This window comes from Hoplias malabaricus, unplaced genomic scaffold (genome assembly GCF_029633855.1).
Source record: "Hoplias malabaricus isolate fHopMal1 unplaced genomic scaffold, fHopMal1.hap1 H_1, whole genome shotgun sequence".
NCBI classification, from domain to species: domain Eukaryota; kingdom Metazoa; phylum Chordata; class Actinopteri; order Characiformes; family Erythrinidae; genus Hoplias; species Hoplias malabaricus.
This window is the reverse complement of record NW_027101324.1, coordinates 229,620-301,708: the sequence shown is the minus strand read 5'-3', so window position 1 is coordinate 301,708 and position 72,089 is coordinate 229,620. Positions and strand designations below refer to the sequence as shown.

Sequence of the window (72,089 nt, the reverse complement as noted above, 5' to 3'; positions counted from 1 at the left end):
AGGATGACGCCCAGACACTTTACTTGTGGGGAGAGGTGAACAGAACAATTGTCAATTTTAAGAGAAAAGCTGGAAAAGCAGTTTTGGATAATGTTGATTTGGTACCAATGAGCAGAACCTCGGTTTTATTACTGTTTAGTTTAAGTAGATTTGAGGAAAGTCAATATTTTATTTCTGCTGAGCAGTCAGTAAGGGAGGGGGGAGGAAGGTTGGAAGGGGGTTTACAGGAAAGTTAGAGCAGGGTGTCATCCATGTAACAGCGGAAATTGATGTTGAACTTACGAAACTATCAGCTGCCAAAGACACCAAAACCCCAAGAGGAATCCTCCATGTCCTCTATTTCACCCCGCACATCAACCCCCCCTGAACCTCCCCGCAGCCATGGAGAAGTTCGTATTGGCTGGGACAAGGCTGTCATTTCCCTGTCCGCCAGCCCTCAGGTGCACAGAAGAACCACCCAAGTTTCTACTCCACCCTCATTTACTGCCACTTCCCCACTGCAGTCCCCCAGACTGTCCCCCAGCAGTAACATGTTTTCAAAACAAGCTTGAACCCTGGGTACCTGTAATCTCTCCCATTCCAGTACTTATCAGATTCTGTGAATGTAGCCAATCTACAGCAAATAAAATATGAGACAGAGATTCTGTGGCAAAGTACACGAGTTACTAAGATAGCTCTAATTTTCAGATCTTTCACAAATAAATCACACTTAATTAATGATTTTATTACAGCACATGGGCTTGATTTTATACTTTTAACTGAGAATTGGCTAAATGAATGTAGTGCTGCAACCGTTTTAATGGAGTCGGCTCCTCCAGATTTCATTTTTTAAATGTATCTTGTGCCAGTAGAAAAGATGGAGGTCTAGCTGCTCTGTTCCATGGTTCTTTTCAGTGTAAGCAGTTATCATTTGGTGACTTCAACATTCAACATTTGAGTACCTCTGTGTAGTTCTGAAAGGGACACCACAGATATTACTAGTAACTGTTTACAGACCTCCAACCCTAACCCTAACCCTGTGTTTTATTTCTACTGACTTTGACCATTTGATTATTGCTGGTGACTTTAACATACATTTTGACAATCCTAAGGACGATTTTACCAAGTAACTACATGCCATATTGGACCCTTTGTCCTTTCACAGTATGTTACAGGCAGTACACAATTTCATGGTGCCACACTGAATGTCGTTATCAAGTCTCAAAATATCGGAAGTATGTTGCGTTGTCAGGTCACTACAGTGTGCTCTTTGATATGTGGGCCTCATCAGTCAACACAGGCAGAAGGGTTTTTGTCAAGAAAAGGATTATAAAGGACTGCACAGCTACACTTGTCATGAGTAAAATGCAAATATTGTCAGTGTTATGGATTAGATTGCATCAGCTAAAGTGAAGGCTTTGTCTTGCAAACAGAAAGCACAGAAACTGTTTCTGCTGTGCCAATCCAAAGGAGGGAATGTTACAAGGCAGAATGCAGATGGCATAAAACGAATCTTCATATTCACAAAGAAATATACAAAGATAGTCTACGTGAATACAACACGATGATATTCAAAACATGACAATCCTATTTCTCTAGCATCGTCAACAACAACATTTACAACAGCAAAATCCTCTTCACCATGTTCGACAGACTTACAAACTCTCCCACACCAATGGCCCCTGAATTAGTGTCAACTAAGAGATGTAATGAATTTGCATTCTTTTTTAACACTAAAATCCAGAATATCAGACAAGTGATTAGTACATCTATATCCAACAATGAGTCTGTACCTTCTACATCACCTCATAAAGACTCCTTAGTTAAAATGTCAGTAATGTCAGTTAAAATGTCATGAGTTCAGTACTGTAAACAGAATAATTTTAATTGACACAGTTAGTCATCTGAAACCATCATCTTGCAGTCTTGATATACTTCCAACCAATGTTTTAAAGAGTGTGTTTCACATTATAGCACCAGACATACTCCACATTGTAAACACCTCATTCATGTCGGGGGTCTTTCCGAGCTCACTAAAAACGGCAGTTGTAAAGCCTCTTCTCAAAAAGAAAAAAAATTGAATCATCTCAGATAAGTAACTACAGACCAATTTATAATTTACCGTTCATTGGCAAAATCATTGAGAAAATAGTTTTCAGGTAAATCGTTAGTTTTTTGTCCATTAACAGTAGCCTAGACAAATTCCAGTCTGTGTTCCGGTCTAATCAGAGCACTGAGACTGCTATAATCAAGGTAATTAATTACATGTGCTTAAATAAGGAGGCTGGAAAGGTATCTCTTCTATTACTTCTTGACCTTAGTGCTGCCTTTGATACCACTTACCATAAGATTCTTATAGATAGACTCGCAAACTGGGTTGGCCTCTCAGGAACAGTCCTGAAATTGTTGGTTTCTTACCTGGAATGCAGGAACTACTTTGTAGAAATAGAAAATAATATTTCAGAGAACATGCCAGTGACATGTGGTGTCCCACAGGGTTCTGGTCCATTTTATTTAATTTATACATGCTTCCTCTTGGCCAGACTCTATAGGACTATGGGCTGTCCTATCACAGCTATGCAGATGATACTCAGATCTACACGGCCCTGTCCCCAAATGACTCTGGTCCAGTTGACTCATTAAGCAAGTGCCTTGAACAAATCACTAACTGGATGGGAAACTTTCTGCAGCTGAATAGAAATGAAACATAAATTATACTATTTTGGAACAGCAATGAGAGACAAAGATTGTCTGTGTATCAAGACCCGAGAGCCCTCAAATCTAAAGAACTGGCTCGCAGCCTTGGTGTATTCATGCACTCAGATCTCTGTTTTAGTCTCACATTAAAGAGGTTACTAGATGAGCATATTTCCATCTTAAGAACATCAGTAAGATTTTAGATTTTCTGACTAAACCAGGCCTGGAGAAACTTAACCATGCTTTTATTTCTAGCAGGATTGATTACTGTAATGGTCTCTTAAAGAAGGACATAAAATATTTAAGGCATTTAATTGTATAGAACTTCAACTAAAATATAAACTACTCTGTGGACAATGCAGTATTCAAAATGGTCCAGTAGGTGGAGACTTAAACTTGAAGTCACATTATCTCAGCCTAGTGGACATTTAAGGGAAAGACGCTTAAGTGTTGGCCAGCAAGGCTCCAGTGATGTACTGGGCATTGTGTCCAGAGCGCCGTATGTTCTGGGAGCTTTGAAACGATGCTTTGATGAGTGTGAAAGGAGGGAGTCAGTCCTTAGGAGGTCTGTTTCTGTGTCCTCGGGGGAAATGTGGTTGCCACTGGGAGCTCGAAATGCAGGAACGTTATTGTTTTTGGGCCAAGTACGTTGTGAATGTTGTTCCTAGTAAGTATGGTAAATGTGTTGGGAATGAGGCTGAGTAGGTTGTCTCCCAAGCCCCAACTGTGGTCGAATGTACAATATTTTTTTAGCAAACAAGTTTGCTAAAAAAAGGTCCCAAGGTCCAGAGCCTACCTGGAATCATTGGGCACAAGGCAGGAACACACAGGGGGCCCCCGTCCTTCACAGGGCAACACAGAAATGGATACTTTTGAGTCGCCAATCCACCTACAAACATGCGTTTTTGGACTGTGGGAGGAAACCCATGCAGAGAACACACCAAACTCCTCACAGACAGTCACCCAGAGCAGGAATCGAACCCACAACCTGCAGGCCCCTGGAGCTGTGTGTCTGCAACACTACCTGCTGTGCCACCATGCCACCCTTTAAAACTCTCAGCAGTATCACGTGACTTCTGTAGACATACCCACAATTTCACTAGCCACTCTAGGTCAGCGAGCGAGCTCTTCTTAAAACATGTTAGTGTGAAAATTATATGAATTAATAAAAGGTGAAGAAAAGGTATGGGTATTTTTTTTTAGTAAACCTTCTACTTGAGTAAAGAGAGGAAGTAAAATAATAATAATAATAATAATAATAATAATTCTCTTCAATTTATTATACTAAATTATTAATGAACAAATCAATAGAATAATTATACAGCTACATAGTAAGAGAATAATAAAAGAAGAATTTCAAAATGGATATTAGGTTACTTTCCAATATTTCATTGTCATGTTCATCTGAGTCAGTCCCACTTAATAATGGCATCTGCACTTGACCTACAGGCATCACAACTCCAACCCATTGTAGTATCACAGCCTTTGCACAGGTTAACAACAGTGTACAAAAACAAATCATTATACACAAGGATAAAAGAACTGCTCCAAAAACTTGACCAAACCCCTCCCTTATGTTTTAACGCTTCTATGACACTAGTCATATTATCAGAATGATCAGGAATCAAAGTATAACAGGCATCTCCTATTAGGTTCAAAGCCACATATAAGCCTCCTTGTTTAGCTAAAATGTAATCCAGAGCCATGTCATGTTTCAACAATGTTAATCTATTAACATCTTTATTGTGTATTTGACAAGTGTTCAAATCCTCTTATAGTTTCATTTGCAAACCCTTGTGAGGTGTATGTAATATTATCTATATGATCTAAAAACGTCACACCATGCCATGGAAATAATCCTATACCCCATTTTTCTCCTTTACTAATTCTCCAATGGTAGGCTTCCAAAGTATGAAATTGAGCCATTTCTCTTTTCTTTTGCCTCCTAGAAATATCATCAGAATTAACCTCATCAGGAGCATCACCTTTTTGGAAAGTATAAACCTCATAAGGAAGTTTTAATGTAGCCATATAACAAGAGCCTGTCCTTCCATATGGTAAAAATATACAGGCTTTATCTCCACAAACCCACCAAATATCTTTGAAATTTCCTATAGTAACATTTTCTGGCAAAACCTGAAGCTGCACCATTAATGTTCTACTCTGTTTGTGATTTGACATGTGAAAAGTCACTTTAAACCAAGTATCTTTAGGTTTAGGTTCTTTAAAATTCATCATGTTATGAGCACAATCCGATATTCCCATAAACATCCCAGTGCCATTATGAGTGTCATTTGAACAAAAACAGTCTTTAGCTTCCACAGGTTTTACTTATATTGCATCAGGGAGCACTGTCAGTACATTTTCATGCTGATGAAGGAAATTCACATATGGCAGCTCCCACAAACATGTACAATTTATTCTAGGTCCAAACAGATTCACTGATAAAGCCATTATTCTATCTTCTGCTGATTTTTGTTAATTTAACAACCAAGATAGTGCATATGATTGACATATAGCATGCAGTGGCTCCGCTACTGTTTCTAAAATTGATGGCCATGTACCTGGTGTTGGAACTTTCACCACACATGAACCAGTCAACTTTCTACTCATTCTTACGGAACGAGTTATTTGCTGAAACCATACATGTTTCTCTTTTTTGTAATGCATGGTAATTAGATTAGATTAGATTAGATTCAACTTTATTGTCATTGTGCAGAGTACAAGTACAGGGTCAATGAAATGTAGTTAGCATCTAACCAGAAGTGCAATATATAACATTATTTACATAAAGTGCAATTGTGTATGACATATATACATATTATAAACATGGTGAAGTGAAATACAAAATTTACAGCATTATGTATGTATATATATATATATATATATATATATATATATATATATATATATATATATATATATATATATATATATATATATATATAAAAAGATTATATAGGATTATATAGATATATAGATATAAGATTATATATAGAATGTACATAGATAGATAGATAGATAGATAGATAGATAGATAGATACTTTATTGATCCCCAGAGGAAATTCAAGGTCTCAGTAGCTTACAGACTTACAGACATCACATACAACAATCACTAAACAGCAATGGACTAATAAAGTTTAAATATATATATATATATATATATGTGTGTGTGTGTGTGTATAGAATATGTCATATAAGCATTAGAATCAACATATATACTTATAAGTGAGATGATGCATTATGTACTGAAGGATGAATGAAATACATCATTACAGAAGGTGCAGTGAAATGATTGTGCAATGTTTATTTAAAGTGTCTGAATAGTGTTCATCAAGATAACAGCCTCAGGAAAAAAAACAGGAACAGACAGGAACGGAGGCTCCTGTAACGTCTGCCAGATGGCTGAAAATTCCATGATTTGGGTGGGCGACATCCTTGACGATATTTCTTGCCCTGGCCAGGCAGCGTTTGTGGTAGATGTCCTTGATGGTAGGTAATTCGGTGCCTATGATGCGCTGTGCTGTTTTTACCACCCGCTGGAGAGCTTTACGGTCTGCAGCACAGCAACTGCCGTACCATACAGAGATGCAGTTGGTAAGTATGCTCTTGATGGTACAGCAATAAAAGTTCAAGTTCAAGTTCAAGAAGTTTATAGTCATTTCAGCAGTATACAGTGTTTACAGTACACAGTGAAATGAAATAGCGTTCCTCAGGGACCAAGGTGCTACATAAGACAATACACAACGTTAAAGTGCAACTAGTGCAAAGCTAGTGCAAACATAAAACAGTGCACACACATTAAAGTGCAAAAGACATAGAACATAAAACAATACACAACATTAAAGTGCAGCTAGTCAATCAATCAAATTTTATTTATATAGCGCTTTTCACAACAAAAAGTCGTCACAAAGCAGCTTTACAGAGATCCGGGTCCAAGCCTCCTATGAGCAAGCCAGGGGCAACAGTGGCAAGGAAAAACTCCCTCAGCACACGAGAAAGAAACCTTGGAAGGAACCAAGACTCATACGGGGAAGCCATCCTCCTCGGGTCGACACCGGAGAAACAACAGAGAACAGAAGTAAAAGTGAAACGATGACCGATGAAGGGGTTATAGTAATATAAATGTAGTATATTAGTGATGATGGAGAAGCAGAAAAGAAAATGATGAGGATGATGATATTAGTGATGTATGAGTCTGATGAAGGAGGAGGTGATCAGGGATTCTGTGTGAGTTAAAATTAGGTGCAGAGTTAATCTGAGATAAAACAGCATGGCCAAGCATGATAGTGTAGATGAGACAAGGCCAGGATCTTGTACAGGACACGGGCTGGATCAGAGCAACACCTGGAGAGCAGCAGGACATCTCAAAGCATGAGAGAGAGACAGGAGAAAGGGAACAAATAAAAATACAGAGGTTAGTAGGGTCATGGTAAAGAACGGGCAAATTTGTCCTGCGAAAAAAGCTTCCACTGGTCAGGCAAGAGAACCCAGCGACAGACAGCATGTTGGCGGTTATTACAAAGCAAACTAAGAATGCTGTAGTTATGGTGATATGACAGGGTTAATACAGAACAGTGATAATATGAAAACCAGCCCGAACACCAATATAGAAGGAGTAACCTGAAAGTGAGTGATTAACCAAAAGCTTGTTTGAAAAGGTAGGTTTTTAATCTAGATTTAAAAATTGAGAGTGTGTCTGAGCCCCGAACAGTAACAGGAAGGCTATTCCAGAGTTGAGGAGCTTTGTGAGAAAAGGCTCTTCCTCCTGCTGTGTTTTTCTTAAAGCGAGGAACAAAGAGTAGATGGGCATCCTGTGAACGAAGTGTACATGACGGGCGATAAGGTATGAGAAGTTCAGTAAGATACTGCGGGCCTAAACCATTTAGAGATTTATAAGCTAAGAGGAGTATTTTATAGTCAATGCGAAATTTTACAGGTAGCCAGTGTAGGGACGAGAGAACTGGGGTGATATGTTTGATTTTTCTAGCTCTAGTGAGCACCCTGGCTGCTGCATTTTGAACTAACTGAAGCTTGTGTAAAGCTTTGCACGAGCTCCCTGCCAGGAGCGCATTGCAGTAGTCTAGACGTGAAGTTATAAAAGCATGCACTAGTTTCTCTGCATCTTTTGATAAAATATGCCGAATTTTGGCAATATTGCGTAGGTGGAAGAAGGTGGTTTTGACTGTATTGGATATGTGGGTATCAAATGTGAGAGTTGAATCAAAGGCTACCCCTAAGTTTTTAATGATGGCATTGTGTTTTACTGTTGAATTATCAAGGTTAATAGCAGCATTTCTGAGTGAATGTATCTGAGTATCTGTACCTAGTAACAAGACCTCAGTTTTATCAGAATTTAACATGAGAAAATTTTGCATCATCCAGTCTTTAATTTCAGTTAAACATTCTGTTATTTTACATAGACAAGCAACATCATTGGTTTTGGCTGATATATACAGTTGTGTGTCATCAGCATAACAGTGGAATTGAATCCCATGCTTACGGATTAGTCGACCCAGTGGCAGCATGTAGAGTGTGAACAATACAGGGCCAAGCACTGATCCTTGTGGAACACCATATTTAACTAAAGTATGATTAGAGGATTTATTATTCATATAAACAAATTGATAACGATTGGATAAATAAGATCTGAACCAAGAGAGGGCAGATCCTTTTATTCCTACCAGATTTTCCAGCCTATCAAGAAGCATCACATGATCTATGGTATCAAATGCTGCACTAAGGTCAAGCAGCACCAGAATAGAGATATAGCCCTTATCATGTGAAAGGAGTAAGTCATTAGTTAATCTTGTTAGAGCCGTCTCTGTGCTGTGATTTGGTCTAAATCCAGACTGAAAAATGTCATGAATGTCATTGTTTTGTAGATAAGAGCACAACTGCTGTGACACGACTTTTTCTAGAATCTTAGCAATAAAAGGGAGGTTTGATATTGGCCTGTAGTTTGCGAGTACAAGAGGGTCAAGAATGGGTTTTTTAATAATTGGTTTGATTACCGCTAGTTTCAGAGGTTTTGGTACATATTCAATGTTGAGGGATGAGTTTATTATTGTGAGCAATGGTCTAATGACACTAGGTAAAATTTGTTTAAATAATTGTGTTGGTACAGGATCCAGTAAGCATGAAGTTGATTTAGATGAGCTAATTAAACTAAGCAAGACATTTTCATCGACAGAATTCAAGTAGTCTAAGTGCACCTCAGAGCTGGCTGGGGGTTCATCTACGAGAGCCGATGTGACTTTGGACTGATTTTGGATTTTGAGGCGAATGCAATCAATTTTATCATTAAAAAAACCTCATAAAGTCATTGCTACCAAAATCAGAGGGGACAATGGGGTTGATTTCCTTTTTGTTTCCAATTAGATTTGATACAGTGCTAAAAAGGAATCTGGGGTTGTCTTTGTTGTTTTCTATAAGGGAAGAGATGTACTGTGATTTGGCTTTAGATAAGGCATGTTTGTAGTCGGTGAGGCTGTGCTGCCATGCAATTCGGAAACATTCTAGTTTTGTGTGTCTCCATTTACGTTCATGGTTACGAGCAGCCAGTTTTAATGCACGCGTGCTGTCACTGTACCATGGAGCAAGCCTTTTCTCTCTAAATTGTTTGGTCTTGACTGGTGCAACACTATCTAGGTTTGTACACAATAAGTGTTGTAGGTTGTTTGTAATGAGCTCAAGGTCATTTGGGTGAGTTGGAAAAGATATGGTGGTAAGGTCTGGAAGGTTGTTGATAAAATCACTAACTGTTGAGGATAGTGCGCTTTCTAATATAGTGTGGTTGTGGACAAATATCAAAGTTTAACGCAATTTCATATGTGATTAGAGGCTCATCAGGCTAGTACAAAGCTAGTGCAACATAAAACAGTGCACATACATTAAAGTGCAAAAGACATAGAACATAAAACAATACACAGCATTAAAGTGCAACTAGTACAAAGCCAGTGCAACATAAAACAGTGCATTCACATTAAAGTGCAAAAGATATGGCTAAGAAAATACAAAAAAAATGTCCATACAGTACAATACAATACAATGCAATACAAGACAATACAAAACCATAAGTACGGAGGGGTTGAGGGAGAGAGACACTGCAATTTAAAGTGTATTTGTGCTGTAAACAGTAACTGGATGTAACCATGACGTAAACAGGATATGTGTAAACAGTACACTCATTTTCAGTCCAACAGACCAGTGTTTGCTTGAAGAAGTGTGTGTGTGTGTGTGCGTGTGTGTGTGTGTGTGTGTGCTTCTTCAGTCCAGTCTCAGTCTCTAGGTGTTTAGGAGTCTGATAGCATGTGGGAAGAAGCTGTTACGGAGTCTGGATGTGAGGGCTCGAATGCTTCGATACATTTTTTCAGACGGCAGTAGGTTGAGGAGTGTGTGTGAAGGGTGTGTGTGATCTCCCACAATGCTGAGTGCTTTGCGGGTGCAGCGAGTGGTGTACATGTCTGTAATGGAGGGAAGAGACACACCGATAATCTTCTCAGCTGTCCTCACGATCCGCTGGAGGGACTTGCGATCTGCCACAGTGCAGTTCCCAAACCAGACAGTGATGCAGCTGGTCATGATGCTCTTGATGACTCCTCTGTAGAAAGTGGTGAGAATAGGAGGGGGGAGATGAGCCTTCTTCAGCCTTCGCAGAAAGTAGAGGCATTGCTGGGCTTTCTTTCTGATTTTACTGGTGTTAGTGGACCAGGTGAGATCATCCGCTAGGTGAACACCAAGGAATTTGGTATTCCTGACAATCTTCACGCCAGAGTTGTCGATGTTCAGCGGCGAGTGCTCACCCCTTGTTTTCCTGAAGTCTACAACCATCTCTTTGGTTTTGTCCACGTTCAGAGACAGGTTGTTGACTTCACACCAGTCAGTTAGCCACTGCACCTCCACTCTGTATGCTGACTCATCATTCTTACTGATGAGACCCACCACAGTCGTATCATCAGCGAACTTGATGATATGATTTGAGCTGTGCATTGCTGCACAGTCATGGGTCAGCAATGTGAACAGCAGTGGACTGAGCACGCAGCCCTAGAGGGCTCCAGTGTTCAGTGTGATGGTGCTGGAGGTGTTCCTACCAATCCGGACTGACTGAGGTCTCCCAGTCAGGAAGTCCAGGATCCAGTTGCAGAGAGAAGTGTTAAGGCCCAGTATATTCAGCTTCCCGATCAGGTGCTGAGGAAAGATGGTGTTGAATGCTGAGCTGAAGTCTATGAACAGCATTCGGGCATATGTGTCTTTCTTGTCCAGGTGGGTGAGTGTCAGGTGGAGCGTGGTGGATATGGCATCGTCCGTTGAATGGTTAGGACGATACGTGAACTGTAGAGGGTCCAGTGTGGGGGGAAGTATGGTTTTGATGTGCCTCATGACTTTGTGATGACCGGTGTGAGTGCAACGGGACGATAGTCATTGAGGCAGGACACAGAAGGATTCTTAGGCACCGGGATGATGGTGGTGTTCTTGAAGCATGTTGGAACAACGGCGCTGCTAAGAGAGATGTTGAAGATATCAGTGAAGACATCAGCAAGCTGGTCTGCACATTCTCTGAGCACTCTGCCAGGAATGTTGTCTGGTCCAGCAGCTTTCCACGGGTCGACTCTGCATAGAGTTTTCCTCACGTCGGCTGCAGTAAAAGACAGCACCTGGTCGCTGGGAGAAGGAGTGGACTTTCTCGCTGTTATGTTGTTCTGTGACTCAAACCGTGCGTAGAAATGGTTCAGCACGTCTGGTAGGGAAGCATCTCCGTCACAAGCAGGTGGTGTAGTCTTGTAGCTGGTGATGCTCTGGATACCCTGCCACATGTGCCGAGTGTCTCTACTGCTCTGGAAGTGGCTGTGAATGATCTTTGCCTCTCTGATAGCTCTGGAGAGTTTGGCCCTCGCTGTTCTCAGGGCTGCCTTATCGCCTGATTTGAAAGCAACATCTCTAGCCTTCAGCAGCGCACGCACCTCTGCATTCATCCACGGCTTCTGGTTGGAGCAGATGGTGATGGTCTTGGAGATGGTCACATCATTGATGCCCTTCTCTATGTAGCTGGTCACTGATGATGCGTACTCCTCCAGGTTGATTGTGTTGCTGTAAGTTGCAGCCTCTCTGAACATGTCCCAGTCAGTGCACTCGAAACAGTCCTGAAGAATAGAGATAGCTTCTGATGGCCAGATTTTCACCTCTTTCAGGACAGGTTTCGATCGCCTGATGATGGGTCTGTATGCAGGAATTAGCATAACGGACATGTGATCTGAGTGTCCGAGGTGGGGGCGGGGCTCTGCCCTGTACGCGTCTGGAACGTTTGTGTAAACAAGATCCAGCATATTCGCTCCTCTCGTAGCAAAGTTCACATACTGGTGGAATTTAGGGAACACTTTCTTGAGATTAGCATGATTAAAATCTCCAGCAACAATAAACAGTTCATCCGGGTGTGTGTTTTGGAAGTCACTTATGGCTTCGTATAATTCCCACAGCGCCTGTTTTGTGTTTGCATTGGGAGGGATATAGATTGCAATTAAGTAAACAACGGAGAATTCTTGAGGTAAATAAAAAGGTCTACATCTCACAGCCACAAACTCCACTAACGGTGAACAATAAGCAGAGACCAGCACAGAGTTCTTACACCATTCAGCGTTGATATAGACACATAATCCACCACCGCGAGTCTTACCGCATAGCGCTGGGTCTCTGTCGGCTCAAAATGCGGCTAGCCCATCTAGCTGAATGGCGGCGTCGGGAATACTGTCGCTGAGCCATGTCTCCGTAAAAACAAAAACACAGCAGTCTCTGTATTCTCGCCGTGTAGTTCACCAGTATCCTGTGAGCTTTCTTCAGACGCCGAAGAAAACAGAGGCACTGCTGCGCCTTTTTGATGAGGATGGAGGAGTTCAGGGACCAGGTGAGATCATTGGAAATGTGGAGACCAAGGAACTTGAAACTGGACACCTGATCCACTGCAGTTCCGTTGATGTAGATGGGGGTGTGAGCTTGGTTCCTAGTCCGTCTGAAGTCCATGATGATCTCCTTTGTCTTGAGTGTGTTTAGTGCCAGGTTATTGTTGTGGCACCATAAAGACAGATGCTGTACTTCATCCCGGTAGGCCGTTTCATTATCGTCTGTAATCAAGCCTATCACCGTGGTGTCATCTGTGAATTTGACTATGGTGTTTGAACAATAGGCAGGTACACAGTCATGAGTGAAGAGAGAGTACAAAATCAGGCTCAAAACACAGCCTTGTGGAATGCCAGTGTTCAAGGTGATGGTTGATGAATGAAGGTTGCCTAATTTAACAGATTGGGGTCTGTTAGACAGGAAGTGTAAAATCCAGTTTCAAAGTCATGTGCTGATGCCCAAATGATTGAGTTTGGATAGCAGCATAGACGGGATCACTGTGTTGAATGCAGTGGATCTGTTGCTACGATAAGCAAACTGGTGTGGGTCCAGCGTAGCAGGCAGGCAGGACTTCAAGTGAGAAAGAACTAGTCTTTGAAAGCACTTGGAAATTTTTGGGGTGAGTGCAACAGGTCAAAAGTCATTTAAGTCTGAATCAGTAGAGTGCTTAGGCACAGGCACGATGGTGGCAGACTTAAAGATAGATGGTACAGCCGACTGGGCAAGCGAAACATTAAAGATGTAAGTGAAGACACTCACGAGCTCCACAGCACAAGCTCTTAGCACACAACCAGGTACACCATCAGGGCTAGCTGCCTTTCATGCATTCACTTTGCTCAGCATGCAACTGACGTCCGAAGTGGAAAGTACAAGTGGGTTGTCGTCTGGTGGAAGATAGTTTATTGAAGATATCTTCTTGTCCTGGTTGAACCGAGCGTAGAAGTTGTTCAGCTCATCAGGGAGTGAAGCACTGTTGGTAGATGGAACAGTGCTAGCTGGTTTACAGTCAGTTAGGGTGTGTTTTCCTTGCCACATACGCCGAGGATCAGAGAAGGTAAAGTCCTCCTCAATCTGACGTTTGTAGCAGTGCTTGGCTATAGCTATTCCTCTCCTCAGGTTAGCTCTGGCCAAGCTGTAAGCTTCCCGGTCTCCTGATCTGAATACAGCATCTCTGGCTTTGAGCAGGGTGCGAACCTCTCTGTTCATCCAGGGCTTCTGATTAGGGAATGTTATTATTGTCTTTTGGGATGTCACTCTGTACACACAGTTGTTGATGTGTTTCAGGACAGAGTTAGTGTAGGTGTCCAAGTGGATGTGTGAGCCTGTGGTGGCTCGGGCAGCATACTCACCCCAGTCGGTGTGCTGGAATTGTTGCTGAAGGAAGGAATCAGCCCCATCTATCCAGGTCTTTACAATTCTGGTTGAAGGCTTGATCCTCTGCATGACTGGAGTGTATTTGGGAAGCAGAAACAAAGAAGGATGATCAGAAAGTCCGAGATGGGGGAGGGGTGTTGTTTTGTATGCATCTGCCATGTTTGTCTAAACTTTGTCCTAAGTTTTTTGTCCCCTTGTGGTGCAGGAGACATTCAGGAGAAATTTTGGTAGTCCAGATTTTAATTCAGAGTGGTTGAAATCTCCTGATACAATAAAAGCTCTGTCCGGGTGTGTATTTTGCAGTTTGGTGATAGAAGCACAGAGACACTCCATAGCCGAGTTAGCGCTAGCATCAGGAGGCACATAGACCACGGCAGCAACAATACAGCTAAACTCAGGGGGCAGATAGAAGGGTCTACATTTAATGATCAGGAACTCCAGGTCTGCAGAGCAGTGGGTTTCCACAACAATAGAGTCTGTGAACCACGCTTTGTTTATATAGTTACAGTTTCATCGAACCAAAGGGTCTTGCCCGTAGTCACACTTGACTCTGAATAGCGCTCGTCCCTCCATTTCCACCACGCTGTCCGCCACATCGTACCTTAGCCACGTTTCCGTGAAGAACATTAAATTACTGCCCCTGAGCCAGCTCTGTGTGAGGGTCCAGATTTTTAACTCATCCAGGTTCCCCAGCAGCGAGCAAACATTTGTGAGAAAAACACTAGGTAATGCTGGCCGGTGTGGGTTTAGCCTTAGCTTAGCACGTAAGCCACCCCGTCTTTGTTTACGCTGGCGTCGGGTCCTTCCGGTCAGCAAGATTAACTTGCTTGGTCCCGGTGTTCGGATCAACTCTGGTGGAAGCTGGTTGAAGTCAAACTGATGCATGAATCCGGTGTTTGTGCAGTGAATGTTAATTTCCAAAAGTGTCTGTCTGTTGTAGCTGTAGTTCGCAAGAATTATTTGCACAAGAAAACTGGAGATAGCTAAGTAAATAAGTATAATATTACTAAAATTGGTAAGACACTGAGTCTTGCTGTGTGATCGCGATGCCATCTTGGTCTCGGTAATGATCTGTCATTTCTTCAGATGTCCAGTCAAAGTTAAATAACTCATTTTTTGCCTTTAAATTAATCTTCTGAGTTGCATCAGTTTCTACCATCATCTCTTTGTTAGTTTCAAAACCCATTTTACTAGAATCCATATTCTGCTCCATTTTTAACATAGGCTTCTGAGTTACGTAAACCTCCTTCTGCAATTGTAAAGAATTTAATTCAGGAGTCTGGGTGACTTTTACCACATTTACAGGTGACATTACATTTTATTGTTTTATTTACAAAGGTTGTAATAGAGTCAGATGTGTTAGAGGTTGAAGATACTATTTGAAGTGTAGTAACATTCATCTCCTTTGATGACACAGCTAAAGCAGGAATTTGATTCATTGTATTATTTCCCTTAGTCATTTCTGGGGCTAAAGTGATATCTAGCGGCGACAGAAAACTACTGCAACATTCAATGTGAAACAGAAAATCAGAATGAATCGAGTGCCTATCCTTTGTACCCAGGATGTGTATCTGAATTTCTTAACTTGTATTTTGGCATCTGAATTTGAGCAACTTCAAAATATATTGTTTGAATGCCAGATGTCAGATGTATAATTGCAAAGCAAAATATTCAAAGATTTAAATTCAAAAGCAACAAAATTCAGGTGCAAGATTTCAGTGCTTCAAATTCAAAGGTGGTAATATTTCAAATCTGATGAGACAGATTTGCTTCCATACACCACTACTTTATTTACGCCCTCACTGTTTAGTTATAATGTAATCTTCATGTAAAATGTCTCAGGAAAAAAATTTCTCAAACAAAGTATTTACTTCTATTTTTGTTTTATTTCAGATCAGTTTTATAAAATTGCTCAGACAGATCCACTCAGCTGTAATCAGTCCTCACTTCTGTAGATCTGGAGCATTCTGAATGTCGAGGCCGTACCAGTCCTCGCATTTATTCTTCACCTGTAACTTCATCCTCACCAGGGCCGTGGTGGGTCCAAAACTGACTCCCTTTGATGATATCATTTCTTACCCTACCACTGCTGTACTATTTTCCGCTGCTTTTAAAGATGTGAAGACTAATGTCGGGTCCCTCTTGTGTCTTAAAACAGAGGAAATAACCTTTTTTTTTTATTCCTAGAAACATTTTAGAAATGTTCAAAAACATAAATGTTACAATGTTATCTTGTTGCTTTAATGTCGTCTCAACACAGTGCTTCAGTTTGTAGCTTTGTATGAACAGAAAATAGCGTCATTGTAAACAAAGACATTGATATGAAGCACCAAAGCTTCTCCAGACCTTCCAATGGCATGGGGATGTATTTTGGGATTTTCCTGTTTTTGAAACGACAGAAAAACCTCTGCGCCAATGGTTATATGGCTAATAGTGGTCCGGCTAAACTTGTCTTGTCTCTTTGCTATTGTTTGGTAGCGTTTACTGTTAATTTTAAATTCTCATTTTTAATTTACTGTTTTAAAGGAACACAAGGTAAGATTAGTGTTCTTTGTTATTGTTGCTTCTGCTCCCCCTCCACTGATCTCAGTGTAATTCATTTTTACAGCACTTTACTGAAATCATTGGGGAGGATGAGGGAAGGGGATTGTATTCCTACCCTCTTTTGGTCATTACCCAGAGCTCATGACCATAGGTGAGAGTGGGTGCGTAGACTGACCGGTAAATTGAGAGCATCACTTTATGGCTGAGCTCTCTCTTCACCACAATGGTGCGGTACACTGACCGCATTACTGCAGATGTTGCACCTATCCTACGGTCAATCTCACTATCCCTCTTCCCATCACTCGTGAACAAGAATCCAAGATACTTGAACTCCTTCACTTGGGGTAGGTTCTCACCCCTTACCTGAAGGAAGCAAGCCATCGGTTTCCGGGAGACAACCATGGCATCAGAGTTGGAGGTGTTGATACGCATACCGACCGCTTCACACTCGGCTGCAAACTGCTCAAGTGAACGCTGGAGGCCTCCTTGCAAAGGAGCCAGAAGAACAATATCGCCCGCAAAAAAGCAGAGATGCCACCTCCCGAGCCCCTCGACAGAAGCCTTCCTGTCCCAGGCTACACCTCGCCACTCTGTCCATGAACATCAGGAACAGGAGTGGATATAAAGTGGAGAATATCAGGAACAGGAGTGGAGATGAGGCACAGGCCTGACTGAGTCCAATGCTGATACTGAACAAGCTTGACTTACTGCCGAGGATGCGAACACAACTCAAACTCTGAGAGTACAAGGACCGTACGGCTCACTAGAGTGACCCTGGCACCCTATACTCCTGGAGCACCTCCCACAGAATCTCTCTTGGAACACGATCATATGCCTTCTCCAAGTCCACAAAGCATGTGTAGAGTGGAGTAGCAAACTCCCACACCCGCTCAATCATCTGTGAAAACATAAAGAATTGGTCCATAGTTCCACGGCCAGGACGAAATCCGAATTGTTCCTCCAAAATCCTTGGTTCGGCTATCGGACGGATTCTCCTTTCCAGCAGTTTGGCATACACTTTCCCTGGGAGGCTGAGAAGTGTGATGCCACGATAATTGGCAAACTTTCTTTTGGCACACCCCTTTTTTTAAAAATAGGAAACACCACCCCTGTTTGCCAATCCAAAGGCACCATGCCTCCCTCCGCCTCCTGAGCTGTCGGAGTGTTTTCCAGAACCTCTTTGAGGCTGCCCGGAAGTCATTCTCCATGGCCAATGCTCTCCCATGCTCTGGATTTTGCTTCAGCAACTGCCACAGCTGTAGCCTTCGAGCGGGACTTGAACCCACAACCTCCAGGTCCCTGGAGCTGTGATAGAGACACCACCTGCTGAGCTACTGTGCCACCCTCAACTGAATGTTGAAATATGAATTACAGTTTTTAAAGCTATGGGTTAAATGGCTCAGACTGTTCCACAGCTCAAAATGATAAACACACAACTGAAACAATTGTTTAATCGTTTTTACAGAACGATTTCTACATTTAGACATTACAACTAAAGGTATAGGTGAGGAACTCTGTTTATCTGTGTTACATTTACAAACTGAACTGTGTCAATAGAGGGATGACCTCAGGTCCATCCTAAATAACACTGTAATGGAAAAATGCAGATTAACACTAATGAGTAATGTTTTATAATAACTAATGATATAGGGTTTTAATCAATCTTAGTTAATTCTTAGTCATATATTAGGCCTTAGTGCTTGAAGTTGTGGTTACGGTGACCTGTGGAAAATTACAGGTCTGAGCTGTTATGTGTTGTCTAAATGTCTGAAGGACATTCTCATCATTTTTCCACCAATAAGGGAATGTTTGGGTTAAAACGTTGCTGGTGTACGTGACTGGGGCCCTATATGTATGACTTGATTTGTTCAATAAACTTGTGAGATTAGAGAGAATCTTTGACTGTGTGTCTTATTCCTCTGGTCTCCCCAAAGAATTCTTTGAGAATAGACCTTTCGATTTTCCTTCCTGGTTTCACATAGATTAATTAGAAATTTCCGTAACAAACACCCTACTCCCTACATAGCGCACTTTGGAGATAATAAAATTATTATTACACCCAATGCACAAAATTTTAGGATGTATATAATCTGTGACTTTTTGCCACCAGTTAAGCTCCACACAGAAAACACATATCTCTGTTTACAGTCACAAACATGGTCTATTCATCTCTATTCAATCCCAGTGGAAAGATTTTGATTTGTTTATTTATTTTGTTACTTAGTTGCTGTGATCAAAAGACCGGTGTTGTGAGCTTCTATTTTTAATCATGATCACACTGGAGGTGGTGCGCACAGCTGAGAATAAGCTGTGTCTGACTGAAGATGGCGCTGTTCTACTGAATAGGCAGTGTCCCACAGGAGAACTGAAAGCTCTTATCTGTGGTTATCTAACAGCAGCACTCTGCACATCAGCTCTTGTTCCACTGAGCAGGTTTTGAGTCTGAAGTTCACTGCAGTGTCTAACTAGCAGGCGATCATGGCCATAAATCTGTTATTATACAACCATAATGTGATGAAGTCGCATTCAAGCATGTTTAATTACAGCTATTACACCCATTCAGATTGCATCAAGGGTCACTCAATAACAAAGCCCCTTAATCTAATGGGATTTCGCATTGACTTTTTGTATTTTTCAGCACCCCTTGTGCACCAGTCATGGAACTTAAATTCAGTTGTGCACACACAACGTGTAAAAGCCTTTACAGACAAATCCTGAAATGGGACTCTGCACATGAGCCCAATGCCATGCATCTGCAAGAGGGGTATAACGTGAATCTGTAATCTCTGGAGCAATGGAGCTCCATCCAATGGTGAGTTAAAGTGGTATTTGTGATTCACGACTACTTACCCAACATTAGTATCTCACCACACTAATGCTCTTGAGCCATCAAATCCTCAAAGAAATATTTGAATGTCTAGTGTGAAGTCATAGAGTAGAAGAGTTACTGTAGCAAAGATGAACAAGCAGTTGATCTCATTATGCCCCAGTGAAGTCTCATTGTTTGCTGTTTGTTGTTATTTATTGTGATAGTTGTGTTGTAGCTAAACGCTCTTGTTGTGTTGCTGTGTGCAGGGATGGTGGTTTTAGTCTTATTTATGTAATCCATTGTCTCTTTGTGCCTTTCCCCTGTGTTTTTGTGTGTTAATAAAGCTTGTTAAATTTAAAACACTTGTTAAAGTGTTTTCAGGACAAATTTTTGTAACAATAAAAGGGCGTTGTGTCCTTCAGCAAAAAGGACGTGTGTACATCATGTGTACAGCCGGGTGAGGATGGAGCGGAGTGTGTGTGTTCACCAGTTCTCTGTTTTTTGGGCTCCTGTCCGTCACAGGAACTTAAAATCATCCTAACTTACCTCCATATAGCACCCCTGCAAACACAGGTGGGCTGAAGACAGCTGTGATGGAGGCAATGGCGTCAGCAGGAGAGTACCTCCAGAGACGCAAGCACAAGATAGTGCTGCTGTAAAGGTGGAGGAGAGTGCCTCTGCCATGACTGCCCTTAACAGTGAGAATCTGTGGCTCTTCAGCAGAGCTGTGTCATACCAAGGCTGAAAACAGGGAACGTTTTTTATTGGTTCAAGGTGCTGGGTTGGGGGCTTTTCTTAGTCTTGTTAAAGACTGCTCTGAATTCCCTACCGGTAAATGAGCATTTACTTAACCATGCTGTTTCCTTCTTCAAGATATTTGCTATACTGTACTTCCTTTCATTTAGGAAGAAATCGGGGCAAAGCACTGTGCTCTAAAAGTTTGAAAACATGTCATAGGCTTTCATAGACATAATTAAGACCTGCTTATTCCTCTAAACTCCTTCTTATCTAAGTAGTTTACTTCAACCATACTCTCCAGTGCGTAATCTTCGGTCCTCAAGCCTCCATTTGCTTGAGGTCCCACATTTTAAGCTAAGCACCATTGGAAATAGAGCATTTTGTGTTGCGGGTCCAAAGCTGTGGAATAGTCTTCCTGATGAACTGCGAGCTTGTTCATCTGTAGATGTTTTTAAAACCAGACTCAAAATTCATCTTTTTAAACTAGCATATGGATGATTCTATGTATATGTCTCTATGGTTATTTTATGTTTGTATGTGCATTTACCTTTTATTTACTTTTTTAACTTTTTATTTATTTTTTTTTTCTTTTTATTATCTATTGTACAGTGTCCTTGGGTCTCTTGAAAGGAGCTTTCAAATAAAAATGTATTATTATTATTGTACACGTGGGGGTTCGATATAGGGTGGTTGGATCACTCTTCTTTCAAAAAGAAACTAGATGGAGACGGATAATTTCCTGGCAGTGCTGTCTTTTTATTTTTTTCCGTTCGAAGCCACACTCTCTTTTTCTATACACTTCCCCTTTTTTTTCTTACATCACATGACTTCTTCCACCAATCATAAATCAGGATGAATACTTGTAACAGCAAACAAAGAACAGTTACTCCCTTAAATATTTTGACTTAATTTCTGCCAGCATAAAACTTTAAACTATAAAAGGTAAAACAATTTAAACTATAACCTTTATTCTATCCATTAGCCTAATTTAATCCTTACATTATTATTAAACTCTGGAATTGGACGGTTATACGCATAGATATAAGGGATTTTGTTTAAGCTTGTAAAGTAGTATTTAAAATCTAATGTATTCAAACGAGTATTTCCTTTTTACTCAATTGTCCTTGCAGGAAAATGCTAGGTTTCCTCAAATGTTTTTAAGTCCCTGCACATGCGTACTTCTACTGAGGGGCGGTGCCGTTGGATTCTGCTCTGTTCATTAAAGTTGGGAGTCGACTCCGAGTCTGACACCAAGAGACCAGAATCGATGGAGTTGATTCTAAGGATTGATTCCCCACAATCGATTCCAGCAATTAAGACTTCATGGAGGTTTTTACTTTGTGTCTGATGTCGGATTATAAAGAATTTATGGGAATAGTGTAGTGCAATTTTTAACATATTTTATACCACAGTTTCTTGAGTTTGTGTATTTACATAAATCCTCTCCTTTTATTTAAAGGTTGTATATAGCCTACTTTTTTAACTTAAAAAATAAAGTTTTTTTAATGGATTGGATTGGAATCAACAATTAAAAAATATATATCACAAATTCATTCTTTTATCCATTTTCTGAACAGGGTCCCAGTCCTTCCAAGGGCATTACACTCTTGAAATTACATCTGTGCTCTGTGTGGAGATTTATTTATTTATTTAAGCATTTATTATTAATAATTCATTCGTTCATTCATTGTCTGCAATGTCCGGTGCCCACCCGGAATTACTGGGCGCAAGGCAGGAACACGCCCTGGAGGGGGCGCCAGTCCTTTCTTATTAATAACACATCGAAATAATTGTACAGTAATGCCACAAATTAAGAAGGCACTCACACAAACTGCACATAACTCCATCAGAAAATATGTTTTACTTTGTAAGACGGGTAAAAATGAACCTCGCGTATCTGAGGAACGACATTTTGATTTCAACGTCTGTGTATGGAATCGATTCCAAAGCTTCAGAGTCGACACTCGGATTCCCGAACGTTCTGTTTGCTCAGAATCTGAGTCGATTCTTGTTATGGAGTCGACTCTCAGCTTTTCAGCCGAGTCCGGAGTCTTTGCCACTGCGTGACGCTTGTGTTTGTGAGGGGGTTTGAGTTCTCCACTTTCTGCACCGACCTGCAGCTGTAGTGGTTATAGTTTGTGGCTGAAGTTGTTAAAACCACACCATGCTCCGGAGCGTGTTAACCCGTGTTGTACCACAGTTTTCTCGGCTGTCTGTGAGCAGGTTCTCCGCCGCTGCGATCCCAGCTCCAAACCCTCAGCCGGAGGTCCACTACAACAAGGTGAGACACAGTTCAACTTAAGAACACGCTGAGGGAGAACAGGTCTGTTCACTTGGCTTGAGATTTAGCCTTTTCGGAGTTCTTTATATCAGTATTTTTTGTCTTTCTGAGCTGTTCAGCCTTTAGAAAGTTCATAGTATTTAGGACTTGGATTCTGCGCAGTGGATCAGACACATTTTTTAAACCAACAGCGTCCTGTGGGCCGCATTCTGTGTCCTGAGCTACTGTCTATGTCTTTACATCTAAGAGGTGGAACAACAAGGGAGGAGTGTCTCACAGAGTGGACACAGGGTTTAAAAACTCCAGCAGCTGCTGCTTTGTCTGATCATAGACATACAAAACTATCAGATTGTGTTTTTATATTTGTGTTCAGTCATTTTATAATGTATTGTTATTTCCTGCCCTTGATTTCTCTCAGCTCTTTATCAACAATGAGTGGCACGATGCAGTGAGCAAGAAAACCTTCACTACCATCAATCCATCCACAGGAGAAGTCATCTGTGAGGTCGCAGAGGGGAATAAGGTGTGTGTGTGTGTCTGTCCGAACTCATCAGACAAGAAGCGACTCCCAGCGGTGACCCTCTAAACCAAAGCTGAGCAGAGATTACTTTGGATAACACTCACTTGTCGTCTCTTGTTTTCTTGAATTTGTGTTATTTTTAGGCGTTGGTGATTTCGGATGCTCTTTAATCTCAACAAATGAGTGTTCCAATATTCATCCTCAGTGCCACATTAAAAAAAGTTCTAGGGAACACACCCTAGAGGGTGTGCTAATCTTTCACAGTGCAACGCACACACACCTACACCTACACTTTTGACTCACCAATCTAGCTACCAACATGTGTGTTGGACCGTGGGAGGAAAACGGAGCACCCGGAGGAAACCGACGCAGACACAGGGAGAACACACCACACTCCTCACAGACAGTCACCCGGAGGAAACCCACGCAGACACAGGCAGAACACACCACACTCCTCACAGACAGTCACCCGGAGGAAACCCACACAGACACAGAGAGAACACACCACACTCCTCACAGACAGTCACCTGGAGCAGGACTCGAACCCACAACCTCCAGGACCCTAGAGCTGTGTGCCTCCTGTGCCACTGTATCGTCCTACTGTAAAGTCTAATTGCATTTTCTAATAATTAAACATACATATTAGATTGCAATTAATCAAGTTTAATCAATTTAAGTATTTACTTGAATGTTTGTGTGAGAGATAAAAACAGAAAACACATACGCAGGTAGTGCTGGAATACATGTTAAACTGTTTAGAGGAATCAGTATCTTTTTACTTTATTATAACATCTCAACTTGGTTTTGATGATTTCTGAGGGAGAACACTGCTGTGAGAATTTGACCAAAGCTGGTCAAAGACATTTCATTAAGGACTGTGTTCACTTGTGGAAAGGGGGGGGGGGTGCTCTTTAAAGCTATAGGTAAGATCTGGGGATTTGGAGACCTCTGTGGTAATTGCATGCCACATGAGGAAGAATATTTTGTAGTATGGGTTGTGCTTCAGATCTTTCCTGAGTCTCTCAAAGCTGTATGCACTATAATGTAGTGTTGTTTCAAAATCGTGAAGCTTTACATTTTGTTAAAGTATCAAACATATTGCAGTTTTAACAAAAAATAAAATTGAAAAATTGAAAAAGCAGGTATATATTTTTATTTTATTTAGTTGGATGATGTTAGCACAATTCCTTAACCTGTTCATCTCTCTTTGTCCCCCTCCTCTTCTCTCAGGTGGATGTGGACAAAGCAGTGAAGGCTGCCAAGGACGCTTTCCGGCTGGGCTCTCCATGGAGACGAATGGATGCGTCTCAGCGCGGGATGCTCCTGTACCGTCTCGCTGACGCCATCGAGAGAGACGCAGCATATCTAGCCGTGAGTGACAGAGTTAAACGAGTCAATAAATCTAAGAAAGTTTGTTAATTTAAAACATAATAAAGTACTTTCAGTTCTCTTGTCCATCCTAGAAAGCTACATCAGTTTGGGATCTCCCACAAGTTGAAATTAGCATTGCTCGCATCCAAAGTTCAGGGAACAGTAATATTCTGAATCATTGGCAAAGCACACATTCAGTGTTCTGTCACGACTGGGTTATGAAAGAGTCCAGATAATGTGCTAGATGTGAAACACTGGTCATGTGACAGGGGCGTGGAGTCAGAAGGTAGGTCAGAAAAGGAAGGGATTTTCTCTTATTGCTTGTGCTGTGTCTAGTTTGGTGGAGAAAGGAATGCACAGTCATTGCCCTTATCCCAGACATAGTTCCTCAGCGAGGGCTCGTTTACTCGCCAAACTTTTAGCTTTGTGCTGGACCCTTGTTCTCCACAGAAAAATGTAGGTTCTGAGTGCGGCTGTAAATCTTTGCAGTGTCCAGTCTTCGAGGCGGAGTGTAACCTGTGCCTCATTTTTTGTTTGTTACCTTGATCCTGTTTTTTTTTTTGAGGTATTTATTGTACTTTATTTGTCATTTGTGTTTGTGCTACTTTGTACATTAACAAATGTATTTTTTTAGTATTAAAACCAAAACAATTGAAACAGTGTCTGTGGAATTGTGTACGGTGGCCCAGAGATTCAAACTGCAACATAAATTCAGAAACAAACAAATGCTGAGACCAAAACCAGCTTAAAAACAGTCATTTCAGAACATTCATGAGTTTTTAAATGGAGAATGCAAAAACAAAAAGAAAGAGCAAAAACACTGGAGGGGACCTATTATTGTGCCGTTACCAAATGCTACAAATAAATTATTCCAGTCTTTTGCTGACTTTGCAAAAGACAAGAATGGGTCTCTGTTTAGAGGCAGCTGAGTTTATCCATAAAAACAGATCTGAGTTATGCAACAAAGGCTCATGGGAGAGTGGGAGATGTGGTCTGCTTCCTGTGTTGAAGGACTCTGATAAGAGATCAGTTGTTTACAAGGTTTAAAGATTCTTGCCTTCATAGAACGGTTACATATTGATTTAACACTGTTTTAAAAACCCTTTATTTGACTGGGATATGTTCATTCATCCATCTGTTCAGAATATATGTAGTTCAGTGTGGTGGCTGTAACATTTTATGCCCTTCTGTGTGTGTGTGTGTGTGTGTGTGTGAGAGAGAGAGAGAGAGAGAGGCTCAGTTCAAACAAACTAAAGTCAACACAGCCTTTTGCACTTGACTTTGTCTTCATTTAATTCTCACTCTTCTCTCCTCTTTGCAGGAGCTGGAGACTCTGGACAATGGAAAGCCTTATGCAGTGGCTTATTCAGTGGATTTGCCCATGGTGGTGAAGTGCCTGAGGTAAGACCTGATGATGAATCAAACACGATCCACAGAAGTATCCAGCAGTTGCAACATTAAATATATGTTTATTTGGAAATAGGACACTTGTAACAGATTTTACTGTAAAACAGAAGCGTATTTGATCTCTTCTGGATTTTCCTTAAACTGGAACCTGGAACTAATCTGATGTGTTTACGAAGCTGCAGTGTCTGTAAATGGGTAAGAAACCAGTGTCTTAGTGCCGTATGCTTGGCTTTCTCTCTCTCTACTCACCGCAGAAAAGCAGCATTTGGCAGAGACTGGCAAATGTTGAAAACCATAAATTGAGATGTGGATATTGCTCTGTTCCTTCTCCATAAGTCGGTAATATTGACTTATTTTGGCACGTACAAATAACACATTTTTTTCTTCCTTTAAACACACACCGTTCCACCTTAAAAGACACTGAGCTTCTGAACGTATACAATCCAAAGAGCAGTAACTTAAACTGGAACAGAAGTATATCAATCTGCTCTCACAAGGTCAATTTGGACGGCGTGCTGCGAAATTCAGCCAGCGGCTTCCCCTCAACTCTCTCTGAAACTGAAAATTATTTTCCAAATGCACAAGCTTGGTTACGTTGTTTGGCAGCAGTAGGGTCACTTTTAAGTTGATAGTGACAGGAGTGTCTTTACCGTAGTCGTTTTCTTTGGGACGAGCCGTTTAGTGGAAGTGTAATGTGTTGCTTCAAAACACGTGGCAGAGTTCAAGAGAGTTCAGTTTTTAAAAGCCCAAGTGGCTTTTAAAGTGGCCAAGGGGAGTGATTACATTATGCATAAACACAGCTGTGTAACAATACATTACCCCTTGTGCATTCCTACAGTCTTCAGGTCAAAACAAAATCTGACATTATGATTTTCAGATCACAATCTGTTTTACACAAATCTGGCTAACGTGCCCTGTTTGCATACTGAGGACATCTTTTTACATTAGCCCAGGGATGGGCAATCTTATCCGTAAAGGGCCGGTGAGGCTGCTGGGTTTTAGTCTATTCTGGCCAGGGCACCACTGATTTTACTGCTTTAATTAATTGGTCTCTGTAAAACAAGTGACCTTGGGACCTCCTGGTTGTTTGGAACAAAAACAAGCAGCCACACCGGCCCTTTGTGGATAAGACTGCCCACCCCTGCGTTACACAGATAACACACAGTAACGTGCAGAAGTCTTAGGCCCCTAAGATAGTGATATATATTTAAACTAAAGCCTCTCAGTGAGTGTGGGGCTGGTATAAAGTTATATGTAATCACAGTAAACACAAAGAACAGTGTTTTGTTCAGATTCTCCTTGATTTACATGAATTTGTTAAATCCACAGGACACATTATTTAAAATCATTATTAATTCACCACTAAAACTAGGTACTAGATGATGACCTCCAATAATACACACTCCACGAGGAGAGACTTGGACAAAGTTAAACACATTCACACACAGAGGATCACACTGGAGGAATGTGACTGGGTTTATTCTAAAGTTTATTCACAAATAAACACTCACTGCTCAGATCAATAGCTTTTTAAATCTCACAATCTCTGGTGCTAAAACATTTACACAGTACTGTGTGTGTGTGTATGCGAATATTTTTTGTATTATATTTGGTTAAAGGATTATTTTGACGGTTTGTTGAGGGCTATTTCATTTATAGGGCTATTCCATTTCATTTTCTTAAAAATCATTGTTTTATTTGTACATCATACTTAAAACAAGAATTTATTTAGAGTATTTGCTATTTATAATTATTTAAAGGTTAAAATGCTGCGCGGTGGCGCAGCAGGTAGTGTTGCAGTCACACAGCTCCAGGGGCCTGAAGGTTGTGGGTTCGATTCCCGCTCCGGGTGATTTTATAGCCACCACACTCCTCACATTCCTGTGTGACTGTGACACTACCTGCTGCGCCACCGTGCTTTGTCTAAAAGAGCTCAAAGAGCTCAATATAAATGACTTTGTCACTGAAGTCAATGTTTTACACTGAATATTGCATATAACGCGAGTGTTCAGTGATATTTCTCATAGTCAACAGTGAAAAGACTCCATCTTCATTGTTAAGCTGTCAGTCAGTCATTAGACCACCCCCCTCTCCACTGATGTCATGCCTCCAATGCTAGATTATGGCAAAATATTTGAAACTGAAAAACAAGGATGTGAAAAGTATCTGAAAGTTAAAAAAAAAAAAAAAAAAAAAAAAATCTGAAAAATATCAAAATATATTGGAAAGTGAAAAATGAAAATAAATTATTTATTTAAAATAATTCCAGGATTGAATCAAAATCCTATTTAAACTGGAAAAAAATCATCCTACACTTATTTTAATTTTGAATATATCGTTATATTTTTCATATATCTAAGTTCAATCTAAAGATTTGATCTTTAAATTTCAGGTTTTTTATATAAAAGTGTATAGATTTATTCATGTGTCACCCTCTCTGTGTGGTTTGCAGGTACTACGCTGGCTGGGCAGATAAATGGGAGGGAAAGACCATCCCCATTGATGGAGACTTTTTATGCTACACTCGCCATGAGCCCATTGGAGTGTGTGGTCAGATCATTCCTGTGAGTGTGTGAGAGCGGATTGAGGCTTCCCTCTTAAAAAACTGTCAGTGTTGAACAGCAGTGGGGGCTTCTGTCACTAAACCATGTATCTACAAACAGGCAACTTTACAGGAGAAGGAAAAACCTGTAGAGCTTTGAGTGGACAACGGTGGAACAGGATTTTTCCCAGGGGTGTTTGGATAGTTTCTATTGGTCCGTTCATCATGAAAAAATAACAGTACAGAGCTAATGTTTTGAAAGCAGTGATATTCTACAGTTACCTGCCTTTCTCTTATTTACATTCTGTATTAATGTAATATCTATTACATAAATGTAAATCTAATTAGAGAAAGAGAGATCAACACTTCTCATAACAAAGCTTCATAAAGGTTTCATATTATAATATCCTCATTTTCGATTATTATGTTTTTAGTTAGGGTTCTCTCTGTGTTGGTGTGGGTTTCCTCCGGGTGACTGTCTGTGAGGAGTGTGGTGTGTTCTCCCAGTGTTTGCGTGGGTTTCCTCCGGGTGACTGTCTGTGAGGAGTGTGGTGTGTTCTCCCTGTGTCTGCTTGGGTTTCCTCCGGGTGACTGTCTGTGAGGAGTGTGGTGTGTTCTCCCAGTGTTTGCGTGGGTTTCCTCCGGGTGACTGTCTGTGAGGAGTGTGGTGGGTTTCCTCCGGGTGACTGTCTGTGAAGAGTGTGGTGTGTTCTTTCTGTGTCTGCGTGGGTTTCCTCCGGGTGACTGTCTGTGAGGAGTGTGGTGGGTTTCCTCCGGGTGACTGTCTGTGAAGAGTGTGGTGTGTTCTCCCTGTGTCTGCGTGGGTTTCCTCTGGGTGCTCCGGTTTCCTCTCACGCTCCAAAAACACACATTGGTAGGTGGATTGGTGACCCAAAGTGTCCATGTGTGTGAGTAAATGTGTGTCGCCCTGTGAAGGACTGGCTCACCATTCAGGGTGTGTTTCTGCCTTGCACCCAATGATTCTGGGTAGGCTCCAGATCCACCAATGTATCTCCGTGTTTGTGGATGTTTAGTTACACAACATTTGAACACAGCAGCTGTCCTTCACACTGTGTGAAAATTTCATGACGAACGACCAATAGAAATACTCCAAAGTTATTGTTGAAAGTTAAGAAGGTTTTTTCCTCCTGTAAAGTAACTTCTGGAGATTCCTGTTGTTTTTTGGACAGCGACGGTATGTGAGATGTGTTTTGCAAATATGTGTCATGCTGTGTTGTGACAGTTTCCTTCCTATGACGAGTGGTGTTTGTGTTACTGAACCAGAGAACAGAGAAGGAAGGAATGAGAAAACGGATGGAGGGGGATGTCAAAGGAACGAGTGCCTGGTTCATTTCTGGCTTATGTAGAGAAGAGCCGGCCAAGGATAAACTAGCAGATAATTTTAGGACCAAGTTTCTGTTACAGATTATTGGCAGTGTTGTAGTTGTACTACATTCATTTTGGTAGAAATGTTAGAGGAGAATAAAGTCAATTTTATTTTACATGACAAACAGTGGTGTAGTGTGAAAAATGTTCATTTCTAGTTTTAATTTCCTGGAAACTCCTGTAAAACACATCATGGAAAACATTCCTCTCTTTTTTTTTTTTTTTTTTTTTTTTAATCTCCAGTTCAACCATTTTACCCTCAATAGCAGAGGAGTCAATCTCAGTGTGGGTAGTGGGCCACGTTATACTCACCTCAATGTCAGGTACAGGCCGGATCATTTATTCTTTCACACACACACACACACACACAGAGAGAGAGAGAGAGAGAGAAAAGGAGAAGGAGAAGGCAAGCATGGTGTGAGCGATGAGGATGTGAGAGTAAATGCAGCACGGGCGGTTCACTAGCGAGAGGGAAGTGACAGTGAAGACAGCGTGTTCCCTCTTAGATTAAATAAACCTGATGCATTAAATCAACTCTTTACAGATGAATTAGGTTGTGGTCATTCCTCCTGCAGTCAGTTCTATATCCGTGGGTGTGACAGGTCCCAAAGTGGGCCTTAAATCAAGAGCAGCAATGTGAAGCACTGCTCTGATACCAAGCAGGTTGGAGGGATTCTTTAACAACTGGACCCCACTGAAATTAAATGGCATACACCTGCCTCATGGTATTTAACAGCAATGCCATCTTTGTAGCTCCAGCACTAAACTAAACATATCTGGACACCAAAGAGTTGTGTTATTTAGAAATGTATACAGAGCACTCTATTTTATTTCTTTTCATATAAGATTTTCACATTCTGTCTCTTGCTCTTCCTCTTGTTCTCCCAGTGGAACTTTCCTCTCCTGATGCAGGCGTGGAAGCTGGGCCCCGCTCTGGCCACAGGGAACACTGTGGTGATGAAAGTCGCAGAACAGACACCTCTCACTGCCCTTTATGTGGCCAATCTGATCAGAGAGGTGAGGTTTATATATATACACACACACACACACACACACACACACAGCTGTACTTTGTCACAGAGATAAAGACAGACCTCTGCCCCCCGGCAACTACCTGTATCTCATTACAATCCTCGGCACATAAAATACACTCTGCAGGTAAATATGGTCCATTACTTACTTTATATATGACACACATTTTTCACTTTCTCCCAAACTGGTGGGTAAATAAAAGCCAGTTTGTTTATTCTCACAGAAACAGTACATCAATCTGCCATGACCATAACACTCGCTGGTACGTGGATCAGACCCAGCAGTGCTGCTGGAGTTTTTAAACCCTGTGTTCACTCTCTGTCCACTCTTTGAGACACTGCTCCCTCGTCGGTCCACCTTGTAGATGTAAAATCAGAGACAGTAGCTCATCTGTCGCTGTCACCCTCTAGTCCATCATCAGTGAACACTGGACACCCACCACAGGACGTAGTTGGCTTTGCGGACTATACTACAGGGCATTTAAAAACTCCAGCATCACTGCTGTGTCTGATCCACTAACACACAAGCACCATGTCAATGTCATTACAGTGTCATACCTGCTCTGTTGTGGTCCTTAACAGTGAAGAACAGGTTGTATGTAATGTATTTTTACAGCCAGTAAATAATTAAGGTGTGCAGTGGGTCTCGACTAACACACCGTTTAAGGTGGAAAACGAATTCTAATAAAGCTTCCACTTTATCAAATCAAATCAAATTTATTTGTATAGCGCCTTTTACAACTTACGTTGTCACAAAGCAGCTTCACAGTTTCAGAACAGAACATTTAAATCAAAGCCCAATGCAAGCAAGCCGAAGGCGACAGTGGCAAGGAAAAACTCCCTCGAGGCTGGAAGAAGACACCTTGGGAGGAACCAAGACTCACAAAGGGGACCCATCCTCCTCTGATCAAACTATAGATTGAATTTTAAATGATCACCAATGAAGTGACATTATGCTACATAATAATAATAAGGTGAGCAGCTGGTCTGGTCTGGTCTGGTGTGGGCCGCAGGAGAATCCAGCAAACAATCTTCCATCAGTGGGCCACCATTTTCTCAGAAAACAGTACAGGGAAGCAGTTAGTTTGGTTGAGTGCAGCAGAGAAAAAGAGCATGTGAATATTTTCATTAGTGTAGTGACGGATCTGACTGTAACAGACTGGGAGTAGGGAAACCAGAAGGAGCTCAGGCAAAGACATCCTTCAGCTCCAAACAAGAGAAATTGTGAGCACATCATCCGAGTTTACCCTGATTCCCCATGTCCATGAGTTCCTGAAACAACACCCTTAAACTAGACAGAGGTTAGTTGCCAAAGGCTAAACTGAACAAGTGTGTTTTGAGCCTAGACTTAAACATAGTGACTGTGTCTGCGTCCCGAACACTAGCTGGAAGATTGTTCCAGAGCTGAGGGGCTTTGTAGGAGAAGGCTTTCCCCACCGCTGAAGTCTTATGAATTCTGGGTACTAGTAAGAGGCCGGCGCCCTGAGATCTGAGTAATCTTGGTGGTTCATAGTGTGTGATGAGGTCTTGCAAGTATTCAGGGGCGAGACCATGTAAGGATTTATACGTGAGTAAAAGAATTTTGTAATCAATACGGAGTTTAACTGGAAGCCAGTGAAGGGCCGATAAGACTGGGCTGATATGATCAAATTTTCTTGTTTTAGTGAGGACCCTGGCTGCAGCATTTTGAATTAGCTGGAGTTTACTCAAGTTTCTACTGGAGCATCCTGATAAAAGTGCATTGCAATAATCTAATCTTGATTAAATAAAAGCGTGAACTAATTTTTCCGCATCTGGGAGGGATAAGGAGTTTCTTAACTTAGCGAGGTTCCGAAGATGTAGGAAAACTGTTTTTGTAATGTTACCTATATGCTGATTAAATGATAGATCTGGGTCAATTATAACACCCAGATTTTTAGCTGATGAGCTCGGGAGAACAGGGAAGTCAAAATTATGTATTAAGTCTGATACCTTATTTATAGCAGGTTTTGGACCTAGAAGGAGAACCTCGGTTTTGTCGCTGTTTAGCAGAAGGAAATTGTATGACATCCAATGCTTCACTTCTTTAACACAGTCCTCCATTTTCTTTAGTGTAGGTTTGTCATCTGGTTTGGCTGATATGTATAACTGTGTGTCATCTGCGTAACTGTGGAAGGTAATGCCATGCCTGCTAATAACTCTGCCCAGTGGCAGCATGTATAATATGAATAGTAAAGGTCCTAAAATGGAGCCTTGGGGAAATCTCATTTTTGTATGTATAGAAGAAACATTATTTACTTTTACAAACTGGTAGCGATCTGTGAGGTAAGACTTAAACCATGATAGGGCCGTCCCTGTTATTCCAACCATGTTTTTTAATCTTTCTAGCAGAATAGTATGATCAATTGTATCGAAAGCTGCACTGAGGTCTAGTAGAACTAGCATGGATACGCAGCCTCGATCAGAGGCGAGAAGAAGGTCGTTTGTTATCTTAACTAAAGCCGTTTTGGTGCTATGGTGTGGCCTAAAACCAGATTGAAATTTTTCATATTTGTTATTCTTATGCCAGTATGACCTAAGTTGTTGGGCCACAACTTTTTCTAATATCTTAGATATGAAGGGAAGGTTAGAGATGGGTCTGTAATTGGATAGTACACTAGGATCAAGATTCGGTTTCTTGGTCAGGGGTTTAATAACTGCTAGTTTAAATGCTTTGGGTATTTGACCCAGTCTAAGGACGAATTTATGATTGTTAAAAGGGGATTGATTATGACTGGTAATACTTCTTTAAATAGTTTTGTTGGTATTGCATCAAGTGTGCAGGTCATACAATTTGACGAGTAGATGATTTTCTCCAATTCAAGCTTTGGTAGTGGGTCAAAGTCCTCTAGTCTTTCTTCTAGGTTTTGTTCTATATCATCCACACCAGATGACAGACAGGCTGGATTTAGTAATATGGTATTTATTGCTTGTCTAATATTTTCAATCTTATTGTTAAAAAAGTCCATAAAAGCATTGCTGGTGTGAACAGCTGGGATCTGTGGATCAGTAGCTGCCCGATTGTTTGTAAGTTTAGAGATTACATTAAAGATTGCTCTAGGATTGTCTTTATTATTTTCAATCAGTGAGGACAGATGTGCTGAGCGTGCATTGACGAGTGCCCTTCTATATTGGATAAGGCTGTCTTTCCAGGCACAGTGAAATACTTCCAGTTTAGTCGACCGCCATTTCCGTTCTAATTTCCTTACGGTTTGTTTTAGGGTGAGTGTTTCTTCATTATACCAGGGAGTGAGTTTTTTCTGTCGTAGCGTTTTACGCTTAAGTGGTGCTACACTATCTAAAGTTGATCGAAGTGTGTTATCTAAGTAGTCTGTTAGTCTGTCCAGCTCCAGTGGGTCTGCTGGACTACTGACTGAGGTCAATAAATCAGTGATGTTTTCAGTAAATTTGGGGGCTGTAGATGGGGTTAGTGAGCGCTTTAGATAATAATGTGGGCATGTACATTTTTTAATATCTAAACTCAGTTCATATGAAATTAGGTAGTGGTCTGAGACTGTGGAACACTGAGGGAGAATATTTAGGTTTTTTATGTTCGTGCTCAGGGTCAAAACCAAGTCTAGTGTGTGATTGCAATAATTAGTAGGACCTGATACATTTTGTGTGAAACCAACAGAATCTATGATTGATGTGAATGTTCTTTTTTAGGGAATCATCACTTTTCTCAAAATGAATGTTAAAGTCTCCTACAATTATTAACTTATCACATGACACTGCTAAATTAGCAGCTAGTTCACCAAATTCTTTTATAAATTCTGAATAGGGCCCTGGTGGTCTATAAATGTTTAATAAGGAGATAGTGTTCTTATTTGTGGCGGGGTTAATTATGTTAATGTACATACTTTCAAAGGAAGTAAAGTTGTAACCATGTTTTTGGTTAATAATTAAATTATTTTTGTAAATTATACATAATCCACCCCTTTGCCCGTCAGTCTGGGGCTGTGTACATATTTATAGCCTGTAGGAGTGGCTTGATTTAGTGCTAAATATTCATCATTTCTGACCCAAGTTTCAGTAAGGCATAAAACATCAAATTTCTGATCCATTATTATTTCATGTATAATGACTGCTTTAGAGTTAAGTGCTCTTATATTGAGTAGGCCAAACTTTAGGTCTGAGGGGATGATACTTCCCTCTGTTCCTGATGGTTTAATAGTGATTAGGTTATTGGGGTTATATGGGGTTATTTATCAATAATGTATCCTCCAATATGTGCCGATAACTTAAAAATCTCTGCGTCTCATCAAACGAGACAAGTCTACTCCCAATGCCATAACCAAAAATGCATTTTTTCTTCTTTTATTTTTAACCCTTCAGGTGGGCTTCCCTCCTGGCGTAGTGAACATCATCACTGGGATGGGTCCGACTGCAGGGGCGGCCATTTCCACTCACATGGACGTCGACAAAGTGGCCTTCACTGGCTCCACTGAGGCAAGAGTTTAACGTTTTCTGATCAGTCGAAGAGGTGTGTAAACTGAGAGTTAGTGAATAATCTAATGTACGGTATCGTGCTTCATGTTCTGAAGGTAGGGCACTTGATCCAGAAAGCCTCAGGAGCAAGCAACCTGAAGAAAGTTACTCTGGAGCTTGGAGGGAAGAGCCCCAATATAATTCTGTCTGATGCCAACAGTGAGTACATCATCAGCCTAAAGCAGATGTTTGCAATTTGAACTTAAACACCTATTTTTGAACATTTTTGAGGCTGTAGATGAGATGGAAACTAGGTGTCTCTCTCTGAAGTGGCTCAGCTTTCTCTGCGTTGCTGGATGATGGTTTGGACATCCATGCATTTAAACACATGAAAAGGGTTGAGGATGTTGCTCTGTTCATGGAAAGGTAGTGTTCAGAGTCAGTTCCACCTTAAGTAAGTAATAGCGACTTATTTTCCTGTTTCAGATGCATTGATGCAATGAGTTTCTGTGATCATTCAAACAGTGACTAAATATGTGGAGTCAAGTTGGAATCATTGGGCGCAAGGCAAGAATACACCCTGGAGGGGGCGCCAGTCCTTCACAGGGCAACACAGACACATACTCACACACTCACTCACACATATGCACACTTTTGAGTCGCCAATCCACCTACCAACATGTGTTTTTGGAGTGTGGGAGGAAACCGGAGCACAAGGAGGAAACAGGGAGAACACAGGGAGACACAGGGAGAACACACCACAGTCCTCACAGACAGTCACCCGGAAGAAACCCACGCAGACACAGGGAGAACACACCACACTCCTCACAGACAGTCACCCGGAGAAAACCTCTCACAGACACAGAGAGAACACACCACACACCTCACAGACAGTCACCCGGAGGAAAACCACGCAGACACAGAGAGAACACACCACACTCCTCACAGACAGTCACCCGGAGGAAACACACACAGCCATCTTCAGTTCATCTTCAGCCATGTGCTGTCAGTTTCGTATTAAAATATAAGGTTCCACCTTAAAAGATCCAGAGCATCTGAATGAACAAAGAGTGGGTTTGTCCTCCAGAATCGTCTACATTCCCTTTATATTGTGTTTGGCCAAAATGTTTATAGACCTACGATTGCACTTAAGATTCCTTCTGAAATGGAAGGGCGTTACCAGGTGGTTGTCTGTAATTTTTCTTTTCATCCTGGTAGTGGAAGAGGCTGTGGATCAGGCCCACCAGGCCATCTTCTTTAACATGGGTCAGTGCTGCTGCGCTGGCTCTCGCACCTACGTCCAGGAGAGCATCTACAATGAGTTTGTGGAGCGCAGCGTGGAGAGAGCCAAGAAGAGAGTGGTGGGAGATCCCTTCAACCTCAGCACTGAGCAGGGACCACAGGTACGGCCTTGGAGCATGAAATTAAACATTTAATGGAAATGTTAAATAGTGCTGACCAAAAATCATATTAATACTGGGATCTTGATTCATGAACTACTGCAAATACCGTGCAGTTTAACCCACTTTACAAAGTTTGTTTAATGCCAAAATTACAAGAGTTTTTTGCTAATGCCATTTACGTAGTAAATTGATATTAAAAGATTTGCAAACATTTTGGATTAACATCATCAAGGGTTTCGACATTTTGTTTTGGGAGGCTAACCGGTACAGTTTGGCCAGAAACTGTGTTACTCCAAAATATAGCAAGCACTTTACCATGGCCTTTACCAACTCTGCAGGTGCCACATAAAATCTCAAACAGCAGGAGTAGTGCTCAGAGTGTAGATTTATTGCAAAAATTCAGGAGCATCAGGCAACATACTTAATAATAGAGAAAGAATAAAGGCAAAACCACTAACTCTGGTAAGTTTTGTCATTAAATATAGTCAATAAAAACACTATTTAAACAGCAGTCTATACTTCAGCTTCATGAACTAGAGTTTCCAGGTTCAGATCTACACACGTGGACAAAGTTGTTGGTACCCCTCTGTTAATGAAAGAAAAACCCACAATGGTCACAGAAATAACTTTAATCTGACAAAAGTCAGACATTGCTTTTCAACCATGCCTCAACATTCATTCATTCATTCATTATCTGTAACCCTTATCCAGTTCAGGGTCGCGGTGGGTCCACAGCCTACCAGGAATCATTAGGCGCAAGGTGGGAATACACCCTGGAGGGGGCGCCAGTCCTTCACAGGTCACCACACACACATTCACTCATTCACACATTCACTCACACCTACGGACACTTTGGAGTCTCCAATCCACCTACCAACGTGTGTTTTTGGAGCATGGGAGGAAACTGGAACACCCGGAGGAAACCCACGCAGACACAGGGAAGACACACCAGACTCCTCACAGACAGTCACCCGGAAGAAACCCACGCAGACACAGGGAGAACACACCACAGTCCTCACAGACAGTCACCCGGAGAAAACTCACGCAGACACAGAGAGAACACACCACACTCCTCACAGACAGTCACCCGGAAGAAACCCACGCAGACACAGGGAGAACACACCACAGTCCTCACAGACAGTCACCCGGAGGAAACCCATGCAGACACAGAGAGAACACACCACACTCCTCACAGACAGTCACCCGGAGTAAACCCACGCAGACACAGAGAGAACACACCACACTCCTCATAGACAGTCACCCGGAGGAAACCCACACAGACACAAAGAGAACACACCACACTCCTCACAGACAGTCATCCGGAGGAAACCCACACAGACACAGGGAGAACACTCCTCACAGACAGTCATCCGGAGGAAACCCACGCAGACACAGGGAGAACACTCCTCACAGACAGTCACCCGGAGGAGACCCACGCAGACACAGAGAGAACACACCACACTCCTCACAGACAGTCACCCGGAGGAAACCCACACAGACACAGGGAGAACACACCACACTTCTTACAGACAGTCACTCGGAGGAAACCCACGCAGACACAGAGAGAACACACCACACTCCTCACAGACAGTCACCCAGAGCGGGAATCAAACCCACACCCTCCAGGACCCTGCAGCTGTGTGACTGCGACACTACCTACTGCCACATGGTTCAACAGAATTATTTTTAAAAATAAACTCATGAGACAGGCCTGGGCAGAAAAGATGGTACCCTTAATATTTTATTGCACAGCCTTTTGAGGCAATCGCTGCAATCAAACAATTCCTGTAACTGTCAGTGAGACTTCTGCAGCTCTCAGCAGGTATTTTGGCCCACTCCTCGAGAGTAAACTGCTCCAGTTGTCTCAGGTTTGAAATATGCCTTTTCCAGACGCAGGTTTCAGCTCATTCGTCGTCTTCCATGAAGTACACTTTGGCTTAAACAACGACGGATGGCGCAATCTGACCCTGATGTTCAAATTCAGTGTCGAATTTTCATTTGTTCATTTTCATAGAATGTTTATTTATTATGACTTTTGTCAGATTCAAGTTATTTCTGTGACCATTGTGGGTTTTTCTCATTAACCGAGGGGTACCACCAACTTTGTCCACGTGTGTAGGTGCTGTCAGAGGCAGAGAGTCCTTGAAAGCACAATATGCAAAACTAGTAACATGCTGCTTGTCTGTACTCTGCAACCTCATGGCTAATGATGAATATCAAGCAAAAAACACAGACATTCTAATTAATTGTTTCAAATTCTGTTTCAAGAGAAGCATTTTATTTTTCCTGAAGGTTGATGATGAGCAGTTCAAAAAAATTTTGGGCTACATCAGCAGTGGGAAAAAAGAAGGGGCCAAGCTCATGTGTGGAGGGGGTGCAGCATCAGACCGGGGTTACTTCATCCAGCCCACCATCTTCGGAGACGTTCAGGATGGAATGAAAATTGCCCGTGAAGAGGTACAACAGCAATTAGCCTTGACTCACTTACAGCCTGGAAAATGAATGAATAATTTTTGTTAAAGTACAAAATGAAGAATTAAATGACTTTGTAGAGCCTTAATGAACCAATTTATGGTCCATATGGTGCTTTCCCAATTCATGGTACCTACTCTACTCAACTTTACATGGTCCCTGGTTGGATTTCCACTACCACAGTTCGCCCCCAAAATATAGCTGGTGACGTTGCAAAACACAGTCTCTGGTGCAATTTGGAAACCACAACAACGGCAGTAGTAACGTTAAGCGGTGTTTGCTCATGGTGTATTGGCGTGTTGTTGTTGTTTGGGACTGAACACAGCTCTGTCATCAGTTCAGACAGATCAGTAGAGTTTGTTCCTTCCTTGTTGCAGCGTCCAGCTCTCGCTGGATTCTTTCATCGGCCACCGATCCAAGGAGCGTTTGAACCTCTTCAGCCCAATGCCAGGTTTACACTTTTTTATATTCCCCCCTCCCCCACCCCTTTCTACAGAGGCCCAGTTATACTTTCTTGTGGCTATACATTTTGAAAAACTGTATATTTAAGGGGAGAACATCAAAAACGTAGTTTTAAATGTTCAAATAATGGGGTTAATAATATAACAACACAAACGAATAAACAAAAACTCCAAATTGTGGAAAAGGAAAGAAGGAGCAAAGTGCGAAAGAAAAGGATGAAAGGATAGTGAAAAATAATTGAGAACAGGAGGTGTGAGGGGGACATCCTGGCCTAGTACCTCAGTGTAGTGTGAACTTGGGTGATATTAGTCCACAAGGTTTACCCTTAATGGTTTAGTACATTCTTGGCTTGTTTGGAGAGCCAAGAGACTCCAGGTACTAAATAAAACCCGGTTCCAGGTACTGGAACCACATTTACCTAATGGAAAGAAAAAACTCTGAGTAGAGTGGAGTAGACACCATGCAGTGGAAAAGCGCCAGTAGAGTGTGCCCCCCACATTAGGGTGGACATGTTTATATTAGATCCAGCATAGGTTCTCTAATACATCCAGGCCTCTATGGGACAGTATAACGGCTGTTGTGTAGCATGAAGGAGAGTCAATAGAGAAAGTGGCTGGTTGCTTCTTTAAGTGAAAGTGTATGTTCTTGACTGTATCGCACAGATCTTTGGGCCAGTGATGCAGGTTCTGAAGTTTAAGTCGACCGAGGAAGTGATCGAGAGAGCTAATGACACTCAGTACGGCCTGGCTGCTGCAGTCTTCACCACCGACATCAACAAGGCGCAGTACATCTCCAACGGCCTCCGAGCTGGAACGGTGTGGTATGTGTATAACGGAAACAGACCAGTAACATGCCCAGTTACTAATGATTCTCAACATTTCTACTTACCTCTGGGGTTTTTCACAAAGATGGATTTCTCAGTGACTTATGGAGATTTATGGAGTCCAAAATCCTAATCTATGCTCAGAATCCAACTCAGGATTTATTGACCACTCTACAGTTTACATTCATGTGGTTCTTGTTTTCCACTGCTTATGGCTCCCTCTGTTTTCTACAGGATTAACTGCTACAATGTGTTCGGCGTCCAGGCTCCATTCGGAGGATATAAGGCATCAGGAAATGGACGTGAGCTTGGAGAGTACGGCCTGGAAGCCTACACTGAAGTCAAAACTGTGAGTAACACAAACTGGTGTAGTGTCATGGTGCATTTACACTGTTCCGGAGCACAGTGGATGTATTTCCCATTTCCAAAGAGTCACAGGCTCTGTCAACAACATTCACACGGTGCAGGTTAAGTCCAGCACGTCTGAATCAGAAGATAGCAGGGGTCTGAGTGACCAGTCTACAATGCAGTGTGTGAAGCGGTCTTTCTGCGTTCAAAATGGACATGATTTCAATTGGATGACGTAGGGCAAGCCTTTATTACACCCACATGCAGCTAGCAGAGGAGGGGATAGGGATTCATATTTGTTGCCATGCTGGAGCAGTGTAAATGCACTGTTAAAGACCAGGATTAACTGTGGGTTTCCTAGTGTTACAGAGTAGTGCATAGTTGGTGTTCTCCGCCTAGAGAGAAACATGCTTCTTGTGACATACTTCCTATAAAAGGATCTTTTCTGAGTGTAACTGGTTTTCTATTTTGCTTTTCAGGTAACAGTTAAAATCCCACAGAAAAACTCCTAAATGTGACTCACGTCATCGTCATTTTCAAGAAAACAGAAACCTGTAATTGGACATAAATAATAATACAGTTCCAGTACAAAGCTTTTAGACTCATCCCTCTGTGCTGTACCTGACTGAACGATGATGAAAGTTGTGTGAAGCTGCTCCGTACCTGAAGCTCTGATAGAAAATGTATTTTTATAAATCTCCAGTTCAAAAGCACTTAAGAGCAAAATGTACGAAACAATCAGGGGAAAGATTAAAGTACTTAAGATGGAAATTAAATCCATTGCTCTGGTGTGTGTTATTCTTGTTCTGTTCTGAAATGGCTCACTGTTGCTCTGGCATTACTCCAACTTTTCTTTTTTTGGGTGGCTCTGGTTGTTTTTTTTTCCAACAGCTTTCTGCAGGAGCACATTCTGCTTGTGTGTAAAAACTGCAGCAACAATTTCTACACCTCCTCTGGAGGGAGGGACATTTCTTTTAGCCACATAAACATCTGTGAGGTCAGGTGCTGAGTTCTGGACCACAAACATCACACAATAAGCCCAGTGTGTACAGTATGGATTCATGTATGGAGTTTAAGGTCAGCAGTGATTACTAGTTTACTGTGGAGTTCAGCTCAGGACCTGAGTCGACTGATTCTATGCCTCCTTCCTGATGGTAGGAGGTTGTACAGTGTGTGGCTGGGGTGGGAGGAGTCCCTGGTGATGCTCAGATTCTTTCAAAAACAGTGCGCAGGGAATTTGTTTCCACGGCCGAGCAGCTGCATCCAAGGCTTACGTCACCAAGCACAATGCAAAACGTTGGATGCAGTGGTGTAAAGCACACCACCACTGGACTCTAGAGCAGGGGAGATGTGTTCTCTGGAGTGACTAACCATGATTTTTTTTTACATGACAAGTGAGATTTTGAACAACTTCATGCTCCCAACTTTGTGGGAAGAGTTTGGAGACGTCCGCTCCCTGTTCCAACATGACTGTGCACCAGTGCAGGGCCATAAAGACATCGTGCTTTTCCACCGCATGGGTCCAGTCCTGCATGACTCTACACGGCTCGGCACGCTTAAAGCATGTTGCTTTTCCACTGGCACAGCTCCCCCGTGATCTGGAGGTGGTGATGTCACAAAACCCTGTCTCTAACAGGAATCACTGGCTTTCATAATCACAACAACGGTGGTGGTAAAGTTAGGCGCTGTTTACTCATCGTGCATTGGACCCTAGTTCTCACAGATCAGTTTTACTTGTTGCACGTTTGGCTTTCACTGGAAATTTTTGTCTGCCATCGGCCCAAGGAGCATTTAAACACCTCGAGGTAAAGTTATGGGCTGCTGTTGTGAGTCGGATAAAAATAAACTTGAAAGCTGCTGTAACAGCATTCTACAAGCTGTGGTTTCTGTTGGATTTAAATGAGCTCTGCATTTTGTGGTGATTGACATGGCTCTGGCCAATCAGTGCTCTGTGGGGTTTACACATCACCACGTAGTACCTACTCGGCGCGGTTGGAACCCGGAGCGAGCTGGGACTGAAAACTTGCCTGGTTCCAGAGGCCAGGTACCAGATTTGACCAGTGGAAAAGCAAAAGAGCAGAGTCGAGTAGTGTAGCTTTCATGCAGTAAAAAAGCGCCAATGGTAGAGTGACCAGATGTCCTCTTTTACCCGGACATGTCCTCTTTTTTAGACTTAAAAAATGTCCGGGCGGAATTTCACAAACGTCTGGGATTTTGTTTTTCTAGCGCTTACATGGAATTTCGAGAAACGTTTCGTTCACAAACGAGTCCCGCCCTCCCCTACTCCGATTGGTTCGCTTGAGTGAGAAGGAGGCGTGGTGAAGTAGCCTAAAATCTTCTGATTGGACGGTCTGACTGTAGAGCTACTGAAGACTCCCGGAGATGTATCCTCTTTTTCACCATTTCAGATCTGGTCACCCTAGCCAATGGATGAGTGAGTTTCGTGTGTAAGAACGTGACTGGCCTGCACAGAGTCCTGACCTCAAACCGATAGATCACCTTTGTGATGAATTAGTGTAGAGCCAGGCCTCATCTAGCATCGGCGTCTGATCTCACTAATGCGCCATCTGGAAGAATGGTCAAAAATTCCCATAAACACACTCCTAAACCTTGTGGAAAGCTTTCCCAGAAGAGCTGAAGCTGTTATCACTGCAAAGGGTGGGCAGACACCATATTAAACCCTATGGATTAAGAATGGGATGTCACTCATGTTCATATGCGTGCAAGACAAGCGAATACTTTGGGCAGTACGGTGTAGTTTGTTCTTCCTCAGTTTCCTCAAGAAGTAAAGAAGCAGTTGTGCCTTCTTTACCAGATGAGATGTGCTGTGTGTGCATTGGATGTATGGACAGTGGAGCTGATAAACGACACAAATAGTATATAATCCATGAATTTAATGTTTTTTTGCGAATTTATATTTATATAACAGAGCCTAATGTAGTCCTGGGGTCGGGTTGTGTTCCAAACCACACTCTTAAGAACCCTAAACACGGTCCGCCAGTCCCTGTCCTTCAATTGTGACGTACTCCCTAGTGTAGTGCACTATAGGTCGGTTTGTCACGCGCCCTCAAAGTGCACTAAAGCGGATCTCAGATCAGTCACAAGGAGAATGGAGGCAGAGGAGGCGGATTGGAGCAGAGGCCACTACGTCATCAATAAACCCAGCTCCTCCGGGTCGCCCTGAGAGCTGCCTGATCCAGATCGCGCTCCCAGTGCCCACTACATTAGCCTCAGCCTGAGCCTACAACGTGCGCACGAGTTAACCTTCTGTCTGAGAAAATGCGGGGAGGACAGGAGCTGATGACATCGGTGGATGCGGCAGTTTGAGGCCGCAGAAAGCGCTCCAGAGCCAGGGACACCCTCTCTGCATGTTCGCGAAAGAACCAAGAGGACACGATCAGAGAGAGCCGCCAAGAGAGGAGAAGCGAGCAGCGGCCACGTGGATTTGGCAAAAGGGAGGGGGAGGAGGGCTCAGACCCTCACTAAGGAGACCATATTTATATGAGACAAATATATACAAAAATAAAGTAATAATTAAACGGTCTTGATTTTCTTTGTTTTTATACATTTCTACATGTATTTATTTCTACATTTGTTTATTTCTGATATATTACATTTCTATTTTTTTTATTTAAAACATGAGCAGGATTTTTTTATTAAAGTGCATGCTTTTATTGGAATTACTAAACTTTTTTTAATGGATTCTACAGATTTATTTAACATTAAAAGTAAAAATACAGTTACTCACTGAATTCCACTTTATTAGTAAAGAACCCTTTCCTAGGTACCTCCCTGTGTCCTGAATGTCTCCCTATTCCCTATAATATTCACTATATAGGGTACTATTATAGGGAACTGAATTCAGGAGGGTAGTGAACTATTTCAGACACTATCTCGTGGAATTTTTACCAAAAAAAAAAAACCCACAGTGGATTTTCAGTCATCTGCTATCTGCTAGTGTACATGGGTTGTACATTACTTTTTGCAGTGCACTGTTGGATTGTAATTGTCCACTATGTTTTCAGACACTACTACAAAATGGTGGAACCTAGGGTGACCAGATCCAAGAAGGTGAAAAAGAGGACATGTTGGGGAGGGGACTTTGTATGCTGAGCTGAACCTATGTGTGCTTTTAGGTCCTTTACACCTTTATTTGCTACACAAAACATGGCAATTTCTTTTTTAATTCATCCGAGAACTTACTTTTAAGTTTCGAAATAGCTGCTCGAGATGAGGGAAGGTACACGAGCTTTGCCTGACGTAAACAAGGATTACTGGCGTGCAGACTGACCAATTAAATGTTTACAGAGAAGGTTATTGACCAATAACGGTAGCTCTACAGTCAGACCGTCCAATCAGAAGGTTTTAGGCTACTTCACCACGCCTCCTTCTCACTCAAGCGAACCAATCGGAGTAGGGGAGGGCGGGACTAGTTTGTGAACGAAACTTCTCGAAATTCTCTGTAAGCGCTAGAAAAACAACATCCCGGACGTTTGTGAAATTCCGCCCGGATATTTTTTAAGTCTAAAAAAGAGGACATGTCCGGGGAAAAGAGGACGTCTGGTCACCCTAGTGGAACCCCAAAATAGTGAATAAGGCACTGTTTCGGACACAGCACTGATGTGAAATTCTTATTTTGGGGGCAGCTGTGGCTTAAATATTAGAAAAGTGGGATATGGGGACTTTTAGGTCCTGTCTACATATTAATGCCTGGTTTTGTTGCAGGGACATACAGAACATGCTGAGATCCAGTATCTCATTCTGTTTCCATTCCCTTCCCATTACAGGTCAGTGGCAGTGGAGCATCACAATGCTTTTCAAGATGTACTTTAAAATTTAAAAATACCACCTAAAACTCTTTCAAGCCATATTAAAGAAACACTGTGTAATATTTTTACCTTAAAACTACAGCTTCTAATGCATTGTGATTCTCCACCGACCTGTAATAGTGAGAATAGAGCCTCTGTTGTTGCTACTATGGGCTTAGCACTGCAGAAACTGCTCTATGTAGCTTTGGAGGAGGGTAGGAGATCAGCTTCCATCCCTCCCCCTCCCCGTTGATTTCAGTATAGTGCTGTAGAAATTAATTAAACTATGGGGAGTCTCAGGAAAAAAAGTTATACCCAGTGTTGTGTCTTGACTTTAACGCAATGGGTCTTCTCGGCCACCGTAATAAGGAGACCGGAAGTGTAATACTTGTCGCTCCCTCGTCTTGTGGACTTGCGCCCTTCTCTGAGATGGACTTCACTCACGGCGGAGAAAGAACACAACGGCGTAGCGTCGGAGCTGAGAATTAAACAGAGGTTGATGTGCCCGTGTGTTTATGAAGGACTGAGGAGGAGTTGGAGTATGTTTCGACATCCGTGTTTTTTTGTTTATTCTTTCTGCCGTCTTTAGCGTTAGCCAAGACCGCGCTGTTCACCCGGCTCGCCGTAACCTGCTGCTCAAACGCCGGGTATCTCTTTATAAACATTATAACCCTGTCTTTTTCGGCTTGTGAAGGACCCCTTAAAAACAAACCCGTTGCTTTTAAGCCCTGTTTCGTTTTGTTTTTGCGGGTTTGTTGCCGGTTTTCGTTGAGCTCGTTTAAATGTTCTGCTTTGGATCGGTTTCCACTGGAACGTGTAACGTTAGCTGACGCTGCCTGAAATCTGGGGCTGGTGGTTGTATTTATGGGGTCTGATAGCGTTAGCATTAAGCTCAGAGTTCACGACTGGTCTCTGGTTTATAAACCTTTTGGTAAAGTGTGTTTTTGGCGCTGTAATCCGTGAATGACTGGCTGGGGCTGAGAGAGTCTCCCAGCACTGCTGTAGTACTGTAGGGGCCATAGGCTGATCCGTGTGGTTTTGATTGGGATTATAACAGGTAGTGTTAGTGTTATGGAAAAGTTACCTTCCTAATATAAAGACACACAAGCCCCCTTGACCCTTGACTGGATATATCGTAGGACAGCGCTTTGTGTGGTTTTATATCAGCCACACAATCCAGCTGTTGACCTGCTAGATCTTCTATAACTTCACAGTGCTTACTGTGACCCTGAAGAATGTGGGAAGCTAGTTATAATTACTAGCTCAAGACTGTTATTGTCACTGGTTTGGACAGGAACACAGCCTTTATTTCTACCCAGCTTGGTCAAGCCAGTGCCTAGTGTAAGCTATAAATACACAGCTTTGCCCCCCACTCCTCCTCCTCCTCCTCCAAAAAGGGAGAGAGACTCTGTCCTGCCTTCGTCCGGCTCCTGGCATCTAGCCTCAAGGCTAAAGCCGGGACACGTTCAGCTTTGAGACAAACCTCTGGTTCTTTCACTGAAATAAGGCCAGAACCAGTCTGGGGAATACAGAAGCTGTCTGTAAAGTGAAGACCTGGAGTGTAAACAGCAGTATAGATCTGTGAACTGAAGACCTGGTCTGTAAACTACAGAACTGCTCTGTAGAGAGCAGACTCGGTTGGTGAAGAGATCTCTCTCCAGATGCTAACTGCCCTGTCCTTATATTAATGGACAGTCAGCGGCTCTGTTCGGATTCAAGGCTCAAACCCAGTTTTCCGGGCTCGGAAACAGACAGAACCCAAAGTTAGAGTCTGCCCCAGAGCTCGGCCATAATGTCTGAGGACAACAATGCGGACAAGTTCATCAAGGTAAGGACTTGACACAAACATCTGTCTCTGCACTTCACACCGTCTTGGCACCTACTAGAGATTCAAGAGTGCTATCACTACTCTGTGTTACATCCTACTGATGTAGAGGATTAACAAAACCCAATTTAATAAACACTGCCCCCTGTTTATCTTAAAAAAAAAACCCTATGTAATTTGTTTGTTTTATTTTTGCTCCTGGGGCTCCCCCAAGTTGAATAAATTTATACAACACTGTTCTGAAATCAGTGGGGAGGGGGAGGGACCTGGTGGTTTCCTATCGTGCCTCAAAACTTACATAGTGCTGTTTCTGCTGTGCTGAGTCCAGTGTAGCAACAAGAGAGTATCTGTTCTCCCTATCACAGGACAGTTTATTCGGTGCATTCTGCAGACTGGATGAGTACTGATTTGTGTAAGTGCGGAGCTCTTTATACAACTCTACACACACTGCCCCCCTCTGGGACTCCTCCAGTTGTAGTCCGGCACTGCACAGTCATGAGTTTTGGGGGAGTGGCTTTGGAAGGAGTGGTGAATAGGAGGGAATTCCAATTTTTAGTTAGATATTTTTAAGAAACTCATGTACAAAAACATCCACTCCATATTTATTTCCCTTAATTAACATTATTCTGTGAATTCATCCCCCTCATTATTTTGTGATAATACAGAGCCCTGTTAGTGACATTCCTTCATAAGGGAATTAAGGTGTGAAAATTATTTAATAATGCATTGGGACTCCATTAACAGCTTCTCAGCAAAATGACATGGTAACATAGTGCTATAATAGGTTCTACACAAATCTTAGTGCCCAAAATATCATAAAATCACAAGCCAGGCGTCATATTGAACTCTGTGATGTGGTTAAGTTTATCTCAAGTGTGACTCATTTGAAACTAGGACACTGTAGATAATGTGTGGGATGGGCTGGCTCTGACTGGGCCTCACATCAGTCAGCATTGTTGGCCAACTTTAGTACAGTTCTGGAAAAAGAAAAAAAGTTCTTGGGCACTTACATTTTCAGAAAATATGTAAGGTTAAGTTACATTCTTGTCACTAAAGGTACAACAGTGGTGTTAAAGTCCAGTTGTGTTCCTTAAAGGTACATTAAAATTTCTTCTCCAGGAGGTGAAGGTGGATAATTGTAATTTTTCATTAAATTCATTCATTGTCTGTAAGCGCTTATCCAAGTCACGGTGGGTCCAGAGCCTACCCGGAATCATTGGGCGCAAGGCGGGAACACACCCTGGAGGAGGCACCAGTCCTTCACAGGGCGACACAAACTCACACATTCACTCACACATTCACACCTATGGACACTTTTGAGTCTCCAATCCACCTACCAACGTGTGTTTTTGGAGTGTGGGAGGAAACCGGAGCACCCGGAGGAAACCCACACAGACACAGAGAGAACACACCACACTCCTCACAGACAGTCACCCGGAGGAAACCCACACAGACACAGAGAGAACACACCACACTCCTCACAGACAGTCACCCGGAGGAAACCCACACATTCAGAAGAACAGAAAATTTATTTAATTGATTTTATTGATTTAATTGATACAGGCAATGTTACATTGACGTTCTGCATGTTGATTTTTTTAGTTCATTTTCGATTAATGGCCCAGCCCTGAATGTATAGAGGCTTCACCTCTCAACTTTCAAGGGTCTGTAGCTAACATCTTAGTGCCAGGGACCACAGGACACTTTTGGAGATCATCTGGAGCCCATGCCTGGGTGGGTCAGAACTATTTCGGTGGCTCAAGAGTCCACGAGTTTATTTCTGAGAAAAATATATTAATGTTACTATATCCCTAGTCACTGGCAAGGATCAGTGTGGGGTCAGAAAGTCCCGGATAAGCTGGTGTTTATTAAGCAGCAGTTAGATATCAATCAGATAACCTGTGCATACCACAACAGCTCAGTCTCAGAGCTGTAGGAGTTAAGAGCAAGTTTACACCACAAGTTAAAGCAGATTACTCGCGTGGACTGACCTCTGTGTGGCACCTTGTGAGTGAACTGTATGATGTACTCGGTGTTACAGCGTTCACAGTGTGACGTTTACACCCCAAACCCAGGCTTCTGTAAAGTGGCCTTGGGATTAAATGTGAACGAGTGATTTCAGCAGCACAATAGCATGCCTTTGCATGTGACAGCCCCAGCGTGTAGTAGCAGTAATGATCTAATTTCACAGAGGTGTGGACATAGTTCACATTAACACAGACCAGTAGGGACTTTCCTGCAAACACTCTCTGACCAAAAGCTTGTGGTCAGCTGCTCATCCAGCAGTTCTTCTGAAATCAATGGAACTAATCAGGAGTCTATCCCCCGTTTGCTGCTGTAAGAGCTTCTGCTCTTTTGGGAAGGCTTTTACACTAAATGTTGGAACATTGCGTCAAGATTTTGATTGCATTTGATCACGAGTCATAGTGAGGCCAAAATATAACAGCTATGTGGCTCTCAAAGCTCCTCCAACTCACGTCCCTGATTTTATATTAGTAGCTAGATCAGAAGTTTTAAAGACAACATAAAATGGATAAAGGTGTGTATAAATATCTTTTTAAAGGAACACTACATAAAATTCTTATCTTAAAATTACAGCTTTAAAACCATTGTGATGCTCCACTGAGCTGTAATAGGGATAATAATGCCTTTGTCATTGCTACTCTGGGCTCTGCACTGCAGATACTGCACTACACAACAAAAAGGAGGATAGGACATTAACATTTATAGCTTTCTGCTTATAAGAGGGTAGTTTAGGCCTATGTTTTGCTACTTGTCTGCAGTCCAGATGAGGCCTTAGCTGTGGAGTGCCGTATCTGCCAGTAACAGAGCGAAACCCGTTTTGTGCTCAATGAGCTTCTTGAATCAGTCCAGCTTTAAATGTTTCACACATAAACGTCTGTTGTGCGGTATCCCACCCTCTTCAGAGTGTATGAAATGATCCTCCAGGCTCATAGCTGTGGTTACTGCTAGTAAATGACTGAAGACAAATTTCCTGCTTATATTTGTGGCCTTGTGGCGAGGAGTCAGATCATTCACTGTGCTGATCTTGTGCTGGTTCACTGTTTTCACTTATTGGTTGGTGTGGAGCTTGGGGTGGGACCATATAGTGTGACATTACAGTTTAAAGCAACCCTGGGTGGTGGTGGTGTTATTTTTTTTTTACCTTAAAATTAGAGCTTCAAAATCATTGTGATGCTCCACTGAGCTGCAATAGGGAAAATAGAGTCTCTGTCGTTGTCACTTCAGGTTCAGCACTGCAGAAACTGCACTATGTATCATTTGGAGGTAGGTAGGAATCCATCCCACTCTCTTTCCCCTACCAGTCCCCTCCTTTGATTTGAGCACAGTGCAATGAAAGTGAATTACACTGTGTAACTTTAGGGAAACGCCAAGTCTTACCTACCTAGAACTCTGAATACTTCAAGAACATTTCGCATGATTAAAGGGTTCTATGCATCATGAAGGGTTTCTTCAGATTTATGGAAAATGTGCTAAAACGGTTCTTTATAACACCTTTATTCCAGTTCCTTTATTGTAACAAACCTGACATCGTAAAAAATAGGAACCCTTTTCTAAATAAAGCCTTTTCTAAAGAACCATCTATAGCACATTCTACATCAATTTGAAGAACCCCTTCATGGTGCAAAGAACACTTTAATCATGCAAAATGTTCTAGAACCAGTTTCTTCACCAAAGAAACCTTATAAAACCATCATTTTTAAGTGTGTAGTGTTGCTTTAATCCTACCAATGTTCTTGTACATCATTGTGTTAGAGGGCATTTCACAGTAAGTGAAACTCACTCCGGTCTGAGTACAGATGGTAAAGAGGCCGTTTTTATTTATTTGTTATTAATTTAACGTTACACGTGTATAGCACCTTTCTAGAAACCCAAGGACGCTTTACAAACAACACAACATTCAATCCACACACACACACTGCCAAGAAGCAGCAGCCAAACGCGCACATCGTGCTCTCAACAAGGAACAACTGTCCTGGAGGACTTCACCGGGCACTAGGGTTTCACAAATTCACTCACACACACACACATACAGACACTCATTCACTCGCATACCATTTATTTTAAATGATGTGACACACAGAATTGTATTAATATGAACTAGGACACTAAATGATATGATAAATAAGCTCCACTTCTCTTTCAGCTTGACTTTACTGTAATAAATCAATAAGAAGCCTAGAGAGGAAAGAGCTTGAGAGTGTTTTTTTATTTGTTATTTGTCTTTGTTTAACACTTACCATTGTGAAACCTTTCGAGACATGTTCATATCAGTATTTTGTCCCACAGGAAAGTTCCATCTTGGAAGAGTACAATATCAATTGGACGCAGAAGCTAGGTGCTGGAATCAGTGGACCTGTACGGTAAGTTTATAACAATTACTTTAGTCCCACTTTACCACAAGCTTGGGCAAGATCAGTGACTCTCCCTGCCCTAAGATCAAGTGTCTGACATGTCTCCTGTGCTCCTAACATCCACCAGCACCCCCCTGACCAGCAGCTCGTTGGAAATCCCAGTGGAACATTGCATTCCCAATGTATTTATAGGTATTTAGAAGTGTAATCAACCACTTTAGTGCAGACTCGCTTCCTTTGCTTCATTCCTACATCTGCTGTGTTTTATGACTTATTGGATGGCCGAACTCTTTGGTTACTTAAACCTTCTTGCCACTCTCCAGGGCCCTTGGAGGCATGTACTTGGTACGCTATGCTGTTTGAAGCCAAGGGAAAGAGGCCAGGAGAGGTTAGGTTCACACTAATTCACTGACCTTTTGCAGGGTATATTTCTCCTCTGTCTTAGGTTATGGATCAGGGCCTTAATCAGGTTCCAACTGGAGCTTAGAATCAATTCTGTCTTGGCTTGAGTCTCTCTGAAAGGTTGTAAAATCCAAAACAAACCCCAGACCTCATAGTAAAGACTCCCTAAATGAACAAAAGGTTATCATATTTAATTAAACACAGACTGCAGTTCTGCTCGTACTGAACTGAAATGCCTGGCCAAACTTCAGAAAATCGGAAAAAAGAAGACAGTCTGTGATTGGACATGGATTGGCCTAGATCCCAGCTGTCTTTTTGCACACAGGAAGACACTTTGTGTGTGACGGAGTCTCCCTCTTGTCGTCCTTACGTACCTCTCTGTCCTTTTGAAAGGAAGTGGCACTTATAGGTTCTGAACTTGGGATCTGTCCTATGGTTCTGTTTCTGATGACAGTGTTAGAGAAGAAAACGTTTGCTTGTCTGAAAAAAATTAACACTTTGACATAAAATACAAAAATACAAAAAATATATATATACAAAAAAATGTAACAGACTGGTTTTATTATGGTTGCTTTTGATGTTTTGATGTCAGCTATTTTTGTGGCAGACCTCTCAGACTTTGTCCTTAGTTTGACAAGATGTTTTACACCTACATCCTTTGCCAAAGTCTGCACAAGAGATTTGGGTTCTGTGACACTTTTATTTGTTCTTTTGTCATATGTTTTTCTTCTTGCTTTTCTGTAGTTTGCTGTTTGCAAACTACAACGCATAAAATGTACTTCATTTCGTAACTGGGTTTATGGTTTTTGGTCAAAGGTTTACTTAAGGATCTGGAGCCTGTAGTGTAGTAAGGTACACCACAAATACATATACATATAATTTTTATAATTGTTTTATAGCCTTGACCTTATTCAAACTCCTCCAACCTCTGATATTTGACTGAGTGAAATTAATTAAGCTTTATAATTGGCTTAAGCAATTAAAACATTAATAATTAGTTTGAGAATGAATAATAATCATGCTAAAATGAGTCCGTCAGGATTTTCAGGAGAATAACGAACAAACTGCAAACACTGTGATTTCAAATAATGAGAGTTTTATTAACAAAGAGAAAGATATTTAATTAACATAGCACAACCCTGTAATCTCACGGTGTCCGGTAAGGGGAACTGATTCGAGCTTAAAGGTGAGCTAGGCGCTTCTGGCTTGTGACTAAAGTTGCTAACTAAGGTTTAATTAATACAAAGTTTATCAAGAGACTTAATTCGGTTCTCAGCTCTGGAAATGCATAAGTTTAGCTTACTTTTCGTCGATTCTCACCACTCGTTGCGTACAAAGGCTCTCTGAGGTCCTGGGAGTTATGGCGTCTTGCTTGATTTCGCGGTCTCCGAAGTTTCCAGGCTGAGTCCGCATGGAGGCTTTTCTTCGTCGGTTGAGTCGCCTTGGCGTACTCGGAGCGTGATGACGCCGGCGGCAGAATCCTCTGGCTCAGTGTCGTGAGTGGGAGCGTCCAACTATATGGACGTTTGGACGAAAGTTCCGCTGGTTGCTGCAGTTCCAGAACTGAAACCGCTTCAATAAACTCACTTATTCTAAGACTTTATGGTGTCTCGGCAGTGTTTCCTTACTCTGGCCACGAATAAGTTCACCTGCTTCGATCAGTCGTGAGATTAAACTTAGATTGGGTTATAAGACATAAACACGATTAAGAGAAAAGAAAGATATTCAAATTACTCGACGTATTAGTAAAACTTCATACTCTTAGCTAATTTCGAGACGTCTCTCGTAAGCTTTAAATGAAGTCTCTGAGTTTTTCCTTTGTTTCGTCGTCGTCGTGGAGAAGAGAGTGTTTGTTGTTCAAAGTTTCTCGTCGGCGTCCTCTCTTTCCAGCTTTCTTTCGTGGTCCGTTACTTCTGTAGAGTCCTCGCAACTCTTCAGAACTTCGAACTGAATGTGAGCAGTCGAGCTGCTGTTTTTCAAAGTCAGCGCGGTCACGCCCTAATGGAAGGCGTCCTCTTTTTGATTGGACGCGAGTTCAGGCTCACGTGACTGACTCCATGAGACAGAAAAGTGGGAAGGCTGGATCAAAGATCTTTTAAACAATAAGTAATAAGATAGACATTTCCCGTATCGAAATTTCCTATTCGTATTAGTAACATACAATAATGAGTATACTGGGTTATTAATATCAAACAGTTACATAAGGTTTCATCTTTATGTCCCATTCATGACGATACGCTGGAAAAGTATATTAGTTCGTTTAATCCTATTCAGAGGTAGGATTTCTCTTCATGATAGAAACAGTCCACAATATACACATTTCATTAGGAGGTAGGCATTTATCTGAGGGTACAGAAAGTGACATCAATACATTTGTTTAATACACAAATAATTCAGAGTTCGACTATTTTCCGTCATGGTTTCTGGCGACTCCGAGCGAGGCGTAGTTTCGCCAGTGTCCATTTGGTGTCGCTGTTGGTCCATGCGTTGGTTAACGAGAGGTCAACCCGAGTTCAATCAGTTTGACCATCTGGGCTGTCTGTTTAGTGGTTCGAGATAAGGATTGAGACATTGAGGTGCCACTTTGTCCCAAGCGGGATTATAACCCTTCCTTGTGTTTGAGGTCCCTGTCTCTTAAAAGCATTATAAAATTTGGTTATCTCGACAGTTCCTGTTAGTTAAAAGAGAGAAGGGGGTTGTTGGGGCCATGTGTTACTTTAAAGTGTCCTTCTCAAGTCCTTTGATGTTTTAGATTGGGTGTGTGTGTGTGTGTGGGGCTGCTATGTTGCAGACGAAAAGTCTTCTTCAGAATGGAAAAATTTTAATTCAAAACTCATTTCTTCATTTCGATCTGTCCAAATCTATCTTCGGTATTCATATTTGGCCCATACTCCACTACAAGCCTAACAATCCACAAACTGAAATAAATCACAATTTTTGTGGTCGTGTTCAGAGGAATAAAAGTACTGTTTAATTATGGTGAAAAAATGAGAATGAAGACGAAAGAGGACCAAGCGAAAATGTTACAAACCAGAGCACCTCCGCTCCTTGCTCCTCTCCGCTGAAGCAGGGGTTAAAATGTTTGCTGCTGCCTGTGTGTGGACGTTTGTGTGAGATGAAGAGACATTTACTTGGATATCCGCAGAACTATAAACCAGTTATTAACTTTGTTTGTCACCATTTGAGCAAAACATCCCTCAACTTTTACACGAAAACAGAGCTCAACTATGTTGCAATCAGAGCAATGATGATAAACCTTGCTTACCTTGACTTGCCTTATAATGGAAGCTGTGCCAATTTGGAACTGTTTGTAGTTGTACCTCTAACTGAGGTCAGCACTGGAACTTGAGGAAAAACCTTGTGACGCCTTTGATCCCATAAAACTTTATTAATAGATGGAGAAACAAGACAGTAAAACTGCAAGTGAAGTATGATATCAGTGACACTGCTCACCAGCCCGGCCCACGCTACAGGGTTTTAAAGATCCTCAACGATGTTGAAAATGTAAGAAACCCCACACACAGTGACATTGTTCACAGATTTGTCTGAACTTGATAATTGTTAGCATTCCACACTACACAGTCCTCTCTGAATGAAACACTACACACTTTCAGATCACTCACCCCTGACAGACAGTGCCGGTCCTGAAGAACCTTGCTGGAATTTAACGAATTAAACTAGATATAAACAACCAGCCTATTACCAGTGAAAGCATTACTCAGCTCCACTCGTTGGTTTACGGTCTTTCAGGTCTGAGTCACATCCTCCCCACACCACAGGATTCAGAGTCATATTCATATTCACCATTCACAGTCTGCTCTGGGAGAAGATCAGAGGAATAAAGACTGGATAATGGACTCCACACCCTACAGGAAAATCTGGGAAGATAATTGTTTAAATCACAGTTGTCAGGAGGAGAAAACGGCCTGATTTTCCCAGGGCCAGGTATAAGTGAACTGGCATGCATTGTGAGGCACATGCATTGTTGACACACAAATCCACTTGTGCGCACACCGTTTGTATAATCTCCATAGTAAAGCATGACATGAAATGGGACACTGTGGAGCTGGTGTACATGAGCCTAGCAGTGCATCTTAACTGTAGCAATGTGAAGAAGTTTTCTGTTTGGCTGGCATTGAATTCTAAGGAGACGGGTTTCAATGAAAGGCATAGCTCTAATACAGGCTCCTGGAATCTGCACATGCATGCTCTGATACTGAAAAAAGATCTGTATCAGAGCTGATCACAGCATTATTTTCCTGATCTGTATCGGCTTTATTGAGCTCAATCCTCCATTTCCTTTAGCCGGCAAGCCCACACTCCCTCCTCCTCCTCGAGCCTGACGTGATCAATCTGAATGTTCCCTCCAGCACTGGTGTTTCTAAAATGTAGCCCATTTTGTAAACGTTGTGATCTGACACTGCTGGACACCATAGACAGACGTCATCACGATTCCACTTCCAGTATCCGTCATTTGAAATTAAAAGCCCTCTGCAGAGTTTTTATAAAAGTTTGAAGTGGCAGCAGGAACTCTGCTGGACCAAGCTGAGCTCTGGTTTTTGTTTCTTGTGACTGTAAATATTAAGCAACTTGAGCACTTCCAAGTTGTGTTGGGATTGTATTACTTGTTTTGAAATATTCTATATTTACTGCTGCAATGCTGCACTAGGTGGAATTTATGTGCGCTGTTTGAGAAGACACCTTTTCTTTGTTACAAAAAAAGAAAATAAAATTAAGCAGCAGCTTGAATGGGGACAGTGGCTTTCTTTCTTTTTGTGTGTTTATTTATAGAATTTTCAGATTGCAACTTCCCATAATATTAATAATATTAACTGCCATTCAGGTAAAAAAAAAAGTGGTTGGTGTGGTACAGTGGTAACACCATTGGCTCCCATGTGAGAGACCCGTGTTCAATTCCAGGGCTGGGAAACCAGTCTGTTCTACACCAATAAGAGTCCTTTGACAAGACAACACTGTGTTGGCCTTCCTGTAATACCAGTAACCTTGTAATTTGCTCTGAATAAGAGCGTCTGCCAAATGCTATGAAATGTAAATGTAAAAAAATAAATAAAGAGAAATAAACAAGAGAAATAAATAATACATTAAATAATAAACCAATAAAAATAAAATTGACAGGTGTCATAACTAAAGGTCCTGTGCATTGGCTAGATACTCTAAAAATGGCTCCCATATTTAAAAAAATATATTCCAGACAGCATATATCTTGCAACTTCTGTGAAGTTGTTCAACTTAGGTGTTCTATACAGCCTCCACAGTCTTAAAATGATCTTCTTAGTAATTATCATACCATATATATAATAGCATTTGAAGAATGCATTCTTCTTCAAAGCTGTTTCAGGGTCAGGAAGTAATATTAGATCATATACCTTTGAGTAGCAAACAAATATAAATCACCCCAAGGGCAATTCCTTTCTTAATGTGAGATATTCAGTGTTGAGCAGATGCACAGGGCTGATTTTATTAACTGTAATGTACTTGAAGTGTTCAGTGTTATCAAAGAAAACAGTACTATCAAAGAAAATTTAAGTATCGGATCAGGGGCAGAAGTGTTGCACTTTGCTGCACCACAAACGGGGGATGAGCTGGGGTTGGTAAATAGTGTTTTGATGTTGTGCCACAGTGATTAATATAGTATTGTTGCCCCGCAAATGCATGAATGAATGAAGAAACATGACTGTTGCCTTTGATTTTTCAGGGTGTGTGTGAAGAAGTCAACACAAGAACGGCTGGCCCTGAAGATCCTGATTGATAGACCTAAAGCACGCAATGAGGTACTGAAGGATGCTTTTAGTACCTGGTAATAACTAAAACATTACAATCTGTGTCTGTTGCTTTTTCCAGTCAAAATGCAGATGATCGTGCCCCTGATAATGGTGCAAATGCTTATGTAGCTAACGAATAAAATAAGGACAGATAACTTCAATAGAGGGTGTCCATTCTTTATTTTTTTTATCAGGTGAGGCTTCACGTGATGTGTGCCTCTCACCCCAACATTGTCCAGATTTTGGAGGTTTACGCCAACAGTGTGCAGTTTCCCCATGAATCCAGCCCCAGGTAAGACAAACACATTATTCTTTGTATTTACTTCTCATCTGTTCCCCCTCGGATTTATTTGTCCCGTCCTTCACTCTCTCACTCTCCTTCTGTTTCTACCTTTTTTTTTTTGCTTTACAGAGCAAGGTTATTAATTGTTATGGAGATGATGGAAGGAGGGGAGCTGTTCCACAGAATCAGTCAGCACAGACACTTTACAGAAAAGATGGCCAGCCAGGTCACAAAACAGGTAAACACTTGGCCAGTTTTCTCCTCAGCGATGTAATGTAGCATGCCTGATTTTACATGATGTTAAGCAGAATGTATGTGTTTTTTTTTTTTTTTTATTGCAGGCGATAGGAAATAACTAGTGAAAACATTAAGAATTTTTATTCTGAGCTATTTCATTTTTTAAAAATTTATAAATCGGTTGTTTCTTGACAAGATTTGGGGTTGCGCCATTAGTTGCTAAAGGAGGCAGTCAGCCATGATGCTTATAAATCACAGACAAAGCTTCAGTTACTCTCAAAATGATGTTAAAATCATACTCTCTTCATTGATCCACTAAAAATACCTCACATTTTATAAAAAAAAAGTATATATTTGGAATTTATTTCCATGAGCAAAGAAAGTGTGTGTGTGTGTACACACAGAGGTCTATGAATATGCACCTAGTGCCCTCCTGTTTCTTCATTTTACCATCCCCCGCACACCTGTACATTTGTACGTCAAAAGCCCCATTCCGCGCATCGTTGGGATTGGATTCTTAGGTGTGTGACATCAGAAACCCCAGCTGTCTGAATCCGTGTGTTTGAAACTGTGCTTGAAAAGGATTTCCTTACCTTTTGAAGGGAAAGGAAAGGCCATTGGCTTGATTTATAGAGAAGCTCTCACGATTTTCAAGAAAAGCAATGTTAAATATATCACATTATCCCACAAAGGATCTATAAGAGGAAAAGACAATTGAGATGCTTCAAAAAAGTTGGCAGGCACAGAGAGCTTTTTCCCAGTGACCTGTAAATGAGCCGGACAGTGTGAGTGTGGCGAGTGAACAGATCGCAAAACACTGAGGCTGTAAAGGAATATTAAGTCATGTGACTTTGTTGATGTCTGTGGCCCACAGTCAGTGATGGAAATATTAATTTGGCCCCCAGTGGGGAAAATGTTTCCCCAGCACTTAAAGCATGCGTTTCATTTGTAACAATGACTGATGACATACGTCCCCTAAGACAAACAGAAACTGACAGAGCACCATTAGGAAACCATTAGGACCATTAGGATAGTGATTATGAAGAGTTTCCAGCTGAGCTCTTTACATTATATTAAAGAATGTTTTCCTTAGTTCAACTACTCCAGAGCTTCTGAAATGGTGAGATGAGGTGTGATGTGTCATGGTTCCTCCCAAGGTTACATCCTCCAGTCTCAGGGGAGTCTTCGCCCTCGGCTTGCTCACGTTCTCTGATTCATAATGTAGTATGTTCTGTTTAGGGCTGTCGCTGTGAAATAATTTCCCGTGCTGTGTTTTAATGGAGCCCAACACTGCGATATTAATTGATCCTGATTCTAGTGCTACACCTGGAACCGACCTGAGCTGTTCTATGACTCTTTGTGGCTGCAGGCAGTTGGACTTGGATAGCTGGATGACAGGTGGCTCAATGAGATTTCAACTTCGCATCTCCCTGTTTCACAGCGACCGTTCTGGCACAGATTTTGCATATTACCTCGTCTAAATCGCCTGGCTCTCCCTTTTCCTTTGGTTGAAAGCTGAAATGCTCCCAAACTGGCGAAGCTGCATTTGGTTTTGCGGCTAGGTTTGCTGCCGTTGTGTTCATTTTATAAAAAGACTGACACTTAGCCGTTCAGCTGCAGGAGATCAGATCCCAAAAAATTATACTCGTTATTTTGTTCTTTTTAAACAAATTTATTTAACGACCATTACACAGGCACTAAAGTGTAAAACAAGAAAGGCCATGCAAAAAATGGAAATCATGTGTACATCGCAATGATGACGGTTGCTTGCAGTACTACTGCGACAGCCCTAGCTCTGATACTAATCCCATAAAACTGTTTGTGACAACATCGGTTGTAAATATCCATCCATCCATCCATCCGTTATCTGTAACCCTTATCCAATTCATGGTCATGGTGGATCCAGAGCCTACCTGGAATCATTGGGCGCAAGGCAGGAATACACCCTGGAGGGGGCACCAGTCCTTCACAGGGCAACACACACGCACTCACACCTTCGGACACTTTTGAGTCGCCAATCCACCTACCAACGTGCGTTTTTGGACTGTGGGAGGAAACCAGAGCACCCAGAGGAAACCCACGCAGACACAGAGAGAACACACCACACTCCTCACAGACAGTCACCCGTGTCACTGTGGCACTAACCTGTTGCGCCACCGTACCGCCCCGGTTGTAAATAGTGCTATATAAATACATTTTAATTTAATTTGATGTGTAGACACATCATTACTACTTTTATCTATGCAGAAACCTCTTGGTCAAGTGGGTTATGCACATTAACATTAGTACTTCTTTCAAATCCTGGATGCTGTAGTACAGTGATTCTCAAACTGTGGTGTGTGAAGCAGCGAGTGGTGGTACGACAGATGACTTGGAAAAAATGAATACTTAATTAAAAAATTCACTAATAACTGAAAATGTTCGCGTGTAAACTACATAATGTTTTACGGTTTTTATAATTAAGCTTTAATAATAACTGTGTTTAAAAATAAATAAATACAACACGGGCTACAGTAGTTCAGTCTGTAAGAGAAGGGCTGCTGCAGCGTTCCCCCGCTTCTTATTTCCAGGGAGGGAACGCGATCTCCCAGCGTTTGTGAAATCCGTCTAAAGAAAGCCCAGTTTCAGCTTCTTACTGAACCCTAGCAAAGGCTAGAGACAGACGTGAGTGATTAGGACTTTACTGCAAAAAGGGCAAAGTGAAAACGACAAAATCAATCCGAGACCAACTCAGCGACGTACTCCTCAGCCCAGAACGACAAAATCTAGAGGCAAACTCTTAAATATAAAGGTGCTACAAAATGTTCTTTGATCGATGCCATAGAAGAACCACTTTTGGTTCAATAAAGAACCAATTTAGCTTAAGAAATGTAAGTTAAACCTAAAGGTTTCAAAATCCATCTCTCTGTCTTTTAAAGTTCTTTACCCATTTAAACCTACCACCAAAACGGTTCTTTATGGAACCAAAGTGGTTCTTCTATGCCATCGCTCAAAGAACCTTTTGTAGCACCATTATTTTTAAGAGTGTAAAAATAGAACACTTATCTGAAGTACATCATCGTGGCCAATCTTTGCATCATTAGAGTCCTCCTTCACTGACTGATACAAGCGCTGAGAGCCACTGTGACCTGCTCCATGCTGTTTTCACCGTTAGTCTGTTAAAGCTTATATTAATTTCACTCTCCGTATTTTTATTTCTCTCAAAATGCTTTTTGTATATGATCTCATTAGTGTATAATTGCGGTTTAGGCCTCGTGATTTGCATTCTCATTGTTTTTAGTAATTATTTTAAAATAGTTTTTGTAATGAACGCAAATTGCAAATATTCAAAAAGACATTTATACTATTCATAGGTGGTAATTGGAGGTTTTGGTTTGATAACAGGTGGTACTTGCTCTAAAACGTTTGAGAACCACTGCTGTAGCACATCACAGGCTAATCACAGCATCAGTTACATTGCCATGTTACGTTACGACAGATTAAAGCCCTTTTGATTATACGTTGTAGTGCTTTGGCAAGGATTGGTTCTGTTGTGTTTTGGGATGGATCAGTTTTGTATCTGTGTTGTTATCTCCACAGATTGCCCAGGCTTTGGAACACTGTCACTCACTGAATATTGCACATCGAGACCTGAAGCCAGAGAACCTGCTTTTCAAGGACAATTCACTGGTAATTCTTTTTTTAATACCACTGGAAATATTGGTTACTGTTTTATACTGTTTTTAGATGTGAGTTTTCCAAAGAGAAAGCAAACGGTTCCTTGTAGTTTTTCTTACGTTCTTGTTGTTGTTTGTAGGGTTTTTTTTGGCTCAGCTGCTTCATCGCTTATCAGCATTAAATTTGTATGTGTGTTTTTGTAAAATTTTCCCTCTCTATCCCCTTTCTTTCTAGGATGCTCCTGTAAAATTGTGTGATTTTGGTTTTGCCAAAATCGACCAGGGAGATCTAATGACTCCACAGTTCACACCCTACTATGTAGCACCTCAGGTAAGACCTGTGTCACTGTGTGTGTCCCACTTCATTCCCTTTCTTTCAGTTTTTTTTAATGGATTTGCTGTATTTTAGGTATTGGAGGCACAAAGGCGCCACCAGAAAGAGAAGTCTGGGATAATACCTACCTCACCCACACCTTACACATACAACAAGGTATGAGGTCTTTGTCCTGCGCCAAGAATTAATCAAAGACTTGTTACTAAGAACGATTGGATGACCCTTTAGTAAATGTACATGTATAATCACGCACCCAACTTTGCCATCTGTAGTTATAACCTTTTCTGGTTTATATATGTCAGTAATTATTAATGTTAGAATGAGACCCCAGTCAGTGGTGATCGTCAATGAATACTGTGGATTATTTTCACTTTAAAATCACAGCTTCAAATTTATTGCAATACTTCACTGACCTGTAATAGGGAGAATAGAGCCTCTGTCATTGCTACTCTGGGCTCAGCACTGCAGAAACGGCACTGTGTAATTTTTGGAGGAGGGCAAAGAACCAACATCTCAGTGCTGAGGTGTATTGCTGTGACATGTTAAACGAAAGATACCAAGGAAGTAAATGAAGCAAGTCACCTTTTGGTTTAAAAATGAGCTCTAGTTAAAAACCTGTCTGTGTCTTTGCAGAGCTGTGACTTGTGGTCGTTGGGCGTGATCATTTATGTGATGCTGTGCGGCTACCCGCCGTTTTACTCCAAGCACCACAGCCGGACTATCCCTAAAGACATGCGCAAGAAAATCATGACTGGCAGTTTCGACTTCCCCGAAGACGAGTGGAGCCAGATTTCTGAAATGGCAAAGGACATTGTCCGCAAGTGAGTAAAACCAAGCCGTTCAGGCACGAGTGTAAGTTGGGTACAGGTTTTTAATTCATAATTGTGGGGAGCTCTAGACTGAGCTCAGCGAATATTAAGTCATTGCTTCCATTAAACGCTGAGGTGTATTGCTTTGCGCTAATGAGACATACCAGAAAACTGGAAAACGTTTCTAAACTGTCAAAAGTGCAGGGTCCCCTGGGGTTCAGCTCAGAGCAAGTCAGTCAGCGCCCCTGCCCCTGATGACACATGTCTCATGCCCTGCTTATGTCGGAGGATGTGAGTCTAGGTATTTGGCGTTTGGATTAATGAGCAGCCCTTAGGATCAGTTTCCTCCAGCCTAAATCTCCTTCTCATCCTGCGCTCTGAATTGCACCTCATCATGACACAAGCGCACACTTCATCATCATCATCATCTTCCTAATATTAGACTTTATTGGTATTGCACCATTTATAAATAAATACAGCTCAAAGTGCTTTAAAGGGAAAAAAATGGTGTGCTGACAAATAAAACTATGCATAAAAAAGCCAAAATAAACTCTATTTCAAGGAGTTATTTATCTAATAGTGGGAAAATAATGATTGAAAATAAAAATACTACAGTTTTTGCTATAAATGTATATATTAGCTGGTAATATTACCAATAAAATTTATTTAATTTGTAAATGAAAGTTAAGGTCAAATTACAAATGAAACACACACAATATGACAATGATTTGATCAATAAAAATTGTAACAGGAAATTATTTTTTAATCAAAGGAAGTAAAATCACAGAAATCATTTTAAAAAATGAGTTTCTAACAACATCTTTTGTGTCAGAGCATTTTTCACACTTCAGCTAGAGGTAGAATTACCCGAAACCCAGAGGTGTGGATACTCTTTAAACAACAACAAAAAAAAATCTGGACATGAATACGAATCAATCCTCCACAGTGTATTTTGGCGCATAGGGAGGATTTTAAGCTGCTGAAGTTGTTATCCCTGTCGCCTTAGGCTGCTGAAAGTGAAGCCTGAAGAAAGGCTGACCATTGAGGGTGTCCTGGCCCACCCCTGGCTTAACTGCACTGAGGCCTTGGACAATGTGCTTCCCTCTGCTCAAATGATGATGGACAAGGTGAGCTGTGCTTGATCAATGTAGGAAAATGCAGGGAGGTGTATGTGGTCAGTGTGCTCCAAATAAACAAAAAATAATGTCACTTTTCTTCTACAATCTCTAAAAACACCTCAGACGATGACACTGGACTGTATGTCCAATTGTTTATGGTCACACCCTCTAATTAGTGATGTCAGAGTCTTTAATCTGCACCCATTGCTGACATTTAACACACAGCTTGTACATAATGTAACTCCATACCTCAGCAACTGTATGAGTCTGAGTTCACCACGCACACTGCCGTGCATGGGCTAAAGGGGTATAAGGTTCCCAACGCTAGACTGTGGAGTGATTGAGTGCTATCTCATACCTTTGGGGTGAGTTGGAGTGGCGTTTGAGGTTGAGTTAATCACCCCATATATATCCTTCATATATTGCCATGCTGTGGTACCGTGAATGATTGAGATGTTCACCGTTTCTGTGTGTGAGCAGGCCGTCGTAGCTGGGATCCAGCAGGCCCATGCAGAACAGCTGGCGAACATGAGGATACAGGACCATAATGTCAGCCTCAAGCCTCTCAGCTCAGTCAACAACCCCATTCTGAGGAAGAGGAAACTGGGGTTGCTAGGGTTGGTCACTTCGGTTTTTTTTTTTGCCACTACGTGAATTACTTGTAATGAATGATGTATAATATATTCTAGGGTGACCAGACGTCCTCTTTTATCCGGACATGTCCTCTTTTTTAGACTTAAAAAAATGTCCAGGTGGAATTTCACAAACGTCCGGGATGTTGTTTTTCTAGCGCTTACAGAGAACTTCGAGAAGTTTCATTCACAAACTAGTCCCGCCCTCCCCTACTCCGATTTGTTTGCTTGAGTGAGAAGGGGGCGTGGTGAAGTAGCCTAAAATCTTCTAATTGGATGGTCTGACTGTAGAGCTACTGTTATTGGTCGATAACCTTCTCTGTAAACATTTAATTGGTCTGTCTGCACGTCAGTAGTCCTCCGATCCCCTTTATGTTTAAGACGAGACCTAGCAACAGTCAGATATGATTGGGCTGAAGACCTTAAAGCTCTTGAGGGCACATACAGACAAAGCATGTCCACAATATATGCTGGGGCAAGTCCATTTAAAGCATTAAAAACCATCAACGCCATTTTATACTGGATTCTATAATGCACTGGGAGCCAATGTAGGGAACCAGTTAACAATCTGGCTGCACTCTTTTGAACTAATTGTAAGCGTGAAAGAAATGCTTCACTAATTCCAAAATACAGTGCATTACAGTAATCCAGTCTAGATGTAACAAAAGCATGAATGACCTTTTCAAAATCTGAAGTATTAAGAAATAACTTCACCATTTACTTGGTATTGGATCAATACCAAAACACCCGGTATCGCCCACCTCTACCCGATATATTAGATTTATACGTACAAATTACGTATAAATATAATTCAAAAAATGTTCTCCTGCAATTTTGTCATTTTATGGCAACTGTTGCGTAGTATTAAAAAAATGTAACAAATTTTATTTACAAACAAACAAAAAAAAACTAAAAATGAAGTATTAATATTCTATATACACAATCACCATCTTTAAATCATCTAAATCAAAATTCTCACCTTCATTTGGATACAGTATTATCACAGAGAACAGAACAAATAGAAGCACATTGTTTCTTTTGCAGCGCTTTTTCCTATGCAACAGTTATACCATAAAATGACAAAAGAGCAGGAGGTGGTTTGAATTTTATATTACACACAAACACACAAAAATTAAAACGATTTAAAAATTATTTGTACACGAAATAAATCCCAGATGTTACCCATGATCCTCCACAGGTGACATTTGGGACAGGTGATCGACTATAAGGGGTCATGTACTGATTCCTCAGTTGCACATTGTTTTCCCGTTCCACATGTTTACGTGAGGCTGAGATATGATTCGTAGCCCACGCAAATCATCTCACACACCACATGTTTTTAATCCTGCTGCTTTAAACTGAGTTAGTTTCGTTGGTCTTTCAGTACAAAGCCTAACGATGGCTTCTTCATCAATGATCCTGAAAATGGAGCCGAGGACTCGAACGTGGCTCTGGAAAAGCTGAGGGATGTTATTGCACAGTGCATCCTGCCACAGGCCGGTGAGTGGGAGAGACGATAAAGTGCAAACTGACTTCGTTATCAGGCATTGTGTCGTGCGTATCCTGTATTCATGCTCATTTTAACCGGCACAGGAGAAAACGAGGACGAGAAACTGAATGAAGTGATGTACGAAGCGTGGCGTTTTAACAGGGACTGCAAACTGCTCCGTGATGGACTTCAGGGGCTGAGCTGGGATGGTAAGTGTCTTGACCTGCGTCATTGATTACTGTGGACAGACGAGTTGTGCTTAGAAATACATTGAAAATGCCAACAGTAATACTCTAATGTGTAAATCATATTAAGAGCTGCATTGTTCTGTACTTATACCCAATATTCCACAGTGAACCAAAGATCTTATTTCAGCTTTGAGTGGTGTCATCTACTACCTTAAAGTTCCATATCTTCCTTCTGTACCACTTTAAAATAAGACTGGACTAGGTTTATAAATGGTTTAATTTACAACATGGCTATTACTTAGACTGTTAACAACTTAAAAGTCATTAATAATTCTTGTGTGGACAACGAATTTCTCTGTGTGCAGCAATTACAGCTGCAAGTCGCTTGGGGTATGTCTCTTATCAGTTTTGCACATCGAGAGACTGAAATTCTTGCCCATTCTTCCTTGCAAAACAGCTCGAGCTCAGTGAGGTTGGATGGAGAGCGTTTGTGAACAGCAGTCTTCAGCTCTTTCCACAGATTCTCGATTGGATTCAGGTCTGGACTTTGACTTGGCCGTTCCAACACCTGGATACGTTTATTTGTGAACCATTCCATTGTAGATTTGGCTTTATGTTTTGGATCATTGTCTTGTTGGAAGATAAATCTCCGTCCCAGTCTCAGGGCTCTTGCAGACTCCAACAGGTTTTCTTCCAGAATGGTCCTGTATATGGCCCCATCCATCTTCTCATGAATTCTGACCATCTTCCCTGTCCCTGCTGATGAAAAGCAGGCCCAAGCCATGATACTGCCACCACCATGTTTGACAGTGGGGATGGTGTGTTCAGGGTGATGAGCTGTTTTGCTTTTATGCCAAACAGTTCGATTTTGGTTTCATCTGACTAGAGCACCTTTTTCCACATGTTTGGTGGGTCTCCCAGTGGCTTGTGGCAAACTTTAAATGAGACTTTTTAATGGATATCTTTTGAGAAATGGCTTTCTTCTTGCCACTCTTCCATAAAGGCCAAATTTGTGCAGTGTACGACTGATTGTTGTCCTATGGACAGACTCTCCCACCTCATCTGTGGATCTCTGCAGTTCATCCAAAGCGATCATGGGCCTCTTGGCTGCATCTCTGATCAGTCTTCTCCTTGTTTGAGATGAAAGTTTAGAGGGACGGCCAGGTCTTGGTAGATTTGCAGTGGTCTGATACTCCTTCCATTTCAATATGAATGAACGCTTGCACAGTGCTCCTTGGGATGTTTAAAGCTTGTGAAATCTTTTTCTATCCAAATCCGGCTTTAAACTTCTCCACAACAGTATCTGGGACCTGCCTGGTGTGTTCCTTGGTCTTCATGATGCTCTTTGCGCTTTGAACAGAACCCTGAGACTATCACAGAGCAGGTGCATTTTTACGGAGACTTGATTACACACAGGTGGATTCTGTTTATCATCATCACTCATTTGGGACAACATTGGATCATTCAGAGATCCTCACTGAACTTCTGGAGTGAGTTGCTGCACTGAAAGTAAAGGGGCTGAATAATATTGCACGCCCCACTTTTTTCAATTTTATATTTTTCTTATAAATTTCATTCCACTTCACGATTGTGTCCCACTTGTTGTTGATTATTCAGAAAAAATTAAAATTTTATATCTTTATGTTTGATTCATGAAATGTGGCAAAAGGTTGAAAAGTTAAAGGGTGCTGAATGCTTTCGCAGGACATTGTATACCTATGAAATTATGCAGGTGTTTACATTACATTTACAATTACAGATGGGCAAAAATAATGTGTATATATTTGTATATTTCCATGTTATAAAACACATTTTGTATAGTTTAACAGTGCAGTATTGTTTGCATAAATATAGTGTAAGTTAACATGGGTAAAGTGTAAGATATTTTCTATAAAGTTTTAAAAATCAGCAGTTACTTCATGCACAGCTCCACAGAGCCACGTGTTGCATCAGTGCGATTCCCAGCCTCTGAGTGCTACACTGCCCCATAACTCCCCATGAAGTTAACACAGATCCACAAAGATTCCAAACCGTCTTAACTCCCTCACTCTTATGCACCGTGTGTGTTTCCATAGCGTGCACATTGATTACATCCTGCACGAACACCCGCTTACATTCGCTGATGTTTGCATCTGTTTGTGTCTTCCTCCCTCAGGTAGGGCTTTCTCTGATAAAGTGGATCGCTTGAAATTGGCAGAAATTGTGAAACAGGCCATTGAAGAAAAAACAAACTTAGAAGACTCCCAATAGCAAGTGCTGCGTTTCTATTTCCTTTTGTACTGTTTATTATAATTGTTCTTAAGCAAATAACTGTAAAGAGTCATTTTTATGTACATTGAAGCGCATGCTATTTTTTTTTCCCTTGGAGAAAATCACAAGCCTGTTGTACAGCTGCAGATATGACCAAGACGTTGTTGGTACGATTACTTTTTTCTACAGACGTCAATAAGGAAAAACACGTTAAAAAAAATTGTTTTGCAAGAAAAACGAAGAAAAAAATGGAATTGAATTCAGTTTCACCACCAACTAAAGGAAGGGAGCCCTTTACCATGATTTGCTTAGAAGGTGGTATTTTTATCTTTTGTTTTACTTCCTTTTTTAATTTACAGCAATGCCTGCGCGCATTATTTATTAAAAGAAATGAAGAGAGTGTTTTTATAGCAGAACTTCTCGAAAAAGAAACAAGCACGCAGAGGCTTGTGAGGAAAAGGATGGGGTGGAAGATTAACTTTAACTTTAAGGCTTGATATTCACAAAGATGAATCCACACAGGGTTGAAAACTAAATGTTGCTCAAGTAGATGATTAGAGTCAACATCGTGAAGCTGTCGTCAGCATCGCAATCAAATACATATCATTTCATATCAGCACTTGGACTGTGAAATATATTGCAAATGAATGACTTCCATCCTTTTCTGGTTTGCTTCCCTGCTTTTATCTGGCTGTTGAGCTGAACAGATGTGTTTTTTTGGGAGGGGGAGGGCATTAAATTATAAAGCTCTCATATATTTATGTGCAATTTTTTCTACCAGGTGCAGCAATGTTGGCATTATTTTAATTTCTCTTTATCCAACGTTTGACTTTTCATGTGATCTAAGAGCCTTTCTCCCTTTAGCCGCAAAATCGACCGTTTCAGCTGATTGGAGAAAACAGATTATGAATTTTCACTCAGTAAAATGACAGCCTTTTGTGTGTGTGTGTGTGTGTGTGTGTAAGAGTGTGAGATTAAACACCTTGTGATTTTTTTTTATAAGAAAGTAGTCCTTACCAAGTTTGCACGAGCAGTGATCAGTCAGGGCCTGGTTTCCCAAAGGGCATTGCTTTAAAAAAAAAATCTAAATCTCTATGGGTTTTTAAGAGTCTTGATGCTTGGACGCTGTTTACACCTGGCTGTTTCATGCTTGTTGTGTGTCAGGATTATAATTGGACTGTTAAAACAGGATTAGAACCAAGACTTAGATCTAGACCTTCAGTAGGACTTTGGATTTGTTACTTCTGTCTGATTTCACTCCGAAAATACTTTTAGAAAGTGTTTCCAAATCGAATCAGTGCTCAGACATCTGCTGCTATAGCCACTTTAGGCATCATAACCACACGCACAATCTAATCTAATCAGATCCCATCTGTCAAATGGACACACTGGTTGGAAAAGCGGCCCAAATACGATGTTCCTCTTTACGAGACTCAGCCGTGTTATTGTGGCTGTATGAACAGGGAAAACCCACTGCATTTAACATTTTCTGTTCATATTTGGCCACTTTCATCTGATCCATATCCAATTTACAGAATATTAGATCAATTCAGAATTAATCTGAGTTTTACGTCAAATTCCTCATGTCATTCTACTAGGACAGTGGGTCCGTTTAGGACTGAGATCTGTTTAAACTACAGTCAGATCTACAGGGGTTGGACAATGAAAGTGAAACACCTGGTTTTAGACCACAGTAATGTATTAGTGTGGTGTAGGGCCTCCTTTTGCGGCCGATACAGCGTCAGTTGGTCTTGGGAATGACATACACAAGTCCTGCACAGTGATCAGAGGGATTTGAAGCCATTCATCTTGCAGGATAGTTGCCAGGTCTCTACGTGATGCTGGTGGAGGAAAACGTTTCCTGACTCGCTCCTCCAAAACACCCCAAAGTGGCTCAATAATATTTAGATCTGGTGACTGTGCAGGCCATGGGAGATGTTCAACTTCACTTTCATGTTCATCAAACCAGTCTTTCACCAGTCTTGCTGTGTGTATTGGTGCATTGTCGTCCTGATACACGGCACCGCCTTCAGGACACAATGTTTGAACCATTGGATGCACATGGTCTTACTGGTGCAGTGTGGAGTTAATGAAGATTGTCCACCAGGCTGCTCCAATTTAGCCATGAAACCTCCCACACTACAATGACAGGTGTTTCACTTTCACTGTCCAACCCCTGAAGGTCTCATTACAAAGACAGTGTGAACAGCTAAAGAGGAATAAAATGTGTGAATATAGCCAGTGTCTCCTCAAATTACAAATGTGGCTTGTACCCAGGTATGCATTGCCAACCACTTATCAGTCGCAGGAAACAGCCAGGTCTAAAACGATGTGTCTGTGTGTATGTGGTCTTAATGTTCTGCTGGAAATGCAAGACGTCTCCAGTAAGGAGAGGGAGGTTGTTGATGTTCTTGCTGTCGGACCTATTGAGGCAGCACCAATGACCAAATGTAGGTACACCGTCGATGCCAAGGCAGAAAGTTGTGGCTTGAAGGCTGTTTGAAAACCGAGTGTAATCGTGAACAGTGAATAGTAGTGAAACTTTAAACTGTTGTACCTCTGTGAAGTACAGTACTGTGCAAAGTCTTAGGCACCTTCAATAATTATTGTTATCTACAATGACTTTTTACATATTTAAGAAATGTACCTCAGTAAAGCGTGGTGCTGGTATAACTTTATATATCATTACAATAAAAACAAAAACACGTTTATTTTCTAAAACATAGTCGCTGTGTTGTGAGCGAATGAAGAACAAAGTGTATTACATCACGCTTGATTTAACACAATGAAGTATTTATTAACCTCAAAAATTAACCTCAGATGACACTGGACTGTCACCAGGAGAGATGTGGAAAAAGTTAACACATTCTCACATACACAATCTCACACACTGAAATAATGTTTTCAGTTTTTATTCTAATAATAGGTTTCAAAATATAAACATGTAGCATTTACAGCGCCCCCTATATGAATATTGGCTCCTCCTTTGACATGCTCAGAATCATATCTGGAAGTGGAATTTGAAATTGGGCGGCACGGTGGCGCAGCAGGTAGTGTCACAGTCACACAGCTCCAGGTGACTGTCTGTGAGGAGTTGGTGTGTTCTCCCCGTGTCCGCGTGGGTTTCCTCCCACAGTCCAAAAAACACACGTTGCAGGTGGATTGGCGACTCAAAAGTTTCTGTAGGTGTGAATGTGTGTGTGTCTGTGTTGCCCTGTGAAGGACTGGCGTCCCCTCCAGGGTGTATTCCCGCCTTGCGCCCGATGATTCCAGGTAGGCTCTGGACCCCCCGCGACCCTAAATTGGATAAGCGGTTACAGATAATGGATAATGGAATTTGAAATTTGAACACTATTGAGTTTGAAATTGTT

General features: G+C 41.5%; 2 protein-coding genes across 2 annotated transcripts; both read left to right on the top strand.

The window, feature by feature from the left end:
• The first annotated feature begins 22,062 nt into the window (after positions 1 to 22,062).
• LOC136685958 (aldehyde dehydrogenase, mitochondrial-like) lies at positions 22,063 to 41,291 on the top strand. Its single transcript, XM_066659469.1, has 13 exons — positions 22,063 to 22,317; positions 22,736 to 22,840; positions 24,068 to 24,208; positions 25,530 to 25,609; positions 28,068 to 28,179; positions 30,432 to 30,560; positions 34,928 to 35,041; positions 35,137 to 35,239; positions 36,239 to 36,423; positions 38,716 to 38,880; positions 40,020 to 40,177; positions 40,415 to 40,529; positions 41,008 to 41,291. Exons 1-13 carry the CDS (start codon positions 22,201 to 22,203, stop codon positions 41,038 to 41,040), a joined length of 1,557 nt encoding a protein of 518 aa, XP_066515566.1. The 5' UTR covers positions 22,063 to 22,200; the 3' UTR covers positions 41,041 to 41,291.
• Positions 41,292 to 45,753: 4,462 nt separating this feature from the next.
• LOC136685959 (MAP kinase-activated protein kinase 5) lies at positions 45,754 to 69,639 on the top strand. Its single transcript, XM_066659470.1, has 14 exons — positions 45,754 to 47,164; positions 51,473 to 51,546; positions 57,656 to 57,731; positions 57,917 to 58,014; positions 58,135 to 58,243; positions 61,822 to 61,911; positions 62,134 to 62,229; positions 62,308 to 62,388; positions 62,866 to 63,053; positions 64,048 to 64,168; positions 64,640 to 64,776; positions 66,176 to 66,291; positions 66,385 to 66,489; positions 68,624 to 69,639. Exons 1-14 carry the CDS (start codon positions 47,129 to 47,131, stop codon positions 68,716 to 68,718), a joined length of 1,422 nt encoding a protein of 473 aa, XP_066515567.1. The 5' UTR covers positions 45,754 to 47,128; the 3' UTR covers positions 68,719 to 69,639.
• The last annotated feature ends 2,450 nt before the right edge of the window (positions 69,640 to 72,089 follow it).

Coding starts and splice junctions, on each gene's coding strand:
- LOC136685959 (XM_066659470.1), top strand. CDS start 47,129: ATGTCTGAGGACAACAATGCGGACAAGTTCATCAAG. Junction 57,732..57,916: donor GACCTAAAGCACGCAATGAG/GTACTGAAGGAT, acceptor TTTTTTTATCAG/GTGAGGCTTCACGTGATGTG. Junction 63,054..64,047: donor GCAAAGGACATTGTCCGCAA/GTGAGTAAAACC, acceptor CTGTCGCCTTAG/GCTGCTGAAAGTGAAGCCTG.
- LOC136685958 (XM_066659469.1), top strand. CDS start 22,201: ATGCTCCGGAGCGTGTTAACCCGTGTTGTACCACAGTTTTCTCGGCTG. Junction 22,318..22,735: donor CGGAGGTCCACTACAACAAG/GTGAGACACAGT, acceptor GATTTCTCTCAG/CTCTTTATCAACAATGAGTG. Junction 30,561..34,927: donor TGGCCAATCTGATCAGAGAG/GTGAGGTTTATA, acceptor TTAACCCTTCAG/GTGGGCTTCCCTCCTGGCGT.